This window comes from Trachurus japonicus, chromosome 19, assembly GCF_045865225.1.
Source record: "Trachurus japonicus isolate A0001 chromosome 19, Traja_1.0".
Lineage (NCBI taxonomy): Eukaryota > Metazoa > Chordata > Actinopteri > Carangiformes > Carangidae > Trachurus > Trachurus japonicus.
The window spans coordinates 9893510-9964750 of NC_140925.1; the positions used below are offsets into that span (position 1 = coordinate 9893510).

General features: G+C 42.8%; 4 protein-coding genes across 9 annotated transcripts in view; 1 reads left to right on the forward strand and 3 right to left on the reverse strand.

The window, feature by feature from the left end:
* The window catches only part of LOC146967409 (synaptopodin 2-like protein), a 16412-nt gene extending 6717 nt beyond the window's left edge, over positions 1–9695 (reverse strand). Inside the window, exons 1-4 of the mRNA XM_085761113.1 lie at positions 9466–9695; positions 4887–5038; positions 4484–4774; positions 2751–3139 (exon numbers count right to left, since the gene is read on the reverse strand). Coding sequence (XP_085617239.1) covers positions 2751–3139; positions 4484–4774; positions 4887–5038; positions 9466–9567 — 934 coding nt within the window. The 5' untranslated portion in view covers positions 9568–9695. The remainder of the gene's footprint in view (positions 1–2750; positions 3140–4483; positions 4775–4886; positions 5039–9465) is intronic.
* A 3936-nt stretch (positions 9696–13631) lies between these two features.
* Positions 13632–43331, forward strand: sec24c (SEC24 homolog C, COPII coat complex component). 6 transcript variants are annotated; one of them, XM_085762354.1, is made up of 25 exons: positions 13632–13836; positions 15927–16105; positions 16286–16366; positions 17179–17305; positions 18645–18811; positions 19548–20381; positions 22189–22349; positions 24608–24676; positions 26257–26365; positions 28352–28479; positions 29319–29457; positions 29573–29688; positions 30809–30933; positions 32089–32280; positions 32365–32458; positions 33602–33718; positions 33816–33986; positions 34914–35010; positions 35107–35252; positions 36742–36880; positions 37119–37237; positions 37977–38156; positions 39151–39336; positions 39864–39953; positions 41867–43331. In XM_085762354.1, exons 2-25 carry the CDS (start codon positions 15946–15948, stop codon positions 42005–42007), a joined length of 3888 nt encoding a protein of 1295 aa, XP_085618480.1. In that variant the 5' UTR covers positions 13632–13836; positions 15927–15945; the 3' UTR covers positions 42008–43331. The 6 variants fall into 6 exon arrangements, with proteins under 6 accessions (XP_085618480.1, XP_085618481.1, XP_085618482.1 ...); XM_085762355.1 differs by having other exon boundaries at positions 22207–22349; XM_085762356.1 differs by lacking the exon at positions 24608–24676.
* Positions 43332–45032: 1701 nt separating this feature from the next.
* Positions 45033–49844, reverse strand: LOC146967411 (NACHT, LRR and PYD domains-containing protein 3-like). The gene is made up of 9 exons (XM_085760972.1): positions 49534–49844; positions 49219–49353; positions 49082–49144; positions 47175–48966; positions 46884–47045; positions 46608–46781; positions 46280–46447; positions 46117–46163; positions 45033–45603 (listed from the first exon to the last, which is right to left on the reverse strand). The coding sequence occupies exons 1-9, from the start codon at positions 49562–49564 to the stop codon at positions 45083–45085; spliced, it is 3093 nt and encodes a 1030-aa protein (XP_085617098.1). The 5' UTR covers positions 49565–49844; the 3' UTR covers positions 45033–45082.
* Positions 49845–57102: 7258 nt separating this feature from the next.
* Positions 57103–71241, reverse strand: part of LOC146967412 (scavenger receptor cysteine-rich type 1 protein M130-like) — a 15327-nt gene continuing 1188 nt past the window's right edge. The window contains exons 2-11 of the mRNA XM_085762202.1: positions 70907–71227; positions 70544–70831; positions 69234–69548; positions 68863–69144; positions 60463–60777; positions 60267–60373; positions 60095–60164; positions 58894–59223; positions 58329–58435; positions 57103–57237 (exon numbers count right to left, since the gene is read on the reverse strand). Coding sequence (XP_085618328.1) covers positions 57103–57237; positions 58329–58435; positions 58894–59223; positions 60095–60164; positions 60267–60373; positions 60463–60777; positions 68863–69144; positions 69234–69548; positions 70544–70831; positions 70907–71227 — 2270 coding nt within the window. The remainder of the gene's footprint in view (positions 57238–58328; positions 58436–58893; positions 59224–60094; positions 60165–60266; positions 60374–60462; positions 60778–68862; positions 69145–69233; positions 69549–70543; positions 70832–70906; positions 71228–71241) is intronic.

The window sequence follows — 71241 nt, forward strand, 5'->3', positions numbered from 1 at the left end:
CCTGTCCAGTCTCTGCCTCACACACACACACACATACACACACAAACACACACACAGGAAGACCCGTCAGTGGTAGTGTCATTGAGTGTGTGTGTGTGTATATATGAGTTCATAAAGCCAATTATAGGTTATAGAGGGAAGTGTGGTCATAACTCGTTGCCGATGTGCCGATCTCTCCGCGGCTGCCACTTCATACCTGACAGCCAACCTCACACAGCTCTCCCAGCTAACAATCCCATATCCAAAGCCCAAAGGCACAAAAGTGTGTGTGTGTGCCTGCATGTGTGTGTTTGTAATGTGAGAAAGGCCAGGTCCCTGGACGCCCCGGTCATCATTCATCCTCTATAGTAAAGCCCCAACGTCAGACATTCGGCTTCTTGTACCAGAGGACAGATCCCTCATTACAGCAACAGTCGCTGCTCAGCTATTCAGAGTGAGCGGCTGTGAACACTGACAGGAGTTGACCAGACAAGGTCAGTAAACGACACCAGTTTGAATAAATGGGTCAAAATGCAGGGTAATTGTCTATTAATGAACTTTTGTTACTCAATTTCTTATTTGTTACTATTTCAGATAGCCAGGCTAGTTGTTTCCCTCTGTTTCCATTCTTTATGCTAAGCTAAGCTAAATTCCTGCAGACTGCCGCTTCATATTAACCCTGTGGTATCAGAATCAGAGTATTGATCCCCAGAGAGAAATCATGTTACTAATGTGCTGTTGCTCCAAGAGATGAAGATGGATATATACATGGTTGCCCATAAAGTTGGAATAAAATATATATTTTTTACCTCTCCTCATGAAATGATTGTGACAATGTGATTTATTCTTGATCGATAGTGTATATTTTCTCAAAACTTTCTTGCTCAATCTCTTCCAAACATATCACCACAATTAACCTTTATAATAGGAATAAAAAGAGTGACATGTCTGAAAACAAAATCATTCCAACTTTATGGGCAACCGTGTACGTACGTAAAATGTGTCCCTATTCTACTCTTACTATTGTATATAATAATATATGTCAATGAAAATATGAGTATAAAGATTGCACTGTAATGTTATTTGTATGAGTAAATAAGTAAAGTACGGGAGGTATCATTTAACTTTACCTGAAATTTAGACCTAATTTGTGCAAAGAGAAACTAAAAATGATTTATATGAAACAAGGAAAAGTGAAAAAATGTCTGAAAAACAAACGTAATCTTTTTTAGTTTTTAATTTTTTTCTCATTTCCTAAACCATCACACTGCAAACACTCCCTCGTGTCCTTTCCAACCTTTTAAACCTCAGAAAACATTGAAAATTGTGCCATTGTGCCAATCACCACAGGGATCAATTTTAGTATAATAACTCTGTCTGACCAACGGTACAGAACCCAAAAATATTCACTTTAAAAGTGAGTGAAAAACTGTAAATCTCCACATTAAAGAAGCTGGATGGGGAGAATATTTGATATTCCTCCCATTAGATTAGATTCAAACCCACTCACATACACGGTGGTAACGCAGAAACAAGCGCGCTTGTACACCACATATTCAGCCAAGTGGCCGGCGGGCCGACGACGTCTGAGATGCGTCCAATCTGTCAATCAAAAGCTCCAGTACCTATAAATAAAGCCAGTGAGGCAAATACCCAGAATACTGACAGAGGAGATAAATGCTGGTCCAAGGGACAGAGGGAGGGAGGGAGGGGGTATCTGGTATATCTCACCCCATCACCACCAGCCTGTAAATGTAACAGGACGCTCCAGCTACACAAAGTTACCACCAGAGGGTGATAGAGCTGAGGATTAGAGCAAAACACACACGCACAGGACGTCACTATGGGAAACTCTGCTGGTGTTTAAATGCAGAAACAGTACGGTGGAGAAGAAAGAATGAAAAACTGAAGAGACTAAACAAGTTCCTTATTTTGGTGTCATGACCTTAAATTTGATTAATGCAAAAGTTTGGGACGAACTGAACAACTGGTATCCAAACTATACTTACTATTATCACAAAATGACAGCATGTTGACATACTGTAAATGATTATAATTAGCTATATGACATCAAATATATATTGATTTTATGAAAACAATACCCGAATAAGATCACTGTAGCATCTAACTTATCTAATTAGATTTTTCCTGACTCTTATTTTACGTTTTGGTGTTTAACTGACTGATCTGAACTGCAATTTCAATTCATGTCATGAGAGGTGCTCTATACAGTAAGGGGTTTTTTTTTTCTTCCATAAATCCTATTTCTCTCTCTTCTTGTTAGTGTTTTGTCATCGCCTCACTGGTGTTGGCTGAAGTGTGTTTGTAGTTTATTGAGTTTTATATATTATAATACAGAATAAATGGTAACCCTTTAATTTACAAGCCACTAGTTACGTGATAATTACGTAGTAATGTCAAGAAATAGCCAAGAAATAACGGTCAATTTCATAATAATGCCATGTTTTCCATAAAGGCAAAAGATTACACATGTTTTTCATGCTTTGAAATTTTTGGGACTGGCCAGAATTTTTCTCCACCACCAATTGACCATTATTTCTGGCTATTTCTATGCAATCAATCGTTATTTCTTAGCTATATTTCTTGACATTACTATGAAATTGACCATTATTCATACACTATTTCTAGACATTATGGCTATTTCTTGACATTATCAAGAAATTTCACAATTTAAATCACTTTTATTGAACCTCTATTATTATCTGGTTGTGCTGTGGTTGTTTGTATAGTCTGCTACGTTTTGTACTCACTGGCTTGCCGTGCTTTGTCCATGTAGGTGGTGGAGAGCTCGTCGCTGAGGGGGGTCAGCTGTGGTCCCACCATGGGCACCAGTTGCTTACTAGAGCCCAACATTAGAGCCTCTCTCGCCCGCTCAGGGGACACCAGAGGCGGGCAGGTCAGGCCGACGCAGCCCCCCGCCTCCTGGAAGCCGCTGTCGACTTCTCCCTCCGCCTCCACTAGCCCCTGATCGGGGGTCGGGGTCAGCGAGTGGGGGGTCAGGGTGTGTGGGGTGTGTGCCGGGGTGGTCCACTCGGTCTGGACGGGCTGGTAGATCAGCTCTCTGCGAGGGACGCCGGGGAGACACTGAGCATCCCACTGCCCCTGCGTGGAAACCCCTCCATCTGTGGCGCTCTCATACCTGAGTGGAAGAAACATCCGTGTTAAAGGGACATTGTGTAGGAATTACTCCCATCCAGCGTAGCGTTGCGGTTGTACATCGCAAGCAACTCAAATCGTATTTTTCATGCTGCATTCACGTAAAATTGGGCAGACGGCAGACGGAGGACAGCCGCTGCACGTAACGGCATAAACAAGCCTTTATGTAAACAAGTGGTCCGTCAGGCACGAGGCAAAACAATACACGTGACAATATGTTGTCATGGCGATGTCGTATTGTTTACCCGACCCACGTTTTACCGGCTTTCTCTCGACTTCTGTGACTAAAATGACATCTGGACGGCCGTCTGCCCGACTGCAGGTGAATGCAGCATCAGTGTAACGCTCCATTCCTCCTCACTGTCTTCGCTGAGTTTCCGTGGTTACCTACCGTCACACTGCCACTGAACGCAAAAACATGGCGACACCACATGGCAGCAGCACCGAGCTTACCGTCTCCATGGAGATATGAACGGCAAATTCAGAGCTGAAAGGAACACTTCACTTTGTTGATGGGGGGGATTACTTGATTAAAGGGATAGTTCAACATTTTGGCAAATTGGCCCATTGCCATAATCCCTATAGTCATAGCAGTAGGTTTGTTACCTTTAATTGTCGGTGCAAGCTGTTTTTAGAACGGCGGAGCAGAGCCGTGAGCTGCTCAGAGCTACGCTACGGAGGCTCATGGGATTTCTTGGTTTCCCTCATCAAACTCATCAAATACACAATCCAACAACTCCAAAACGCTCTGGTGGACAAGTTGTGAGCTGCACATTCACCACGCTATGAGATAATAACACAACGTTACCAGACAGAGTTGTTTTAGAGGGAAATTCATGCAAAACCGCTGATGCGCGTTGCCTTCAGGGACAGTTTTTCAGCAAGCAGTCTCTGCATTTACCTCGAAAACGGCTCAGTTTCGTAACGTTCCATTATTATCTCATAGCGTGGTGAATGTGCAGTTCACATCTTGTCCACCAGAGCGTTGTGGAGTTGTTGGATTGTGTATTTGATGAGTTTGATGAGGAAAACCAAGAAATTCCATTAGCCTCCGTAGCGTAGCTCTGAGCAGCTTGCGGCTCTGCTCCGCCGTTCTAAAAATAGCTTGCACCGACAATTAAAGATAACAAACCTACTGCTATGACTATAGGGATTATGGCAATGGGCCAGTTTGCCAAAATGTTGAACTATCCCTTTTATGAAAAACATAATTTTGAACGAAATAATCGATTTTCGTGAATAGATAGCAGGAGAAGTTGATAAGTGATAAAATAAAACCTCACTCCAACAGGAAGTGACCGTCTCTCTCTCTCTCTGTGTCTCTTACCCGCTCATCTCTGAGGTCTCCTCCTCCTCGTTGTCGTAGCGCGCGGGGGAGCGTGCGTGAGGAGGCGTGCGGCGGTGGCGGCGGTGAGTGTGTGACTGTGTGTCTGCATCGCTGTCTGTTTCCCCGTAGTAGGCCTCGCTGTCGGGAGGCGAGGTGACGCCTCTGGGGGTGAGGAGGAGGGAGGGATGGTGGGAGGCCAACGAGCCCGAGGGGGGAGACAGGACCCTCATGGAGGCGCGGGGCGACACTGAGCGGCCGGGGTAAGATGAGGAGTGAAATCCAGCGGGCGCCCTGGAAACGTACAGCGAGAACAACATGTGTCAGTTTGAATGATACTGAATCAGTATCATTGTGTACTGTAGGTGTGTGTCTGTCTGTGTGTGTGTGTGTGTGTGTGTCTGACCTTTTAACCCTCAGGCTGAGCATCGCACTCTGAGCGTCTATGAGGCTCATGGCCTCAGCGTGACTGAACTCTGAACACATCTGGTCGTCAATGGAAACCAGCTCATCGTGCTCCCTGAGTCCAGCTCTGCAGGCTTTGCTGCGCCTGCGCACCTGCAGACAGGAAACAGGTTAAAAAAACACATGAAAAATTAATACGTAAAAGCACAGCAAACAACAATTTCCCGCCTAATCTAGCTGCTTAACTCTCATGTTGTCCATCCATCAATATTTTACCAACTCAATGGACAATGAATGGGCTTAAAGTAACTCTCTAATTATACACAGAGGCTTAAAAGGCCATGGAAACACATTATCTCAGAAAACTATCGTAACTGCTTGAGAAATTTTGAGAAATATATCAATGATTATTATTCTGTCTGTTAAATTATTGTTTATCTTTGTTCATTGTGTCTTTTGTCTCTTTTTGGTAAATCAATTAGACTTAAAGGGATAGTTCAGCTTTTTTGAAGTGGGGTTTTCTATCGTACTCTTGATCTGGCGTATTATTTTGAGCCGGGATTTCTCGTAAGGCGGCGAAAATACGCTGATTAATTGTCCCTCATTCACAGCCGTTTATTGCCTCTCGCCGGTGTTTCTCAGTGAGGTGGTGTATAGGCTACCTCATACAACTCTACTTCAAAAAAGCTGAACTATCCCTTTAAGATGAACCATAACTATAGAAGCAAACAAAAACAATAATTACACTAATTGAATAGTGCCAAAACAGTATTATCATGTTGGTATATCAATACTCAAAAATCAATATATCACAGCCCCTGGTTTGAAATGGGCAGGAATAAGATGATGTGAAGCTTGTCTTTTCACCAATAACGGTTCAACAACTTCAAAGGAATCAAACCACTATTAAGCCACACCCACTAACCGACTGACCCCTGAACCTAAAAAGTGAAAGTGTTTTTTTTCCAAACTTAAATTGCCTGAAGAAAGTCACAGTGACCGAAAGCTTGCAATAAATTGATATATGCACAGTGTTTTTAGTGTGCGGTTGCTGTTTTGTTGTTTTCAAATTGTCCCAAACTTAAATGTAAAATGTTTGATCATTAATATCTTTTTTTTATTTTTTATTTTTATTAATGTTTTTATTCATTTGACAGGTAAAAGTACATACAATGAAAAATAAGGATTTTTTTTCTTTTTTTTTCCAAAAACAACAACCACTTGTTCCCTCCCTTTCCCAGCCCTCCCCAATCCTACAAAATTTTGTTACAGATCAGTAATAACACACATCCTTCCTTCTTACCGTAAACAGACATGCAAATATAAAAGCACATAGACAATTAAGAGAGTAATAATAATAATTTAAAAAAAAAACACCACAAAACTGAGAAGTATTATTTTCAATGTGTCCAGATTTTTACCGAGCTATCTGATGGTTAGCCTGCCTGCTACAGCTAACGTTACATCGTGGGTTTGATTAGACTAGCTTCGACTAGTTTTCTTAGCTTGACTAGGTTCGACTAGTATGTTGACTAGTTTCGACTGTTTCGACTAGTATGTTGACTAGGTTGTAAACCTAAAAGTAAACACAAACACAAAATATACTGTAAACATTATACAGATATTCATATTAAATGATTTCTTGTTCACAGTTGCATTGAACATTACTCACCGACAAGGCGTACCGGTCCTGACAATAACTCACAAATGAGGTAGAAAAAAAAAGGACTGTGCCTTGTGGCACACTGCGCATGCTCCTACGCACGCGGTCTGGGAGTGCACTTAACACGTATCACGCATGACAATGAATTAACAGCAACGGCTGCTGGAAAGTTCTACACAATGGGTTGAGATGAAGTAAGGAGGGAAAGGAAATTCAAAAGTCAGTTGTCAGAAGCGAACATTTCACTTGTCCTGTAGTGTCTTTAATTTAGCTATGTAACTAATCATGCAGCCCCAAACCGAATCGAATTTTCCAGGTGTCCCCCTCAGATCGTATTTAATTTTCTCCAGATCTAAGTACAGCATGAGGTCCTTAAGCCACACGGAAGCTTTGGGGGCTGATCATTAATATCTATCGACAAATGGCCTTTAAAGTTCTGCGACTTGTTGAGCAGCTCTCCTGTGCTGGCAGCTCTCGCCCTGTCCCCTGTATCAGAATAACTTCTGAAGTCATGCAGCTGTTCCTGAGGCGGGGAGGGGGGGGGTCGCCGAGAGATGATGTCATAGGACCCTTCAGGAAGTATGTCTAGCGTTGAGGGGGGGGTGGATGATAGATGGGCTAGATGGGAAGTCGTGTATTCTTATCCACTAGATTTCAGTTTCCTCTAAAACAGGACGATAAAGCCCCTCCCCCCTCCGTCGTCTGTCTCCTCCTCGCACTAACGCGAACACCTTATCGCTGCCGAAGGTAGAAAATGTCGAGTGTGTTCCAGCACCTACTTGTGATCCCTAGGGAGGGGAGACACTGAGGTATTTCCCTTTATCAGTGTCTCTTGACCCAATAATCCCATTTGTGAACACATGCGAACACACAAAGAAATGCTGGGTTGTTTTTTCAACCCAACTGCTAGGTTGAGCCTGTTGGTTAATTTAATTGTGTTATTTTCAGTGAATTGGGTATTCTGAGAACACAATTATAGGTTATTTCTGTTGGGAATGGAGTTATTAGCTGTTGAGTTGTAATTTCTATAATGTTGTGTTGGTTTGTTTTGGACTACCCAACACAGTGGGTTGACGTTCGGTGGGAGGAGTTTCCTAGCAGTGTGTTTGTGAATATAAGTTTAGGTTATTTCAGTTAAATATATAATAATTGTTGTATTAAGGGAATCAACCCAATTTGTTGGGTTATATTTAACCCAGTGTGTGTTCTGTCCAATATTTAACCAGCGCTGGGTTGGGAAACTACCCAAATTGGGTTGTTTTTAACCCAACATTTTTAAGAGTGAAGGACAAACGATCTGTGTCGCACTTTTCCACTCCACAGCCAAATGTACACACACACACACAGATACACATTTACACACACACACAGCACAAGTGAGCATCATGACAGAGGGGGTTTGAACAGCTGCATCACTGGTCTGGACCAGGGGGCACGTCTGTCATTCAACATATGTTCCTCACAGACCCCAAAATAAAACCTCGCAGGAAGAATCAGCCACATTCCTCGACAGATGAGAGAAGGAAGGAAGACGGGAGGAGGAAGAGTGATAGGTGGAAAGAATAATAACGAGATTTAAACACTTACGGGGACGGGGAAAGATAAGTGCGAGTGTGTGTTTGTGTTTGTGTGTGTGTGAACAAGAGGCCTTTTTCCATGCCTCGCTTCCAGCTCCTCTTAAATGAGCTATTCTGATCCTCTAGTTGAAGCTCCATTCCCAACCAGGCTTATCTGAGGTATGCCGGGCAACCACACAAACACACATTTACACGTCACACACAGACACACACACATACTCGACACAACAGTTTACACACTGATCAAACTCCTCATTAAAGGTGACCTTATCTACTTGAAAATCCTGGATAAAGACAGGTCTTTGGCGTCCGAGGCCGCCGCCGCCGCCGCACTCCGCCTTCATCTTGAATCAAGAGGTTATGACAGCTCATGAGCGACCGGCCAACTCCTGAGAGTCGGTCGGTGCGAAGCCAGGTCACATTCCTCCTCTCCAGAATAGCTTTTCTTATTAGAGACGACATTCTGGTCTGTCAGCAAATATAAACGCCGACGTGAAAAAAAACAAAAAAAATACATTATTGGGCTTAAATCTGTCTAATAAATATGTGTCATCGACGTATTTTAACAGATGTGTTCAGGCGCTCAGCCACAGACGCATGCATCAGTGTAACATGAACGCTCACACTGACTGTACATCAACCTATCTCAAAGAAACACTGCTGATCTTGACTTTATACTGTATGATCGGGACGCAGCACTGAAACACGAGCCACGGAGCCAGTCCAGGAAAATTGTGCTCTCTAAGTAAGTATAGCCTATCCTCGAGGGTTACAGCAGCGTGAAACATGAGAAATCTGATCAAAGAAACTCAAATAAGAGTAGAAAGAGGCACTTTTTGGTGTGTAAATGACTTAAATACTTCAATTTAATATGAAAAGACAACCTAATTGATGTCCTTTTTCTGTCAAACTAACCTCTCTCCAGTTCAGTGATGCTCATCGTTCATCTCTTTCAGAAAACAAACTATAAATGGAAGAGCTTACGAACAAAACGTGGGGAAAAAAGTACAAATGGATGGACAAGTGTTCTTGTATTTTGTGATTTTGCACAAGAAAATCCTGCATTTGACACAGATTTAAGATCTTAACTCAACGAGCAACTTTTTTTGTTTATTATTTTCTGATTGTATACCAACTGTACATTTCTGGCAAAAGCTGCGATCACAAAAAGCGAACCACACGACCACCAGATCGCAATTAACAGCTGCAGTCTCTATTAAACCCATCTGCTCATGTTACCACCTATAGGCTGTAGGTCCTATCTGTAACATACTGTACACACACACGAACACACACACACACATACAAACATACGCACACATATACAGGCTTCACTGTACCTTGGCCACCTGTAGAGGTTTCTGCAGCTCCGCTCCCCCCTGCAGCCTGAAGCCCCACGGCGCTCCTCCTGAGAGGGTGACCACGATCTCCTCCGCTACCATCCCGGCTCACAGCCTGCTGTGGGTACGAGGGTACGAGTGTGTGTGTGTGTGTGTGTGTGTGTGTGTGTGTGTGTGCCGCTCTGCCCTTCCTCGGTTCCCCTCAAAACTCAGCCTCAGAGTATCAATGAGTGAGCGAGCGTGAGTTTTCTGTCTCCCTGCGAAGTCCCTCCACCCACCCACCCACCCACGAGGAGACAGGAGGTGGCTGGCTTTCATCTGCTTACACTGGTATGCTGTGTCGGAGGGAGGGAGGTGGAGGGGTAGGGGGGTGGGGTGGGGTAGGGGGGGCACTCAGGAGGGTGAGAAGGGGCAAAAGTGTGCATGTGCATGTGTCTGTGTCTCTGTGTGTGTGTGTGTCCATCCTCCCCTTGTATTCAACACTTGCCATGTCACTCTTGAGCACTCAGTACAGGAGGGGATGCTTGCTGATATACCCTCCAGAAATAACCACCGGCCCCCCCCCAACACCCAACATCCCCCACCCCAGCTCAGCCTGGACAGCAGCCGTGGCTCCACAGATTTGTCTTCATCTCCCCGCAGTTACCCCCCACCTCCCACCCCCCAAAACCTCATGGCACAAACAGAAAGGAGGTGAGAGGAGGGAGGAAATATTTTAGGAATTTTTTCCCTCAGTTTCTCTTGGAGCTGGTGCTTCTGCAGCGTTGGACAAGACAAGATGATGATGATGATGATGATGATGATGATGAATACTGGCTGCAGTGCACCAGCCTCAGCACCTCCAATTCTGCAGAGGAAAAGGCAAAAGGGATCACAGGAGACTTTAGGCCGCCAAAAAAACCATACGACTTGGCCCACCTGTCTGACCCAGCCCAAACCGTGCCAGATTTGTAATGAATCGCATGTTGGAATAATTTCAAATTTGGGCCGACTCCAGTGATTCTCAGCCCACAAACACATAACTTCACATTTGCACCCCCCCCGAAAAATATGGAGACAAATCTGGCAGTGGTTTATTTGGCGTGAGCTGCGTGGCTTTCGTGTGCATGCTGCTGACACTTTGGCACAATTGACCCAATTAAAATGGCTTCCTCTTGTCACTTTATTATCATTTGATAGATGACTGGGAGAGTATCAACGCAGACTTAATGGCTCTCAGCCTGAGGGAAACTTAATAGAGCCAAGGAAGCGTTGTCTCGATGGCAAACAGATGCATCCTCCCTGTTCCTGCCTTTTCTTTGTAATATTTACTGTCTCAAAAGTCTCCTTCCTCTTCAATCCTTTTGCTTCTGCTTGGCTAAGCGAAATTTGAAGCAAAGCATATCGTATTTATTACACAGTTTGAGTTTTTCACCATAACTGACTATTCTCCTGTATACAGGTGCATCTCAATAAATTAGAATATCATGGACAAGTCAATTTCCATTAGTTTACGTCAAATAGCCCCAACCAAGTATTGAGTGCATATATAGCTATAGATTTTCAGAAGGCCAACATTTCCATATTAAAGCAGAAGTAAGCGATCCGGTGGTTTTGGCTAACTTCCTGTCAGCCGATGGAGTTAGCAGTCCCCGCCCTCGTCCCTACGTCACCACATGCACGCGCATCCCTTGGCTGCACACACAGAGAGGACTGCCCCTTTATGCCGTTCTCTCTCCTCATTGGATAAAGGTTGTAGGATACAAGGAAAGTTTTCTCCTAGGCTCAGAGCAGAGCAGATAGTGACTGACAAACCCGTGTTTCAGACCAAACACTCTATGTAAGTGAATTCCGTCGGAAGATAGAACTATTTAAGACTTATATTAACGCAAACATTCACCTTATAGTCCACACCCAGACCATCAGCACTGGATCCCCCCAAGGTTGCGTCCTTTCTCCTCTGCTGTTCTCCCTGTACACCAACAGCTGCACATCTGGACACCAGTCTGTCAAGCTCCTGAAATTTGCTGACACCACCCTCATCTGCCTCATCTCTGATGGGGACGAGTCGGCCTACAGGAGCGAGACGGACCCTCTGGTGTCCTGGTGCAGCATGAACAACCTGGAGCTGAACGCTCTGAAGACAGTGGAGATGATAGTGGACTTCAGAAAGGACCAAGCTGCCCTCCCCCCTGTCATCCTCTGTGACTCTAGTGACCCTGGTTGAGTCCTTCTGCTTCCTGGGCACCACCATCTCCCAGGAGCTCCAATGGGAGCAGAACATCAGCTCCCTCACCAAGAAGCCTCAGCAGAGGATAGGCTATACTTCCTGCTGCAGCTGAAGAAGTTTCACCTCCCTGTGAAGATGCTGGTGAACTTCTACACTGCCACCACTGAATCCATCCTCACATCCTCCATGTCAGTCTGGTGTGCTGCAGCTACAGCCAGAGACAAGGCCAAACTGCAGCGTGTCATTCACTCTGCCCAGAGGACGATCGACTGCAGCCTCCCATCTCTTCAAGAGCTGTACATCTCCAGGACCCGGAGACCAGAGCCAGAATAGCTGCTGACCCCTCTTACCCTGGACACAAACTCTTCCAGCCCCTCCCCTCTGGCAAAAGGCTCCGGTCCATCCGGACCAGGACCTCACGCCACAAGAACAGTTTCTTCCTCTCTGCAGTCAGCCTAATGAACAATGCCCCAGTTCCCCCTAAATAACCCTAAACCTATGGATGTAATATGCTATAATGTTAATGTCATCTTTACTCACTACATCTTAGCCTTCTTAACCTTGGATGTATATATAAACATTAAAAATGTTCCCTGTATAATGTGATTTCACAAAAGTCCTCTGCTACTTCCTGCTAACAGCAGTATTAAAGCCGATTTTCCCCCTCGCTCCCTCAGGCACCCAGTGGAATTAGCGCCAACTAGTGGTGCAAACAAATTATATCTGCAGGGCCTTTCTGCAACTGCAAAGGCGCTCTAAATCATCAGTAGTGGCACACAAATTATGAAATGTGCAACATCGGAGAATGGCCATAATTGGTGTATATGGCATTTTTATGGTCAAAATAGTGAATGCATGATAAATATTGTTAAGCTACTCTTGTGCGAAGGTTATCATACCAATTAATAATCTGGACATATATAGGAATAATAAAATAGCAACAAGAATTTGCCCACCCTTTCGATTGCGATTGGTGGTCTGGCTCATGGACTATTACTTCTGCTTTAAACATGCGTCTTTTAATTGGTCTTTTGAGCCTACTGAATTTTAGGCCCTTAGTACGGTGGCCCTGAAGTGCAAAACACAACGGCAAATCAGACAACAACGGCAAAAGAGAAAACACAACACAAAAAGAGAAAATACAACGGCAAAAGAGAAAACACAACACAAAAAGAGAAAACACAACGGCAAATCAGAAAACACAAAAGCAAAACATTTTGGGCAACACATAGCGGCCTCTGTGCTAGTCCCGCTTGTCTGTCGCGCTGGCGGTGTTGTCTTTCCGGTTCAAAGCACGGACCAGTTCTTTTGTCCAATCAGTGACGATTCATGTCATCCGGTTTGGTTAATGTCGTTGTGTTTTCTCTTTTGCTTTTGTGTTTTCTGATTTACCGTTGTTCCTAATTTGTCGTTGTGTTTTCTAATTTGCCGTTGTGTTTTCTCTTTTTGTGTTGTGTTTTCTCTTTTGCCATTGTGTTTTCTCTTTTTGTGTTGTGTTTTCTCTTTTGCCGTTGTGTTTTCTCTTTTTGTGTTGTGTTTTCTCTTTTGTCGTTGTTGTCTGATTTGCCGTTGTGTTTTGCACTTCAAGGCCACCACACCCCTTAGCCATAATCATTACAATGAAAAGAAATGAAATAAATAAAGACATGGAGTTTCATTCTGTGTGTAATGGATCTATATAACGTATTAGTTTCACTTTTTCAATTGAATTACTAACATAAATAAACTTTTCCCATGATATTCTAATTTACTGAGATGCACCTGTAGGCTATCGTGTACAGGCTAGGTCTAATAATAATGAAGTGTATAAAAATGGCGGCGCTACAATCTTGAAATATAATTAAAATCCTATTTTTAAAGTGAACCTCTTGGCCTTGGGCGTCCGTCCGTCTGTCTATCGGTCTATCTGTCGGTGATGTTGCTGCTCCGGCGGCTCCGGGACAGTAGAGGAGGTGAGTGAGCGGAGGGAGGAAGTCCCTCTGCGGGTGTCCGGATGTGGACGTGGCACAGCGCTGCGGCAGTTCCGCTGAATGTCCGCTTCTGACTCCGAGGAGGGATTAGAAGAAACACCCCGGAGTTTGTCGGTCACCGCCGGGTTTCACACACATTTCTCCCCGCACAGAGGAAAAAAAAAAGCCTCCAGTCTCCACGACCCTTCGGAGGTAAGTTAGGTTTTTTAAAGATTAGATTAGACACGGTTTGTTGTTTGTTGTGTGACAGCACCGGCCCGGTTTGACAGGAGGAAGAGAAGGAGGCTTGGTGGATTTTTTTTTTTTGCTTGCTACGTTAGCTCATGCTAGCTAATGCTAACACACGGCTAGCATCGCCCGTTGAGATACATGGAGGTTTCTAACTAGCTTAGCCGTTAGCCGCTAACTGTTGCTACTAGCTCCGGTTGTGTCGATCCCCGGGCTCAGCTGATTCAACCATCACCGCTGCTGCTGCTACTGCTGCTGTCATCGGCTAGGAGCATTATTATCAACAAGAGAAGTTATACCACATGACTGATGAAGGGTTTTTTTTTAATGAAAACGTGTTGGTTTGTTTTAAACGTGTGTCTTTTTTGTGTGTTTTGAGGGTTTTTTTTTTTTTAACGGAGGCTGACATGTTGTGTTGCTAACGTTAGCGAGCTAACTGTAATGCGGCACTGAGGTTTTGATCCCGTTCACACACACCGCACCGCTCCAGCTTTTTTTCCTTTTCTTTTCCTGTTGTCACACTTCTTTTTTTACACGTTATTGATTCGTCTTTTAAATGTCTGTCATCCTAAATGATTTCGAAACTGCTAACCCACTTCCCCTAAATGTGCTCCAGCCTCAGCCTCAACCAAGGGAGAGCAGATGTGGGTCAACTCGCTATAGGCCCGACTCACTAAATACAAGGCTCCAGACTAACTTTATTTACGTAAAAAACTTAATATTTTAGGGGTGCAAGCAGAAAATGTAGGGCCACACGCTGTAAATCGACTTGCAAAGCAAATATTCACATTTCCTTTTCATTTACAACCCTCACACACATTGTCAGCCTGACACCTGTAATGACAGATACTGTTAACAGATTCTTGCATGTTTCACCAAAAACAGCAACATTACTGGTTACACATGTGCAAATAGATGAAAAATGTACTTGCACTGTCTCCAATTTTACCATGTAGGGGCAGTCTGGAGCCCTGTAAATAGCTGTACGGCCCCAGCGATTGTGTTTCTCGTTGTGGCACCTGCACTGCTGAATTATTCAAAGGCCCCGCTCGTTTAGTCCGTGTTTGTCTGTTAGATGATACTCATCAGCCTGTCATATAGTGTAGGTCCGGCCGGGCCAGTCTCCACACAGGTCAAGGGGAAGAGAACAAACTATGCCACTTGTGTGTCACCCCGTGTCATCAAGGGTTAAACTGTCATATGAAATCTAAGGAGTAATCACACACAGCACACAAAGTTGAGATACTTTATAGGGCCTTGTCATAACTCTGGTTGTTCACGTTTTACTCTGCATGAGTGCACACCACACACATGACACACTGTCCTCACTCACTCACATCCATCAGGCTTTTAATTTCACCATCATACCTGAGAACGGTTTAGTTACAAGTCTCGTGGTTTGTGTCTGTTTCGCTATAAATTATTGACACTGGTTGGTTGAAGTTTTGCTGTAGGTTAAAGTGACTTGTCATGTATACAGTAGCATTTATTGTTGCTCACTGTGTGTGTGTGTGTGTGGGTGTGTACACTCAACAGTTTGTAATCTGAGGGTGTGGCCATGGCAAACACTAGCCTAAAAGCCAATAAAGGTGTTGTCACCAAATGAGGACATTTTGATGTCATAAGAAAGTTGTATTTGTGGCTGTATACAACTTTCAGAGTGTGTTTCTTGGTCTTGTTTGTTAGTTTATGATCTGCTCTGTCGGTCTCTGTCAAGTTCGTCTGCTTAGAGCTGTCTTCAGTTCTGTCTGCATGTTTGTTTTCTGTCAAAAACATAAGAAACTATACAATAGCTAGAGGAATCTTCTTTTTATTTAAAGCGTTAACAATTATTTCTATTTCTAATTATCAATTATCTGCCATGTAAGGTTGTCCTCAATCTCTCAAGAGCTGCTATTGTTTTTAACATTTCCTCATCGACTCGCATGTGTTTATACTCCAGGTGTCTCAGTTGCTAAATCTCAGTTTGTATCTTGTATGTATAAAAAAGGTAATAACGTTAAGTCCTGATTGGTTAACGAGTCCACTTACGACGGTGTCTCCCTTCTGTCCAGATTTAGGGATGAACTGAGGATGAATGTAAACCAGCACACTCCAATGGCCTCTCCGTACGGCCAGCCCCAGCCGGGCTACACCCAGCCGGGCTACGCTCCCCTGGACGGCGGCTACCCGGCCCCCTACGCGCCCTACAACGGCCCTGCCTCCGCGTACCAGCCCGGGGTCCCACCGCAAGGTAAACACGCATCTGAAAGAGTGAAACCCAGTTCGGATGGATGTGTGTGTGTGGGAGAGAGCATACTAATCTAATCTAAGTCTGAACTGCCCTCTCATTTCCTCACGTTGCTTCTCGCTCTTCCCTCACATCTGTCTGTCCGTATTTGCCTCCCTTTTCCCCTCTTCTCTTGTATTTCAGGTTATTCTCCTTTCACAAGCTTTCCCTCTAAGGCTGTGGCATCCAACCCAGTCTCTGACCTCTCCTCTCCTCTTGACTTAGGTAACTGCCTCCTCTCTTCTTCACAACTCATTTCACACTCCTCATGCTCTGCAATCATCGAGTCCTCTCTCTAGCTACAGGCATTAATCTGGCTGCCACAACCTTTTTCTCAGGAAACAATAGCAGAAGCACTTTAGAGTTGGATACAATTATTTATAGCAGCCCACTTACTACTAACCTTTTTATTAGCAGAGTTTTCACTTTTTTTTATTATATAGATATAAAGATGTTTTAAAACATTCCTACAATAATGCAGTTTGATGCTTTGATATTCACTATGGAGCAATCTACGTATCTACATCACTAAAATCGATATCTACATTGGCTTTGTTCAAAAAACAACTGAAAAAATCATTCTTTAGCAAAGATTTATAGCACTTTATAGCAAAATCTCTCTTTTCTCTCGTTTTTAATGTTATGAATTTCTGTATTACCATCTTTTTTTTGACTTTGAAGACCACCACTGTTGTTTTTACATAGGGGAGGTATTTTCATAAGCCTTTTTTTGGCTTCCACCTCTCTTGCACAGTGTTTAATTTAACTATTTTTTTATTGTTTTTATGTAGGTTATATAATGTATAGATACATTTAATTAAAAAAATAATTAATATGAATCAAACTCCAGAGGTAAAATTTTGAAATCAGCTCTAAAAAGAGTCCTATAGTCATGTTTAGCTTGCTACACCAGCCGTGCCTCATTGCAAAGACTCAGATTCAGCGTTTTCTTCCATGCAGCAGGTATGTGTGTGTGTGTGTGTGTGTGTGTGTGTGTGTGTGTGTGTGTGTGTAATCTCTCGTCTCGTCGTTTTCAGGTCCTGCCAGGGGTCCGCCCACATCTGGACCCCCGCCGGTGTCAGCGCCTCAACCGTATAATCAGTACAGTCACAGTCAAGGAGAAATACAGAACGGACCCCCAGCTATGACGCAGGCGCCGCCCAGGTGATTACACGATGTGCATCTGTGTTTGTTCTGTTTAGCGAAACATACCCACTGACTCTGTTTTTGTTATTTAACCAACCTACAGACAGGTGTGACATTCTTGTAGGCGTTTTTTTAACATTTCCAAACCAAATTGCGGCGCATTCACTCGCAGCAGGTTATTCAAATTGCAGAGAGCTCTCTCCCTGCAGCTCACTGAAGCAGTTGACAGAATCCATTTAAAGACTCGAGATAACTACGCCGAGACTGTCTGAAGCCTCAGGAGTCGGTGCTCCGCTAACTACTACTACTCCTCCTTTCATGTGGTTTAGTTAGGAGCGATAGGCGGAAAAACAACCAAAGCAAATTACACAAAGACGCACGCTGGATGTGATGCATGTGAAGAGACAGCTGATGGATCATAATAAACAGCAGGTGCACAGCGCAGGAAATGTACATAGGGAAAAACGGGAGCTGTAAAAGCAGCTCATGTTCAGAGTTTTCCTGTTTACCTGTGTGCAGGTAAATAAAATCAGGTGCTGCAAAGAGACCAGAGGCCTGATAAGTCCTGGATTAAAGCAGAAAAGTTCTTATCACAAAGAAGAGATAGAATAGTTGAGCCACTTTTCTCTAATGCACCGTTGTCTGCTGTAGTTAAAAACAATATGTTGTTTTCAGTTTGTCAGACTTTAAATCAATGTTTTTCAACCTTGGGGTCGGGACCCCATGTTGGGTCGCCTGAAATTCAAATGGGGTCGCCTGAAATGTCAAGTAATTGATAAAAAAAATTACTGATAAAAATATTTTTTTAACTAATTATTATTCTTTTTTAAATTATGATTATGATTAAAAACACCACACACAATCTTAAACAACTGTATTCTATACTTTCACTTTCTCTAAGATAAATCGAGTTCAATTAAAATGCAGCATACAAAAATATCCGAGCTGGCGCATCTTGATTGACGGGGTCGCCAGAAATTTGTTTTGTCAAAATGGGGTCTGCTTTAAATCAAAGAGATGATCCTTTTCTTTCCTTAAATTGCTCAGGTTTTAATCCTGCACATGTGTCCATGTATAAAATCATTGAAAATCTGGGCCATTTGCACAAATGGTTAAAAAAAAATCAGCATCAGCAGTGATCTCTGCACAGACAAGTGTTTTGCGTCACATGCTCCGGTATGCACGAGCCAATGTAAACAGGAAGCAGGAACCCAGTGTCTCTAATCCTCCACCTCCAATATGCAGCCAGGTTTATTTAGATTAATCTTAAGAACTCAGTTTAACCGCCAAAGGACGACTCTCACCTGGTTGAGTTTATGTAAACACACTAAAATGATTTTTTTTCCCCCCCTCCCAGGCCTGCTGCACCTCAGTCATACAACCAGGGAGCGGTGAACCTGTCCGGGCCGCACCCCAGCTACCCCCAACACTACGGGCCCCCAGGCGCCCTACAGCAGGTCACTAACCAGATGACTGGGATGCAGATCACCTCTGGACCGCCGACCCCAGCCGGACCAGGATATGGTAAATATGGATGGAGTTATACTGTGCTTAAAGGGATAGTTCAACATTTTGGCAAATTCGCCTATTGCCGTAATCTCTACAGTCATAGCAGTAGGTTCATTACCTTTAATTATCGGTGCAAGCTATTTTTAGAATGGCGGAGCAGAGACGCAAGCTGCTCAGTGAACACAATGGAGGTGAATGGTACAGGTTCCTTGTCCCTCATCAAACTCATCAAATACACGATCCAACAACTCGTGGACAAGTTGTGACCTGCACATTTCACCACGCTATAAAATAATAATGTAACGTTACAAGACAGAGTTGTTTTCGAGGCAAATGTAGCCAGAACTACATTCCAGACACGGCTACTGGGAGGCGTGATTTCAAAAGTGCAGGTAGTTCAGAGTATTTGCTTCATGTGTCGTAATGTTACATGATTATCTCATAGCGTGGTGAATGTGCAGGTCACAACTTGTCCACAAGAGCGTTTTGGAGTTGTTGAATTGTGTATTTGATGAGTTTGATGAGGGACCATTCACCTCCATTGTGTTTGCTGAGCAGCTCACATCTCTGCTCCGCAGATCTCAAAACAACATGCACTGATAATTAATTAAAGGTAATGAACCTACTGCTACGACTATAGGGATTATGGCATTGGGCGAATTTCCCAAAATGTTGAACTATCCCTTTTAAATCTAATCTAATGTCCTGATGGAGACATTCACACTGTCATTCTCTCTCTCTCTCTCCTCAGTTCCCCCTCACAGCTCCCAGCCTCCCGTCAGCGCCCCCTACTCGGCTGCGCCTCAGCCCTCCTACACCCAAGCCCCTCCTCCGCCTGCGTCCTCCGCCCCCGCCCAGCCGCTCCCCCCCAGCGGCCCCCCTGCAGCACCTTCTCAGCAATACTACGGAGGCCCACCGCCTCCCTCTCAGCAGCCATTCAGCTCCTCTCTCCCCCCTACCTCTCAACAGCAGCAGTTCACCTCCTCCGCGCCGCCGCCGCAGCAACAGCAGCAGCAGCAGCAGCCGCCGCTTCCTCCTTCTTCTTCCTATCAGCAAAACTTTCCTCCATCCTCCTACTCGGCTCCCGCGCCTCCTCCCAGCCAAGCGCCCGCTCCTCCTCCTCCTCCGGCGGCGTCGCAGCCGCAGCAGTCCTTCCCCCCGGCCCAGCAGCCCCCCTTCTCCTCTGCACCTCCACCCGTCAGCCAGCCCGCCTCCTTCATGTCCGGTCCTCCCGCTCCTCCTCTCTCCGCCGCCCAGGGCTCCTTCCCACCCAGAGCCGCTCCTCCTCCTTCCTCCTCTCAGCCCGGACCTTTCCCTCCACCCCCGACCTCAACTCCCTCCGGCCAGTACCCAGGCCCCATGCCGCCCCAGCAGCAGCCCCCTCCATCCCAACCGCCTCCTTATCACTCAGGTCCACCTCCTCCCAGAGCTCAGATGCCTCCTCCCCCCGGCTCCGTGGCTCAGAGCAACCACCTGCCCCCCGGACCCCCGGGCCCGCCGGGGCATCCGGGGCATCCCGGGCCCCTGCAGCAGCCCCCACCTCAGCCCGGCATGCAGGGAGGAGGATACCCCTCGCAGCAGAACGGTGAGAAAACCTGCTGCTGAGTGGACGCTGAGTGGATTACTGTCAACTAGGGCTGCCCGATTGCCGATTAATCCTACTTTCATCGTGATCACAGTGTCAACATGCACGATAAACGCATCGTAAAGGTTGCCTGAAATGCGATTGCGAGTAACATCGGAATTCCACTGGATGCGGATCCGTTGCGGAACGGCTGCACTGTGTCTCTGCTCCGTGCTCCGCCGTCCATCAACACCCACCGAATGCATTTGTGATGGGCACTGTGGGACTCAGGAGATCATGCGTAATCGTGCAATATAGTTGTTTTTTGAGGCAAATGGAGAGCCTTGTCGAAAATCTGCTTCCGACGGGAACGGGTGCATCAGCGGTTTTGCATGAATTTCCCTCTAAAACAACTCTGTCTGGTAACGTTCTGTTATTATCTCATAGTGTGGTGAATGTGCAGCTCACAACTTGTCCACCAGAGCGTTTTGGAGTTGTTGGATTGTGTATTTGATGAGTTTGATGAGGGAAACCAAGAAAAAAATTAGCCTCCGTAACGTAGCTCTGAGCAGCTCACGGCTCTGCTCCGCCGTTCTAAAAATATCTTGCACCGACAATTAAAGGTAACGAACCTACTCCTAAAACTATAGGGATTATGGCAATGGGCCAGTTTGCCAACATTTTGAACTATCCCTTTAATCCAGAGGAGTAGTAGGAAAACAGCTCGGAGCTGACCTGTTGATCTGCCTAGTCTGTGATTTTACAATCAGTATCTCCTCGTTCATGGTGTCAACGAGGTGAAATGGTTTCTGAAAAGCCTTTGACCTGTTGACTTCAGGCCAGCCTCGGTCCATTACAACGTTTTCAAGGTGCAGTGTGGGAAATATGATCCGCCGTAAACACGGTGTATTTTATTTTATTTTGAAAATAAACCGGGTGTTTTGTTTTGTATTTTGTACACGATTTCCTTTCCCCATACGAGCTGCTCTGTGCGCGCTCGTTACCCAAAGCGGCGCGTATCCGTGTGCATTCGATGCGACGGCGACGCCGTTTTTTCCCCCGTGCATGTCTGTGGAGCTGTGCACCGCGGACATGCACAATTAAAAAAGTGAAACTAACACATTATATAGGCCTATATGTCCATTACACACTGAATGAAACATCCCATGTCTTTATTTATTCAGTTTATTTTAATAGTAATAATTATGACTAACATTCAGTGAAGACCTAAAATTCAGTATCTCCAAAATTGAAATATTACAAAGGATTTTTTTTTTTTTTAAGCATTTTTAATATAGAAATGTTGGCCTTCTGAAAACTATGTCCATCTATATGCACCCAATACTTGGTTGGGGTTGAACTAGCCTACTGGAAATGGACTTTTCCATGATATTGTAATGTAATTATTTGTTAATGGTGAGCCCCCCCCCGCCAGACAATTCCTCTCTTTTTTGGTCCTGACCCGTTTGCATCCCTGTTGACTACAATTGAAACGTATCCGTGCCGGAGCGGACATGCGACGCACACGCATCTGGTGGAATTTAGCCGTAAGTTTTATTTACAAGCGCATCTCAGACCTGTAACCTGAGGTTACAAAACGCGTCCCCGTGGAATCGGATCATCATATTTGTTCTGGCGCGACTTCTTGTGTTTAGTCGACAGATTTTCCACTCTTCTTCTTGTCTGTTTGTATTTGTGTGTAGCGCCACTACAGGCGCTGGCGTGTTAATATGCACAACCTGAATATTTGCTTGTTTATTGCATCTCATATCGGACATTTTACTGATTTCGTTCCTAATATCACCTGTTTTTTCTCTCCGTTGCTCAGCTGTTTTCCCCCCTTCAGGTGCGTTTGGGCAGGTGAGAGGCCCTCAGCCCGGCTATGCAGGCCCGTATCCTGGGCAACCAAACTACGGAGCCCCTGCACCTGCTCCGGCTCCGGCTCCAGCTGCACAGAAAAGACTCGACCCGGATGCCATCCCCAGCCCGGTGAGCACACACTCCCAACAACATCAACATCAACATCAACACTGTCACATCTCTGATCATTTCTGTTCCTCGCATCAGTTGTTGAGACGTGTGTCGTTGTGAGGGAAGGTGACATGTTCACTCTGTGGCCACTTTATTAGGAACATCTGTGCAGTCTGACGCCTGTCGGGTTGAGTTTATTGATACTGTCAGAGACGTCCATTCAAATCATGTCACAGTCACGAGGTGTTGTTGTTATGATGTAGAGGAGTTTCTAATCTGCTGCTCCCCTCGTGTACTGTAGAGTGAGCTGGCTCTCTTAAGTCTCACACAATATTTCCAGACTGTACTGTAACGGACCATATGTATCGCAATATTTTTGATTGATGATTCACCCCTTGGACGCAAAGAAACACACTCATGCTTCACTGCTGCTTTATGCGATACAGAGATTTGATATCTCAGTGTTTCCCCTACAATTGTGAGAGAAAAAAATATATATATGCCAAAAATAAGCAACGTATCCATTCATTCAGAAATCAATAAGGATTTCTGTTTGGGAGCCTCTGTGTGTGCGAGTCAGCCTGCTTCATTGCCTTGTAATGATGTGAGTACTAGGGATGGACAATGATTTTCAAATATTCAGATAGTCGTTCAATTAAAAAGAAATAGTTTATGAGACCAGCGTCTTGTCTGAAAAAGTGTACCGGTAAATGTTCCCGTTTTACTGGCACAGAAAAAGGAGAAACATGGAGAGACTTCTACAGCCATCAGAAAGTTCTGTGTGAAACTCTGTCAAATCAAAAACTAATGAAACGTAAACTCGGCAAGGAGCAGACTGTGATGAGAAGTGCTATATGAAAAGTAATCTATTAGTTCCCGATGATTATCGAATAGTGCTTTTGCTTGAAACCACTGCTGAGAACACAAGCATATTATGGGATGTTTAAGGTTTGTAGGAGCTAACTATCGCACTATTGAAAAAACATAAAAAAAGAAAGTGGGCAACAGACAACTTACACACATGCAGGCCAAGGCCGCCTGGGTGATTTTGGCCGCCTGGATGACGCCATAGGGGTGCGCGTTTGGTGCAACAAGCTTGTTTTTTCGTGCACGTCAGACCTGCTTCTTCCACTGTAGGCTGAAAATCACAGGACATGTCAGTTTATACAAGTCAGCAGTGTAAAGCTCAGGCATGTGGGAGACTCCTTTTATATTTAAAACAGTATCTGCCATTACACTGACTACTCTATCCCAACCTTAATCCAATAGAGAGTCACGCACCTCGTCTGTTTAGGGGTTTTTTCGGTGGGTACCGCCGGGCCTGACAAAAATTCTCGGGGAAACACTGTATCCTTTGATTTCACTTTCACATCAAGTATATGCAATTTGTCACTCTTACCCTCATGTATCTGAATAGAGGAAAAAACAGAGACACTTGTCAGTATAATGCCGTCCACTACAACAGCACCTCGATCTTTGATCTCTGCAATAAGCATAATTAAATTAATACATCTTCTCAACAATGTCGAGAGGTTGACTGGTCATCTCACGCAGCTGAATCAGACCCTGGTACCTAATGATGTGGCCGCTGAGGGAACATATCATGTTTACATTGACCTTCATGGTTACGATGTTGTGGTGTCGTTGAAAAAACAAGTTCATTTCTAATTGACTTTGACATGTGGTTGTTTGCTGTATTTTTCTGCTGCCATAAAAGTCAGATCTCATATGAGAAAGAGAGAAATTCTGTTGGTAGTTTATGGATTAAGAAATGTTAACAAAATAATCTTAATTCATATAAATGGGTCAACTGAGCCTGCGACATCACATTCACTACTGGTTATTGATTATAATGAACCTGTCCAGCTGCAGCAGCACAATAGTTATATTGTCACTTTGTGTCCTTATAGCTGCTTAGCATGTTTGCCAAACAGGCTGCTGGTATAAACTAGTGTATAGGTACTTTTGTGTCTTTATTATTCGATCAAAAAAAAAAGTTGACTGTTCTTTTGATTGAATAAGAAAGACACAAATGTACTTCCATACATATGCACTTGACTGTCACAAAGTCTGCAATACCACTAATCTATAATCAATACTACTGACCAGTTTCTGTCTGAATAACAACAATGCTGCTTGCTGCTCAGCAGAGTATTTGCTGGGTTCTCTCTTCTCACCTTCCTCTTTTTTTTTTTTATCTTTTCACTCTTTGTATTTATTTATTTATTTTGTCCTGTTTTTGGCACAATTTGCTGGACAAACTTTTGAATGTAAAGCAAGCGTCTGACATGCCGGCTGTGCAGAAATCAAGACATAGAATAGATCCAGACGCTATCCCCAGCCCAGTAAGTTTCCTGTGTGCCTGCATTTTCCTGCCTCCGCTTCACTCTGTCATCTCAGCTCGCTTCGCGTTCACCCGCAGCTTTCACCTCCTGTTGTTTCCTGCTAACCCCTCAAAGTCAGTGACATTAACAGTTACCAGTTTAGACTTAGGTTGTATGTTGTGTTAATGTTTTTGTGTCCGCCAGGACCAGAAATATACACAGACACATTTAAAACATTGGTAACTGATATATTTAGGCGTTAATGCCCAATAAATTATGGCTTAATGGAAAATACATTAACCCTCTGAGGTCTAAGGGCTTTTTCTTGATTTTTAGATTCACCTTTTTAAGGTACTTATCCCAAGTTTATTCGTCACATATAATTACAAGTGAAATTCTTCTTACGTACCTTTTGGTCATTGAATAAAAATACAGAAATATTAAATAAAGTCTTAAAGAGGCAGTAAAGGTATAAATAAAATACAATAAACCACGTACAAATAACCAAAGGAATAGAGAAGAGAATAAATGGCAGCCAGTGTATTAAATACATTTTAATTATTGGAAGTGCAATGGCAACCAGTAAAAAATGTATATAATATAATACATATACAGTATATATATCAATACCCAAGTGTTTTATGTCTAAATATTCAGAACAATCTCAGCTCTATGTTGCTCTGAGGCCCATTTTTGTCCTATAGCATCGTATAAAGAAATAATTCAGATTTGAAGTCCGCTTTTTTGAAAATTTTCAAATCACACACCTTCAGTCATGAGGACGAACTGTTTTGGAGCTTGAAATAGGTTTACCAAAGTCTTAGCTTCACAAAAGCAGTAGAATATATGAATAAAATAATAAATTAGTGTAGAAAACAAGTCTAAAATGACATTTTATTATTATCTTATTAAGCATAAATGTTGTCTGTCATTCTGTTTTCACTCAATCTCTAAAAAATAAGAGGCTGAATAACGACTTTACACAACATGTCAAGCTTCATGAGATGTGTGTAAGTTAGATGAGAACATGAACAATATTTCTCACATCATCGCAGCGTTGACAAACTCATAATATTTGAGTTTTTTAGAGTTTATCGTTTATTAAAAACCTCAGAGTCACTCTCCTCTTACTCCTTCTCTGTGCTGTGCATGCTGGCCTGCAACATGTTTGACTTACCCACAATTCCTTGCATTAATGGCATGCCTTGATAAATCCTGACATATTTTCAGGGGATGTCATTGACATTTGTTGTTGTTTTTTTTGTTTTTTCGTATCATATCTGTGAATCTACACAAACGGCTTCAGCATGAACCTGCACCATCTGTCACCTGAGTCGTGGCTCGACCACAAAGTTTGTGTCCACAGATTCGACAGACTTTCCATGTGTGTTTAGTAGCTGCAGGTGTGTGTGTGTGTGTGTGTGTGTGAGAAAGTCCTCTCCTGCATGGGTGTTAAATGTTCCTCTTTTAGACGTTGTGAGACCTGGGGACAGTGTGTCCTGTGCACTTACACGTGTGTGTATTTATAGTGTACACATTTCTGGATTAAGAGTATTTTTGACCCCCTGCCCCCCCCCGCCCCCCCTGCTTCTCCTTCCCAGATCCAGGTAATAGAGGACGACAAGGCTAAGAGCACCGAGCCATTCACCACAGGGGTCAGAGGTCAGGCCCCGCCGCTGGTCACCACCAACTTTCAGGTCAAAGACCAAGGTGGGTTCACACTTTGGTCTGGCAGCATCTCGAGTTGTGATGTTGATTAATTTCCCTTTTTTTGTGATCAGTTTTTTGTCTTTCAGCGTCTATGGAATGCCATTTTAATCATAATCAAATAAATGAATAAACATTTATCTATTTATCATCCAATTTATTTCATTTGGGACTCATTTCATGGCTACAATTATTTATTTATTTAGTTATATGCATTTATTTGATTATGATTAAAACGGCTTTCCATAAGTATCAGATTAGCTTTGTTTATAAACATAGCAAAAACGAACATGACAAAAAACAGAAACCAAAAAGAAGCAAACAAACAAAAGAAACACAACAATAACGGAGCAAACAAAAGAGAGAGAAAAACTACAATTATAAAAATGGCAGCAAAACAAATATAAATTCAATATGTACAGACCAGATCCAAATGTACATCTCCCTTATGGCGCATTTCCACTAGCACGGCTCGGCTCGGTAAGGCTCGGCTCGGCGCGCTATTTGCGTGTTTCCACTAGCACGTAGTACCTGCAACCAGGTACACTTTTGGTATCACCTCAGCCCTGGTTCCAAGCGAGCCGAAGCGTTACTAAAACGTGACGTCAGCCGACTGCCTTCCACTGATTGGCCGATGAGTGTCGTCACTGGAAGCGACGACCGACAACAGAAATGTTCCTGCTGAAGCCTGAAGCCTGTTATTACCAGAGAATTTCTAATATTTAGACTGGCTCTGTTATTACGTGACTTTATTAAGTTTTAATATTTTTTCATGCGAGAAAGTAACTGTTTAGATCCCCATGTGCGGTTAGTTTATCCAAACGACGGCTGTTTAGAAGTTTGCCCCGATGTTTTTCGGAGAAGTGAAGCTCCAGGTCCGAGCAGCGACCGCGACATCACAGAGGCAGCAGCCCGGCTCCTGACGTGCTCCGCCGGCCAGCCTACCACCGTCACCCCGAGGAGAACAGACCGCTAATTAACTTCCCCGATGGCTTTTTAGAGGTTTACCACCGGCTGGTTAAACTCTTAAATGTTGGTCTCATTGATGAAATCTAACAATTGTGGCTGTAGCAGAAGTTTGTTTGTGGTTAGACAGAAGAGCAGCACTGCCTTGGGGTCTGTACGCACAGAAAACACCACATTTACATCAATAAATAAATGTTTTACAATGAACCAGGCCGATCTCAGAGCTGGCAAGACTCTCCGGTAAGGCATATTGAACGGTTAAATGCCGTTAACGGGACGAGAGCAGTCAAAACGGCGGTTTAAAGTTAGCTACAGCGAGGGTAGGTTCACTTCCTGTTTACAAAGTAAAAGCACCAATTCTATCGTAATGGCTTTCCTTATGATAAAAGGCAACGGGTATTTTATTTTGTGAAAATAACCGGAAGTGCGTTGCTCACTACGGCTAGCTTTAGTAACGCCGACTTCGTTGAAACAAAATTGTAAACAGCTGGTATTTTGTCAGATTTTCAACACGTTGGGGATCTAAACGACTACTTTCTCGCCTGAAAATGTTTCAAATGTTGCTAAAGTTATATATTTACAGAGTTTAGAGCGTTGCTCGGCGCCGTGTAAATGACGTCACGGTGGCACTAGTGATACTCAGTTGTAATGGAAACACAACCAAACCGAGCCGTGCCGTGCCGTGCCGAGCCGTATCGAGCCGAGCCGTGCTAGTGGAAATGCGCCATTACATCCTCAGACCAAACCTCCCACAGGTCACCACCCCCCCTGAAAGAAAAGATGAGAAAAAAATGATATCCACTTGTATAAATGAAACTACAGAGTTTGGGTCTGCAAGTACGGCCCGAGCAAAATTGGACCAAAGAGAAACAATCTCCTCCCTCGCACCATGCATGCATTTCGAGAGAATTGAACTTGTGACCACAGAATCATCCTTCAGGTTTCTTCTGTCCCCCACCATTAATATTTATACCATTGATATTAATGCAAGGTGTTTGTGTTGGTTCGTGTGTGTGTGTTTAGGGAACGCCAGTCCCAGGTTTGTTCGCTGTACGGCCTACAATATGCCTTGCACCGCCGATATGGCCAAGCAGTCTCAAGTGCCACTGGCCGCCGTCATCAAGCCCCTCGCCACACTGCCGCCAGATGAGGTGAGTCAATCCCTAATCCCACCACCCACTCACCACCCGCTCTCCGTTGTCTCCGCCTAGATGTAAAGGTCCAGAGTCAGTGTGAGCGCTATAAGCGGTTTACTATTATAACCGATTTTTTATTTATTTTTATTATTTAACTTGGCTTTGTACATAAAGTAAAGGTAAATGCATGTCATGAATGTAAATGTTAACGTGTCATTTGTAAGAAAAAACAAACAATTAGAATAAAGCTCAACATTTGTTCTAGATGATGTTTCATGACTTATTATACTGTATATATGACCTATATTAATAGATATGTAAAATATGTTGCGTATATAGTTAGTAATGTAATTATATTTTGACCATATTTGATTTAAAACATTCATTGTGTTGTAAAATTAATTAATGCATAAAATACTGTCATTATTTCTCTGACAATAATAAGAAAATCTATTATCGTGACATCCCTAATGGAGGCTGATGGCTAGTTAAACCATTGAATACTATGTTTCATGTGTTTGTACCAGAGTGCAGCTCCATGCTCTGCTGAGATTTTCCTAACAGGTGGACAATGTTTTATTTTTTTATTTTCCCCTGATCCTGATTTGAAAAAAGATTAGTTTTCAGGGCAAAGCCGGATGTGTAGTTGTTGTCACGGGATGCCTGTAATGTCACTGGGATAATCTGTCTCAGAACCACAGCGATGAGGGAGGAGGAGGAGTGGCTGTGTGACCTCATTTCCTGCATTTGTAACCAATATTCATTTAGACTGGATTAGTTTTACGTTTGCATCATTTTGGCAGGAGAGAAAAAAATAAATAAAAAGCTTAAGTGTGATTTTTTTCATCTGGCAGACTCCTCCGTACCTGGTGGACCACGGCGAGGGCGGTCCAATCCGGTGCAACCGCTGCAAGGCCTACATGTGTCCCTACATGCAGTTCATAGAGGGAGGCCGCCGCTTCCAGTGTGGGTTTTGCAGCTGTGTCACAGAGGGTGAGTGTGTTTGTGTGATTATGCAATGGATAAGGTAACAGCTGCATGTTTTGTTTTGTTTTTTTCTAAAATTGAGGTGTATCCTTCCTTTTTTTTTTTTTTTTTTGTCCCGCAGTGCCTCCACATTACTTCCAGCATCTGGACCACACTGGGAAGAGGGTGGACTGCTACGACAGGCCGGAGCTTTCGCTGGGCAGCTACGAGTTCCTGGCCACTGTCGACTACTGTAAGGTGAGATCTGGTCACTAGTGATAAAAAAAGAATAATAATCTGATAAAAGACAGATCTACAAAAGAAATGACTGTCTACTACTGTAAGGTAAGGCCTTGTCCCTAATGATAAAAGTGTCCACAACAGATCGTTTACCTCTGGAGTAGAGAAGCTTGTTACAGTTCACAATGATACAGTAGCAATAAACAAAGCCATTAACAGTGATCTGCAGGGCCGACGCAGGAAGTATCAGTTGTTATCTAATGAACAAATAAAAGCAAAGCCTGCAGGCTGCGAGAGTCTCACTAAACATTAGCTCACTAAGTTTTATTTAATGTGCAGCAGATCGGTAACAGCTCTGTGCCGGGCGCACACAGAATTTAGATAAGAAGGATGAAGATGAAACATTAGACTAGTTTATTGTCATTGCACAAGAGCATATACAATGAAATTTTGTGTCTCCTGCAGCAGCAGAAAACGATCAAAGATTAAACAACATTTAAAAACATAAAGTGCAGGGGCACAAACTATATTATACTTCAGTGCAGAGGCTACTGTATATTCCTCGCTGCAGTCGGCCCTGGTTCGAATCCCACATCAACTATGCTATCAAATGAAGGCAAAAAATACCCAATAAATATATATATTTTTTTAAAAAAAACAGTAAGTACATCAGGGGTCAATACATAACTAGATATCAACAGTTTCAAAGTATTAAATGCGTAATACACAGCAGGGCAGTATCAATCACAACAAGTCATATTTGTATTTAAGAAGACAAAATGAACATAATGAATCTAAGTCATATTTGTATAATAAATTCTAATAATAGGAATAATAAGAATTTGGTTATGTATGTGTTTGTAAAAAGAAAAAACATTTCATATTTTCACTTAATCCGGATCCTAATATTCAACAACACAGTCACTGGTTTTCTGCAGCGGTTGAACCAGCGATTACAATAAATTATTATAAAAATCATAAAGGGACACTCAAATAGAGAAAATATCTCATTCACAATCTAATTACTTTTTTATTGCTTCAGCACATAAACCGACCGCCGCAGCTCCAAAGTCTCCTCGCTGCGGTTAATGTTTTACTGTTTTCACTCGTCTTCATTCATGTTTTTTGTCTTCCTCAGAACAACAAGCTTCCTCAGCCTCCTGCCTTCATCTTCCTCATCGACGTGTCCTACAACGCCGTGAAGAGCGGCATGGTCAACATCGTCTGCCAGGAGCTCAAAACCCTCCTCGACTACCTGCCCAGGTGCTCAAACACACAACAACAACACACACACACACACACACAAGCTGGAGGAAAGAGAGGAAGAGATAAATGGAGCCAGTGAGGGGGGAAAAAAGGCTGATGAAGGGAGAGATGGAGTAGATTAGGAAGGAGTAAAGTTAGGATTTAAAGGACAATTCCAGGCGAATTCAACTCGGGGGTGTATTTTCATATCATTTTAGGTCTAAAAGAATGAATCTGAAGATTTTCAGTTTAATCGCTCCTGTTTTGCGGTAGTTGCGTCTGTCCCCGCGTCGCCACGGCAGCAATGAATGGGAGTGGATGTAAGTTCCGCTGTTTAGGCTGTTTACAGCCCTCAAAGCCGCAATTTTTTTCCACAGACAGCATCAGATGGCTACTCAAACATGCACCGAGAAGTTTATTTACTTCAAGCAAGCCGACATGTTTGTAAAACTAGATCTAATTCAAAGTCTCCCGGAGTCTCGCGCGAGACCCAGTTGCCGTGCTCGGTGTGTTCAGGAGCAGTGGGAAAAGCTACCGTTTGTGTCATAAACACAGGAATATCAACTCTTTACTTGCTTCAAGTAAAAAAAACTTCTCGGCGCATCTTTGAGTAGCCATCTGACGCTGTCTGTGGAAAAAAATGTACACTTCAAGCAAGTAAAGAGTTGATATTCCTGTGTTTATGACACAAGCGGTAGCTCCTACTGCATCTGAATACACCAGCACTGCAACTTCGGGCTTGCGCGAGACTCCGGGAGACTTTGAATTAGATCTAGTTTTACAATCATGTCGGCTTGCTTGAAGTAAATAAACTTCTCGGTGCATGTTTGAGTCGCCATCTGACGCTGTCTGTGGAAAAAAATTGCGGCTTTGAGGGCTGTAAACAGCCTAAACAGCGGAACTTACATCCACTCCCATTCATTGCTGCCGTGGCGATGCGCGGACAGATGCAACTACCGCAAAACAGGAGCGATTAAACTGAAAATCTTCAGATTCATTCTTTTAGACCTAAAATGATATGAAAATACACCCCTGAGTTGAATTTGCCTGGAATTGTCCTTTAAAAGAGGAAGTAATAAAGCAGAGAGTCAGAAAAGGAAAATAAAAAGGAGTGAGTTTTTACGTATTTTGGTTAAAACACTCTCGTCTCATCTGTCTCGTGTCTGCGTCCAGGGAGAACCCGGAGATGGACTCGGTGGTCCGGGTGGGTTTCGTCACCTACAACAAAGTCCTGCACTTCTACAACGTGAAGGGAAGCCTGGCGCAGCCCCAGATGCTGGTGGTGTCGGACGTGTCGGACATGTTCGTGCCCCTGCTGGACGGCTTCCTGGTCAACGTGAACGAGAGCCGGCTGGTCATCGAGAGGTGAGGGGACGAGAAAAACACACGAGGAGATAGACGGAGATCGATGCCATTTAATAACGATACAAACGTTTGTTCGCTCTGCAGTTTATTGGACCAGATCCCAGAGATGTTTGCAGACACCAGGGAGACGGAGACGGTGTTTGGACCCGTGATCCAGGCCGGACTGGAAGCACTGAAGGTCTGGAACGCCCTTTAAAGGCTTGATGTTATTTTATTTATTCATTCATTTATTTATTTTTCAACTTTATGAGCACAGAACAAAAGACAGAAGCACAGAACAAAAAAAGTCCGACCCCTAACTAAAAGTGAGCACTGCAAAATAAATAAATTAATAATAAGGCGACAGGAGAAGGAGGAGTGCAGTGGTTCCCAGAAACAAGAGCAGAAATCTGCGATATCCACATGTCGACTGTAGGGACCTGGGGAGTTGACCACTCCAGCAAAATACTTTTTTTTTTGCCAGAAATAAAAGAATTATTATGGAAATTTTGTTTGATCAGACAATTTTAAAAATATTTTTTTAGTTTCCACATTTACATTTCAAATAAAAACGTCATTTTGAATAGCTTGTCTGTATCATTACCGTGCAGTTGACAGACATTGTTGATGTTGACATCGGTATCAGTGAACAAGAACAAGGTCTTATTATAAATGCCAGAGGGACGGCTACCCTGTACACGTTTAGACAAAAAACATCAATTTATGAACCTGTGTGTTATTTTAAAAGCTTAGTATTGAATACATAATAACAAGCTATGTTTATACATGGTAATGCACCCAGTTTAATATAATACACAAAGTTTTTTAATATAGTAGGGGTCCCTGCTCCATCTCTCTGTCAGTTTGGGGGTCCTTGACCTGAAAAACATTGAAGACCCCTGGTTTAGAAGACAGAAGGGAGTCAAAGAAAACAGTTTTACCTGAATTACAGAGTGAATTGATTGAGATTGAAGTACATTTAGGCAAAACCCTGCTGCAATGCTTAATGTTATTTATTTAGTTTGAAAATGAAACACAGAAAAAGTAAAAATAAAATAGAAGATTTTCCTTAATTTTAGTTCCTGCTTCTTAAAGTTTGAAACAAAGAGCTGAGAGATCATGTGACGTTTAAATGTGACAGGTTGACACTTACAGCACTAAGATATAATGAGCTTCCTGTCGGCTGCAAAGGTTTGAAATTCTCCGACTGAAAATGTGCAGATGGATCTTAATCCACTTGGAAACGTGAGCGCAGACCCACAGAGAGCTGCTGACACGACTAATAAAGGCTGGTATGCTGTGTGTGTGTGTGTCTCTCTGTGTGTGTGTGTCGTCCTCTCAGGCTGCAGACTGCGCTGGGAAGCTGTTTATGTTTCACACCTCTCTGCCCATCGCCGAGGCTCCTGGGAAATTAAAGAACAGAGAAGACAAGAAGCTGATCGGCACAGATAAGGAGAAGGTGAAACACCGGAGCTGCACCGTGTTGTTAACTCGTCTCTGTTGGAAGCAGCTCCTTTTAAAACTAACACTCTCTCTCTCTGTCTTTGCTCTCTCAGTCGCTGTTTCAGCCTCAGGTGGGTTTCTACAACACACTCGCCAAGGAGTGTGTCGCCCAGGGCTGCTGCGTCGACCTCTTCCTCTTCCCCAACCAGTACGTGGACGTCGCCACGTTAGGGGTCGTCCCCGTCTCCACCGGAGGCTCGGTCTACAAATACACCTACTTCCAGGTGAGAGGAAGTCTCCACCTTTATTTTTATTGGTGCGCATCATCTACGATTTGGTTCGATTCGATCATACGATGCATCTCGATGTATTTTGATGCATCACATACTCAATTTTCTATGTTGTCACACATGGCTTTTTCCTTAATTAACGTAAATAGTCAGATAAATATGATGACTTTTGATCTACATAAAACAAAATAGAGAATATAATGTAAATGCAATTCCACAATACAGCAGTTTCCCTGGAGTCTGGAAAAACAAAGGGTAAATCTTGGCATTGTGCTTTAACCCTCCTGCTGTCCACCTGAGTCAAGGAAGGATGAAGGAAAGGACGAAGGGAAAGAAGGAAGGAAAGAAGGAAGGGAAAAAGGGAGGAAAGATAGATGGAGACAGATTAGGTCAATTGGGTCAAAAAGGAAGGAAGAAGTAAGGGCGAAGGGAAGGAAGGAAAGAAGGAAGGGAGGGAGGGAAAAAGGATTGTGGAAAGAAGGAAAGGAAAAAGGAAGGAAGGAAGGAAAGAAAAATGGAGGCAGGGAACAGATTTGTTCAAGGAAGAAGGAAGGGGAAAAGGAAGGAAAGAAAGATAGAGGATCAATTGGATCAAAAGAGGAAGGAAGAAGGGGTAAGGACGAAGGGAAGGAAGAAAGAAAGGGAGGAAGAGAAAAAGGATTGTGGAAAGAAGGAAGGAAGGAGGAAGGGAATTCTCAATTTGACCCAGAAGGACAACAGGAGGGTTAAAATAAATCACTGTCTCTGTATGTGATCAACATCATCATTATTTGAATTTAAAAATTGATTCAGAAACGTCCTGTTAAGGATCTCGATGCATCTTTGAAACGATTATTTTTATTTATCACCCCCTATTTATTTTGTCCTGTAGCTAAATAAAGACGTTTCTCATCGGTGTGTCTCATCGTCTTTGTCCTACAGGCTCAGTCAGATCAGGAGCGATTCCTCAACGACCTCAGGCGAGACGTCCAGAAACTAGTCGGGTTCGACGCCGTCATGAGGGTGCGAACCAGCACAGGTGAGACTCCCCCTCCCCTCAAAAATAACAAATAACGACAATAATAATCAGATTATGCGAAGGAAATATAACCTCCTCCTCCTCCTCCTCCTTCAGGTATCCGAGCGACAGACTTCTTCGGCTCCTTCTTCATGAGCAACACTACAGACGTGGAGCTGGCGGGTCTGGACTGCGACAAGGCCATCACCGTGGAGTTCAAACACGACGACAAGCTCAGCGAGGAGACGGGGGCGCTCATGCAGGTGTGCACGTTTAACTGTGGGACAAAAAAAAAAATCCTTTTGAAATGTCCCGTAGCGGCCCGGGGCTTTTATCTGCTTCAGCTGCCGAACTGACTCGGCTTATTAGAGACAGGCTTTTATTTAATTTTGAACAAATCTTATGCTCAGCAAAGATGGAAAATACTCTGAAATCGTTCTATTACTGTTATAAAATAGTAAAAGAAGGAAAGAGACGGATCGTGACCGTAGGTCAGTCAGAGTTCGGAGCGAGCCGGGCCGAACAACACGACCGGATGAAAAACTTCCATTCCAATCCAAAAGTTTACCAAGGTGCTGCACAGTGATTTACATAAAAGACATAGAGCCCAAAACGAGGATTAAAAATAAAGATATAATAACAATAATTTAAAAAGAATAAAAAGGAATTAATAAATTTAAAATAACAATAAAAAAGGAATAAAATAAGAGCCATTAAACGATTAAAAATACAATAAAATGATAATAGAAAGACAAACAACAACAGAGATCACACAACTCTCACGCTCATGAGTTAAACGCCAAAGAATAAAAGTAAGTTTTAAGACGTGATTTAAAGCAGAAGTAAGCGATCCGGTCGTTTTGGCTAATGCTGCGTTCCAGGCAGGCTTTTGAAACTGTAAATTACAGCTTCAAGTCACAACTTACGACTTTGTAGCGTTCCAGGCAACCCACTCGTGTTTTTCCGACCTGTTTTACCTGTGAAAGTCACTATAACGGCCACTCGTAACTTCTGACCCGTGAACTCGTACCAGATCGAACTGGTACCACTTCACAGGTCGGAAAAACACGAGTTACGGGTTGCCTTGAACGCACCATAACAGTCCTCGTCCCTCGTCACCACATTCACGCGCATCCCTTGGCTGCACACACAGCCCTGCATGCCGTTCTCTCTCCTCATTGGATAAAACTTGTAGGATACAAGAAAAGTTTTCTCCTCGGCTCAGAGCAGAGCAGAGTGACTGACAGACCCTTGTTTCAGACCAAACACTCAAGGTAAGTGATTGCTGTCGGAAGATATAACTATTTAAGACTTATATTAACACAAAAATATCGCTTACTTCTGCTTTAAAAGTAGGTATTATTTCTAATGGTAGCTCATTCCACAGTTTAGGAGCTGCCACAGAAAATGCTCGATCACCTTGAAAACTCGAAAACTTGTATTAATAACTTGTCAGGCCCATTGAGAACTCTTGCACGAATTAAACAGCTTAGAAACTGTTCAAAGTGGCGGTCGTCGGCTTTGAGAGGTTTTGTTTATTCACAAGAACAAGAAATAGAAACAGACCCGGCTTCTCATTGAGACTTTATTCGAGAGTTCACTGTGTTTAGATTTTAAACCGTGTCCTGTTGGGTAGTTGTAGCTTTGACTTCTTCCAAACAGCCATGTCCATGTATAAATGAATGAAACCCCTCAGTCAGTCAGTCAGTTCATTTATCAGACGTGCTGTTTGTCACATCTGTGTCCCCGTAGTGCGCCGTGCTCTACACCAGCTGCAGCGGACAGAGGCGTCTCCGGGTCCACAACATGGCCGTCAACTGTTGCTCTCAGCTGGCCGACCTCTACCGCAACTGTGAGACCGACACAATCATCAACTACTTCTCCAAATATGGTGAGGAGGACGGCTCGGACTGCAGAACCAAAACAAGTGTCATAAATGGTTTTAAAAAGAAAAGTGGAGATGGAGATGGGGCTGCAAACTTCTCTCAATCTACTTCTCATCACATTTATGAATGAAATATGTTTGTAGAGATCAGTGAAGCCATCTAACAACAATAAGGAATGTATTTTATACCATTAATCATTTGTGGCTGTCAGTTAAATTGTGTGTGTATTTGTGTGTGTTGCAGCTTTCCGTGGCGTCCTGAATAATCCCACCAAGGCGGTGAGAGACACTCTGATCAACCAGTGCGCTCAGATTCTGGCCTGCTACCGGAAGAACTGTGCGAGCCCCTCGTCGGCCGGTCAGGTACGCCACACCAGCAGCAGCAGCCTCCGTTCTGGTTTCCTGTTCTTCATTTCTCTTCTTCCTCGATCCTCATTTTCTCAACTTGAGTCTCAGGCCTCAGAGAAACTTAAAACTCCAGTTTAGTTCATTAGAAAATTAAAGAAGTTTCACTTTTTCAACCTCGTCTCGCCGCTTTCATCAGCAGGTGATGCTGGATCAGGTTTGTAAAATGATACTAATGTGATCAAGAGCTGGAAAAACTAGTGAATTAAAGCACATGACAGATTATTTATTGACTAATGAACTGATACATCATTGTAGTTTTAGTTATATATTATATGATATATAATATTTGCAGCTTGTAGCTTCTCAAATGATGCTTCTCTCTGACGAAAATGACAGTAAACTTAACTATAAATAATATATACAGTGATTTACTGTTATTTTAAAAGAAAAGCTATGTGTTGATTAAAGCAGCAGTGGGAAAGTCGAAGAACTTCTGGGACTTTTTTTTTTTCATATACTATAACAGGCTGTAGGTGGAGCCAGAGGAGTGGGATTTTTTATTTCTAATTTACCCATTTCATGTTACTAACACTAAAAAGTGTAGGCTGAAGCTTCATCTTATTTTTCCTTCCTTTCATAAATTAACAGTTTCCGACAAATTTAGACAGAACAAAACATGTATATCCATCATGCAGTATTCAGGTATTTAAAGATGTTTCCTTGTTTTTATTTATCTATTTCCTCCTCCCTCCAGCTGATCCTACCAGAGTGCATGAAGCTGTTGCCCGTTTACCTGAACTGCGTGCTGAAGAGCGACGTGCTGCTGCCGGGAGCCGACGTCTCGCTGGACGACCGAGCTTATCTGAGGCAGCTCATCAGCTGCATGGACGTGACCGACACACACCTCTTCTTCTACCCCCGCCTGCTGCCACTGGTGAGGACACACACACACACACACACTGGAGACAGTGTACTTTACATAGTCAGTTTCACATTTGTCTACTTCTATATTGTGTTAATAGATTAATTTTCCACTTTGTTTGGATTTGCACTGTAAGTCTTCTTATTGGTTTTAATACAAATCAGTATTTCATGCTGCAAACTCATATTTTATGTTTATTTTAGGCTAGTTTTTATTTTATTATTGTATTTTTCCCAATTTTTACTATTTTGGGTTTTATTTGAACTTTTTAAAACTGTATGTTTTTTTCCGTGTCCAATTCTTACTGTTAAATGTTTTGTTTTTATGTTAAAGCAGAAGTAAGCGATATTTTTGTGTTAATATAAGTCTTAAATAGTTATAACTTCCGACAGCAATCACTTACATAGAGTGTTTGGACCGAAACACGGGTCTGTCAGTCACTCTGCTCTGCTCTGAGCCCAGGAGAAAACTTTTCTCGTATCCTACAATTTTTATCCAATGAGGAGAGAGAACGGCATGAAGGGCTGTGTGTGCAGCCAAGGGATGCGCGTGAATGTGGTGACGAGGGTGAGGGCTGCTAACTCCATCGGCTGACAAGATGTTATGGTGCGTTCAAGGCAACCCGTAACTCGCGTTTTTCCGACCTGTGAAGTCGTACCAGTTCGATCTGGTACGAGTTCACGGGTTGGAAGTTACGAGTGGCCGTTATAGTGACTTTCACAGGTAAAACAGGTCGGAAAAACACGAGTGGGTTGCCTGGAACGCTACAAAGTCGTAAGTCGTGACTTGAAGCTGTAATTTACGGTTTCAAAAGCCTGCCTGGAACGCAGCATTAGCCAAAACGACCGGATCGCTTACTTCTGCTTTAATTACATTGATTTGCCCCTTGGTGCTTTATAAATAAAGCTGCCTTATCTTCGTCGGAGGAAAACTTGTGCCGTTTGATCAGCAGGCAACAATACGAACATGTTGAGTTAACGTTGTCCCGCCACTTTCAACTTTCCAGATGAAGTTGGAGAGCGGGTCGTTGCCGGTGGCGGTGAGGGACTCGGAGGAGCGGCTGTCGAAGGGCGGCGTTTACCTCCTGGAGACGGGGCTGCACCTCTTCCTGTGGGTGGGCGCCAGCGCTCAGCAGGAGCTGCTGCTCAACATCTTCGGCACGCCGAGCTTCAGCCAGATCGACGCGAGCATGGTGAGTGAGAGGAAACAGATTTACTGTCATGTTGGTTCGGTGAGCTGCTGACGGTTTAATCCTGCTGTGTGTGTGTGTGTGTGTGTGTGTGTGTGTGTGTGTGTGTGTGTGTGTGTATGAGGCCAAACTCATCTCTAAACCACAGCATGCTGCGGTTCATCAGTTAGACCTGTCATCATCATCAATATTCATTACAATAAAATTAAAACTTAGAAACCAACAAACCATCTTATATTTACTTATTTAGCAACATAATGTTTAATTTTAATACATTAGGCGGAAAAAACTGTTGAATTCCAGTAGAAAAAAGTAAATTTACAAAACATCTCCCATTGTTTTTGATTGATCAGTAGCATCTATCTGTATCATTTGCTGATTTTACTGTGAACTTGTGTTGGTGTCAGACTGTGTAATCTCAATATTATTAAATTATGATCCATTTGTGATTTGTTTGATTGATTAATTAAATTGAGTTAATCTGCCTAATTGTATTAATCTGTGATGTCTGAATGCCTCTTCTGTTTCAGACAAGTCTACCAGTGCTGGATAACCCCTTCTCCCAGAGACTCAGAGAGATCATCGACTCCTCCAGAGCCCAGAGATCACGATACATGAAGGCAAGTGCTCTCTTTTCCTGGGGCCGTATTCACAAAGCATTTTATCTTACCGCTAGGAGTGCTCCTAACTCGCACTAAAAGTTTTTACGTAGGAGTTTTTTCTTAAAAGCTATTCACAAAGCCGCTGAGACCTACTCTTACTAAGGATAAATCACTAAGAGCAAACTAAGAGTGATGCCCTGGTGACGCCCCGTTGCTATGGTTTACATCAATTCTCGTGCACGAATTTGAGGCGCTCAACACGGTGATCGGTTGTTGAGTGCCACATTTGAATATTAATTTTCACATTCGTTGACAGCCCTAATATTATATGGTGATCATAATAATGATGAGAAAAGAAAATGCATAACCACATTTGTGGTCTATAGCAGGATTCGAACCCAGACTGACAACAAGTTTAGTTTACTGGAGGAGCTGCCCTATCACGTGAGCTATTACTACTAACTGATATATGTGTCTAGCGCACCCACCAACTTTTAAAAATATTTTTGGCTCACATCAGCTTGACTGCATCGCAGCGGTCGCAGTTACCTCGGTCCGACCGTTGTGACGCCTATATTGGACAGTTCGTCACCGTCACTCCTCCCGTTTTATAGCGAAAATGTTGTAGATGACAAAAAAAAAAAAAAAAAAACACCGACAAAAAGGCACTTTGGGCATCAAAGGGCAAAGGGGCAGGTGCTCCAGCTCCCCCCTCTGCAGCAATTCGCAGTCCTCCATACATTTGCCTGGCTGCAGCCATTTCCGATTCTTTGTGAATAGGTCTTACTGAGTTAGGAGTCCTCACCAGGACTTTTAAGCTCTCCCAGACTTAGGAGCTACTTTTAGGCCTAAAATACTTTGTGAATTACTCTTATTTTAAAAAACTAGGAGTCCTAAATTTAAGACTGACACACCCACTTTTTTTAGGAGTTGCTCCTAAATTCGGCCCTTAGGAGCTACTTTTAACCTTAAGATTCTTTGTGAATACGGCCCCAGATGTCCTTAAATCCCTCATCTCCCTGTTCTGTCATTTCTCTGGGTCTGGACACTAGTTCAAACACATTACCTGATGAAATACCAGCTCCAGTAACTGGTAACTGAGCGTCTGTATCCAGATCTCAATCATATTTTTCTTCAAATCCTTTTTTTTTTTCATTTAACAAACTTCTCAAATCATCAGAGTCAATACAAACTAGATGTATTTATACTTTGCAGGGCTTCAGACTAACTTTTTATATTGGAAGCACAGAGGCCCCTGACTTAAAATTTTAGAAACGCAAGCAAATTTAAGGGTGCACACTGTAAATGTTCACATTTCCTTTTCATTCATGATCATTTATGACCTGTTATGATAAGTTCCAGATTGTTGTGTTAAAAAACACAAAAAAACAGCAAATTTACTGGTTGCACATGCGCAAGTAGGTGAAAAATGTACTTGCACTGTCTCTAATTTTAGCGGCAGTCTGGAGCCCGGCCTCGAATCCCTTTTTCCTATTTAATAAACTTCTCAAATCATCAGTGTCGATGCAAAGTTTTGCAGATTTATTTATACTTGGTTAATAAGTATAAATAACTTGAAATAACTAAAATAACTGTTCAACTTCTGATATTTAACAGTCGAGCTGAAACAATTTGTTGAATAACAAAAAAATATTTTTGATAGACTTATATCAACAGTTGTCAAGCAAATTATTGATCATCAAGCATTTTTTTTTCACTTATTAGTTTCCCAAATTTGAGGATTTACGTCTTCGCTCTTTGATATGTAGTTGCTAAATGACTGTTTTCAGCCAAATAAGGAATATATACAGTGTTTTATACACCTGTACAATGTTAAGATGCTTTAAAGTAGAAAGTACAAGTCATTTAATCACTGTCCCTGCTCTTGAACGCTGTCCTCCTCCCCCTCCTCCCCCTCCTCTCTCCTGCAGCTGATGGTGGTGAAGCAGGAAGACAGAACCGAGCTGATATTCAGGCACTTCCTGGTCGAGGACAAGAGCGCCAGCGGGGGAGCGTCATACGTGGACTTCTTGTGTCACATGCACAAGGAGATCCGCCAGCTTCTCAGCTAGGCCCCCTCCACCCCCACCACCACCAACCCCCCCGCCCTCGCCCCCGCCCTCGCCCCTGCCCCTCCCTCCTCCTTTCAAACTCCCCCATGTTTACCTGTATGACTCCCCCACCACTTTGACCCCCCTGCCTGGTTCACCCCTCCTTGAGAGAGAACGAAACAACGAACGAATGAATGAAAGACAGAAAGCGCTTTATCTTTTTTTTTTTTTTTTCTTTTTTTTTTTATGAAACCTAATAAACTAAAGCTCTCCTTACTGTCTGCCACAGACCAGCGGGCAGATCTCGTCGTGTGAGTGTTGACGTGTGTGAGAGTGTGTGTGTTATGTAGAGAGAGAGAGAGAGAGAGAGAGGGTCTGATGTTAATAGAGCTTTACTCTGCCTCAAATCTCCTGCTCCGACACAACAGGAGCAAGAATATCTTGACGAGGGAGAGTAATGTATATATATATACACAAGAAGTGAACAATTATGTATGCAACAAACTGAGCGAGTGACGAGGAGGAGGAGGAGGAGGAGGAGGAGGTGGGGGGTGGGGGGGGTGACGGAGGGGAGGGCTTGTCAGCAGGTGTTGACTGTAGTCGGTGTACTGTCTGTATTACTAGCACTGAAAGGCTGATCTGGGTGCAGAGATGAACCCTCAGATAGCAAAACACTTTTTATATGATTGAATCCCAATAGAGTGAAGGACATCTACATAATGAGACATAATGAAATTAAATAAAAATGCTGTTTTTTTTCTGTATCTTCTCCCCCTTTAATCATGGCCTTAGTATCCTCCTCCCCATTGCTGCTCCAATCATCCATAATGTGTGTGTGTGTGTGTGTGTGCCTGTGTGTGTGTTTGTTTCCAGATGTGAGAGGATTAGTCATCACCCACTGCCCAGCTCTTTATTTTCCAGGTGTGAGCATCTGAATTTAAGACCCAAGTTAAAAAAAAAAAGCTCAAACAGGAGTCGGAAATTATTTTAAATCTTTAAAAAGTAAATAAAAATCTGGTTTCAGCATCAGATGATACACTGAAAATAAATAAACGCGCACTGATAACTGGTCATTACAGTAATTGGTGCAAATCCAGATTTGTTCCATTGAGCTTCAGTTGAGTTTTTCTTTGTCGACGCGAACATCTGGCTCTAATGTTTGGCCTCGGATGAACCAGATGTGCATTCATTTGAAGTAATTGCTGTCATGATTCTGTTATGAGAGTTTAAAGTCTATGCAGCACTGTGGAAGGCCAGAGATGGGAAAAAAAAGAAAAAATAATACAATAAAAAACAAAAAAAAAACAAGGAAGGGTGTGAACTTTTGATGTGAGCATCACAACGATGGGGAAAAAAAGCTCCCGATGATCAGTTTCTGTGGCTCGTCCTGTCTGTGGATGCTGCGTATGTGCTGCAGACTTTATAATAATCAGACGTTTTGATGAAATGTATTTAAAAAAAAAAAAAAAACGTGATTTCCAGCAGACGGACGTGAGCACAGAGTGACGGACAGCGGGGGAGTAGGGGGGACACTGGACATCAGTTAATGTTTGCAAACTTATCGAGTTGTATCCACACTGACGGTGTTCGGTGTGTAAATATTAAAATATACTATAACCTGTACAGAATTAATAGAAAATTTACAATTAAAAAAAAAAAAAAGACCTGCCTGAGCAGCTGTGGTTTGTTGATGGTTGGTTTCTCTGTCACAACAAGTAGCCGCAGTTTGAAATCACGGCTTTTACTGACGAGAGAGAGAGAGAGAGAGAAAGAGAGGGAGAAGCAGAGATTTACTTGCTGTGGTTATGTTGTGCGAGTGTGTGTGTGTGTGTGTGTGTGTGTGTGTGTGTGTGAGGATGTGGGGTCGGTCCTGGTGAATTTCTCCAGAGGAACAGAGGGATCAGCCAACATGCACACATACTCTCTCACACACATGCATACACACACTATCCGTGAGATTAATTTCAGTCTTCTCCATTTATCACTTTCTGTTCCTTTTTTTTTTTTTTAAACAATGTGGCGTTTGTGTTTTTGTGTGTGTGTGTGTGTGTGTAGCCCTCTGTTCCGTCTTTATGTTCACTGAGTTTGATTGACCCATCGTCTTGACTGTAATCTTAATTTCTGTTCCTTTTTCTTTGATTTTTTTTTTCATTGCCTCTTGGGACTGCTAATAAAATGAGGATAAAAGTGAAACTCCACACTGTGCTTCTCCTTCACTGAAAGAAAAGGCTTCATTATCATATTATGTACAAATGACATCTTAAATATCGGTACGGACTTTCCTGGGTTTTTTTTTTTTTTCATATCACAAGAAGTCATTTTTCACTTCCTCTTGTCAGTGCTGACATTCAAATAAGGCATCTGTCTGCAACTTCTGCAGACAAAGGTGAGATGGGAATTTTGTCCGTGCTGCTTGAGAAGTTCACAAAACGACTTTCCACCAACAAAATGACAATGATAAAAAAAAAAAAAACACTAGCAAGTAAAAAGACAAAAACAGGTTTATTTACAGTGAAAACACAAGATGGGAAATTCAAAAATCCTTGAGCAGGGATGTAAACGTTTGGATGGTTAACCAGGAACTGCAATTGCTGTAGAAAACAGCAAATGTCCAGCTCTCAGCTGTGAAGGAGGAAGTCAGTTTATTTTGTAGGATTCATCCTCTTCAAAATAGTTCTTTAAAAAAAGTTGTTGAGATACTTTCACTCTGTGGTTGATATTAGCTTCTCTAGAACCACAACACTGGTTTGGTTTAAATGAAATCCTCCACCACGAAAACCACCACCATGTCCAAAAAGATAAGTAAATAAATTGAAGGCTCAGCGCTGCAGATAAGTAAAACAGTACAGTGGCAAGAAAAGGTTTGGGCGCCCCTGGTCAAAATGTCTATTAATGTAAACAGTTGTGCAAGTGGAAGATGAAATTATCTCCAAACAGGCATAAAGTTAAATGTGAAACACTCTTTTGCAATATTTTAAGCAATATCAGTGTATTATTTTTGTTTTCTACAGTTTTAGAGTGAAAAAGGGAAACAAATTTTAACAGATATTTTGACCAGGGGCGCCCAAACTTGCCACCATGATCTCAGGTAATCGTTTAGCTCAGGTAGATGGTGGAGTCCACCCAGGCCAGCTGAAACCCTGGGTAGACGGGCTCTGTGAAGGTGGTGCGGAAGGTGTGGAGGAGTGTCAGTGTCCCACAGGAGACCTGGTAGAAGGACAACGTCCCCGCCGACCAGTCCAGAAAGACGCCTACTCTGTTGGATCTGGGCGGGGTGGAGACATCGATGCCGGTGCCTCTGTGCAAGAGCCTGTATTTATCCTTGGTGCAGCTCAGGCCCCAGGAGGAGTCGTTTCGGCCCAACCAGCTGTCGTTGCCCTCTCCCTTCCTGCACATCCGTCCGTAGACGACTCCTATGAAAGCTCGGCCGCACCACTCTGTCTCCCAGTAGCAGCGCCCGCTCAGGCCCTCCTTACACAACACCTGCCGCCAGTAATCGAACCGCTCCGGGTGATCCGGATGTGGCTGCTTGGTCCAACGTGTTGCTTTTGTGTCTCCCTCGGACAGAGACAGGTCTTCGTGTGCTGTGTTCGGGTCCAGGGTGAGTTTCCTGGTATCTGATAGAAGAGATTAAAAGGAGACATATTATTCCCCCTTTTCCACAACTTAAAATAGTTCCCAGGTGTCATAAAGACAAGCCTGTGGCATGTTTCGGTCAAAATATCCCAAGGATCAAACATCACAGCTCTTTTCATCTGCTCAAAACAGCCCTGTTCAGAACGGCTGGTTTCAGTGCCTGTCCCTTTAAATGCAAACAAGCCACTGCTCATCCCGCCCCCTCTACCGGTAACAGTACTCACAGGTAGGGTGGTATTATGTAAATTCGATAACTAATGACATAATTGTATGACAACAGCTCATAAAACCACATGGATTTCAACCTCAGGAGCATGCCAATTACAGATTTATTTGTCAATTCTCACATTTTGGGGACCAGAGGGCAAGCCAAACACTCTAATATATGTCAAAGAGCCTTCAAAAAGTGATATTTTCATAATATGTCCCCTTTAAAACTTAAATCAGTAGCATATATGACTCAACAAGCTGAGTCCAAAGTGTTGTTTACTCACATTTCTTTGGACCTGGCTGTATCCTGGATTCATCGCACTGTTCCACACTAAGACAGACAGACAGAAGACAATTTCAAGTTTATTTGTGTGCATATCATTAAGTAGTTGGGCAATTTTACAGGTTTTTTTTAGGTTGATTGATCATTCAGGCCGTAGCCACCACCTGAGTTTCTGCAGGCTGCATCGTGGGTCGTCCAGCAGGGTGGACAGCAGCTGCAGGCCGGAGTTTCCTGGGTGGTTGTAGCTCAGGTCAAGCTCTCTCAGGCCGGATGAGTTCAGAGCAGAAGCCAGGAAAGTGCAGCCTCTCTCCGACACTCTGCACAGCGGCAAACTTCCAAGAAAATACACACCAACATCAACATCATCATTTCATCAGACTTCATCTTCGTACACCAATGACTGCAATGAATGAATGAGTGCATGTTCGGTTCTGTACTGTACACCAGTTTTGAATAATTAATCTGGCATGAAATTTCACTCGGGGCACTCACCTGAGTATTTCCAGTTTGCAGCGAGGACTCCCCAGAACATCGGAGAGGCCTTCGATTCCCATGTCCTGAAAGTCGTTGTCAGAGAGGTCCAGTTCTTTCAGCTGGCAAGATGCTGAGCCGATAAATGAGGCCAGGGCTTTGGAGCTTTCCTCTGTTAGGCTGCAGCTCCTCAGTCTAAATGAACGTACGAAAATAAAGAAAAATTTTCCTACAGATCAAAAATAAAAACATCATTGACTTGCCGGGAAATGAGAAAGAAACATGTTGGATTTTGACCTTAATTTCTCCAGTTTACTGCTCTTCAGCCCACCAGAGAGCAGCTTTATGCCCACGTCCGTCAGGTTGTTGTTGCTCAAGTCCAGCTCTCTAATTTGGGATGAGCCGACCCCATTTGCCAGGTTTTCACAGCAGGTCACAGTGAGATTACATGAGTTTAGACTGCAATAAGAGAGACAGCACACGAAAGATCATTAACGTTGTGAAGAACTGTTGTCAAGGATTGTCCAAATGTTTAGCAACAAGAAGATGTTACGTCAATTAATATCAGGAGCTTATAAAAACACTTACTTTGCCACTTGGGCGGTTTTCACAACAGGCAGCAGCATCCGAAGCGCCTCTTCAGATCTGGCGTAGTTGCTCAGCTCGAACACACTCAGTTCCTCCTCTGAGGTCAGTAACACAAAGACCAGAGTGGCCCACTGTGCAGGAGAAAGATTGGCTTTGTCCAGACTGCCCGAGCTGAGGTAGCTCTGAATCTCCTCCACAAGGGAGTGGTCGTTCAGCTCATTCAGGCAGTGGAAGAGATTGAGGCATCGGTCTGGGGACGGACTTGACCTGATCCTCTCCTTGATGTGTTTAATGATCTCCGTTCTTGTCCTTTGGTTCGATCTGTTGTTGGTCATCAGATGCTTCAACAGTTTCTGATTGGACTCCAGAGACAGGCCGAGGAGGAAGCGTAGAAAGATGTCCAACTCTCCGTTTGGACACCGCAAAGCTTTTTCCACTGCTTCTTTGTAGAGGATGACCTCTGAGGAGTCTCTGGACAGGAAGCGCCTTGATATGGACGACTTCTTGACCAAGACGTTGATGTTGTCGTTGTGGAACATGAGGAAGACATACAACGCCGCAAAGAACTCCTGAACGCTCAGATGAACGAAGCAGAACATCTTCCCCTCGCACATTGTCGGCTCTTCGTTGAAGATTTGTGTGTAGATTCCAGAGAACATTGAAGCTTGCGTGACGTCTATACCGTTTAGTTTGAGGTCGCTCTCGTAGAAGATCAGTTGGCCTTTTTCGAGCTCTTTGAATGCCAGTTTACCCAGCGAGATGAGATTATCTCTCACCGTCGCGTATGCAACGTTTGACTCTCTTCTTCCGGTCAATCTCTTCTTCATGGTCTCCACGTACAGAGACAGGAAGTGTATGTACATTTCGGTGAGGGTCTTTGGCGTGTCTTTACAGTCCATCGTTGCCAACTTCTTCTCAAGAACGCTCGCCGCCATCCAGCAGAAGATCGGTATGTGGCACATGATGTGAAGACTCCTGCAGGATTTCACATGCGCGATTACCCTGTTTGCCAAACACATGTCACCGATTCTCCTCCTGAAGTACTCTTCTTTCTGCGGGTTGTTGAACCCTCTGACCTCAGTCACAAGATCGATGCAGTCCACAGGGATCTGACCGGAAGCGACTGGACGGGATGTTATCCAAACAAGACTCAGAGGAAGCAGTCGCCCTCTGATGAGGTTGGTCACAAGAACAGCAATTTTGGTTGGCTGAGTCACATCAGACATTATTTCACTGTTGTGGAAGTCCAAATTCAGACGGCTCTCATCCAGTCCGTCCAGGATGAAGAGCGTTTTAGACTGACCGTTAGTTAAGATCCCTGTGTCTTTTGTCTCAGGAAATAAGACACTGAGAAGCTCCACAAGACTCAAGATTTTCTTTTTCATCAGATTCAGCTCTCGGAAAGAGAGGGGGAATACGAATTCCAGGTCGGTGTTTGCTCTCTCCTCAGCCCAGTCCAAGGTGAACTTATTGGTAGATACTGTTTTTCCAATGCCAGCTACTCCCCTTGTGATCACGGTCCTTATCGGGCGCTCTTGTCCAGGTGGAGAAACAAAGAGTTGATTGCAGTGGATTGATTGCTCCTGGGCCACTTGCTTCCTGGAGACTGCCTCAATGTGTCTCACTTCGTGCTCCGTATTGACTTTAGCATTTCCTCCCTCGGTGACGTAGAGCTCTGTGTAGATTTTATTGAGAGAGATTTTGTTGGAGTCTGTCATCCCCTCGGGCAAGTGGCTGAACCTTTTCTTCAGAGTCACTTTCAGTCTCTGTTGACAGTGTGTGACTTTGTTCTCTGAAGGAGGAAAAAACCATTGGGAGGTTATTTAGGTTTTCAAGTTTATCAAGATGTTCTGGCGATATGTTGGACACTACATGTGAGAAAGTAATGGGCTGTAAGAACAACTCACTTTGAGGCTGCAGAACCTCATTGTTGTTTTCACTGTCAAGGTTTAGAGCTTCTTTTAATGAACCTGCAAAAGAAAAGAGGTCAGCATCGCCCAAACCAGACTCTAAGGTGTGAGCACACATTTGATATAGTACCTACCTTGTTCTTGGCTTGCATAGGTGATGACACTGATGTTTACGGTTCCAAAGGTAGAATTATTAAAGGAGGGATTGACCACACAGCCGCCACTCTGAGCACTGATACTGGGACAGAAGTGAAGAGAGGAAACTGACTCTGTGGGGCAAAAACAAACAAACAAACTCAGTTTAAGCAGTTTAGTACAAATATAAGCAGTAATGAATGATCACAGGAGCAAATGTTTGACATGACAATCGTAAGACCTGTTTGAGGGTTTTACAGGTCTCCAGTTTACAGTTTTAGTATTGAATTCAACGTCTTACAGTAAGACCTCACCTGTTTCAGCGGCAACACTTTCTTGCTCCATTGTCTTTGTAAGTCGAACATTATAGCTTTTTGAACCTTAGATGTTTCCAATCAGTTGATGCTCCTCATCTTCATCAGGGTCTCAGAAAACAAGAGGTAGACTGTCCTGTACAGTGTCTTTGACTTATCTCCAGACGCTCAGGTATCTGTTCACACAAACCACATCAAACAGGAAACAACTATCTTTCAGAGACATGATGTTTATAATCTATCAAGGTTATTAAAATGCAAAGGAAACCCTTACCTGCCTTAAAACAGTGTTTTGGGTGACGGCTGTGATTGCCATCTGATTCACACACTGACAACAGTGCTGATATAAGCAACTGTTGCTTTCTTCCTCCCTGGTTAAGGCTCACGAAAACGGAAGTTGGCGTTTCCTGTCTGCACAATATTTGCATGAAGTTCTTGTATGAACCACAACTTTTAGTGACAGTTTCATTTTCTATGAAATGATCTTCTGTTTCAAAAACCAGCAACAACATGTTTAGATTTCCTTTATTGGCAAATTATTGATTGATTGATTGACTGATTGATTGATACACAAGAATAATACAGTTATTCAGAATTTTATTCATGCATTTGTTACATAATGTTAGAATCATTTGACTTTTCCAAAGCAACTTAATAGTTTTACAGGTAGGGGAGAGCGGGGTAAGTAGTGCCAATTTTTACTTAAATTGCCTTTAAAGCAAGGGGATTATAATAATGCCCCCAACTAATATATGTACATATAGTTTAGGATGTTGTGCATCACTGGGAACAATCACTTTGAATCTTAAATAAACTGATTCAGAAATATAGCTTTAGAAAAAAAAGTGGTTTTGTGGCACAACTTGCCCCCGGTGTGGTACACTGGGGTAAATTGTGCCATTGATAATTGAAGTAAATCAGATAATTTTAATCTCACAAATGATAATGCTATATAAAAGCAAGACATTCAATACAAAATTAAAGCCAGAAGCGGCGATGATCAGGCCCTCGCTTGTCCCCATGCAGTCGCGGAGGCCTGAGGCACGCTGGGGGCTGTGGCGCAAAGAAACGCGATGTTTTGTTCATCCACCAGACTACGAGCACAACCAGACTGGGCAGGTGTGTTCAGGGGCGGTCCCTCATCACACATGTTAAGTTTCAAGCAAATCAGTGCCCACTGCCATGTTTCTCCTATACACAGACAGCACTGCCACTGGCACAACTTAACCCAGGGCCTTTGGCACAAATTACCCCAAGCCCAGCATTTTGAGAAAAAAGGATTCCGCAGCTGTTTTGAGCTGGCATCATGCTAACTGTATAGACTCATGGTGTACTTAATAAAGCACTAAAACATGTGTGAACTGTTTTCAAAGTTATCTATAATTGTTCAAACACGGCAATCAAAAAACCTTGATCATAGAAATGTTACTTTGAGGGCAAAAACTTGTTTTTTTTAACATAAATGTGCTTTCCTCTCAAGCCATGTGTCTCCCTTCTTGATAGGATGAGTGAAATGGATGCCCCTTCAAAAATATGTGGTCACATGACCAACTTATTCTATGGTTTTCTAGATAACAGGGGTGGAACTACTTGCCCCATGGCACAAATTACCCCACTCTCCCCTATTCTTTATTTCAGTCTGGACCAAAGTGATTAGGCCTGACAGACATTGCTAGCCCTAGAGCTACTGGAGTTGATGGCTAATAATGGCTGGAATCAGTTACAAAAGTACTATGCAGTTTTAATATCATATTATAATTATAGTCTGCTCCTGAGCCAGGCAGTGTCCACATACGCCTAGTCTTCCTCCTCCTCATCATCAGCCACCTGATATTGTTTCCCACATCCGGCCCATACTCCTGTGAATGAATGGGTGGTGGGTTTTCAGGATTATTCTGCCTGGTATCTGTGACTGTTGCCATGGTCATATCATCAGACAAAGACAAACCAATTGCTTGGTTTATAAGTGGACTATATCTAGCCCTGAACTGCTTTGACTAATAGTGGGCTACTTCTAGCTGGCATTGCATGGTCATATATGAGGGTTAGCCCACTTTTAGAGCAGCTATGTCAAGGCTAGATATAGTCCACTTTTAGACCAATTGCTCCATCTATAATTGGACAATCTAGCCATATAGCTTTGTCTACATGTTGGTGAGATTTAGCTCACATTGTATGACAATATACAGTAAGTGGGCTGGATATAGCCCACTTTTGGACAAATCAACTATGTAAAAGCTAGATGTAGTTCTATCTAGCCCTGATATAACTGCTTTGTCTAAAAGTGGGCTAGTTCACATAATATCATCATCATATAATTGGGTTAAATACAGCCCATTTTTAGACCAAGCTATTGAATGGATTATTACAATTTTACAACTGTAAATGCCCAGTATGTGCAACCCCAGGGATGTTCTTAATCTCTCCAGCAATGGTCAAGTTCACTTTTATGATCATCTTTAAAACTTTATTTTAAAACAGTAACCCCCATAAAGTGTAGCATTGGGTTAACATACTGTATTTGGCTTGTTTAGCCCTCCTACGTAATTTTACTCTTTTTTTGTGTGTGAATTCATGGCAACTGTGAGGTTTCAAGATGATTGTAGTTGTATAATTTGACCACTAGATGGCGCGTCATGTGCGTGCTGCTGTGTGTTAGATGCGTTAGCTGGGTCATTTTTTTTATAGGGTGCCATTTGGACATAATAACTTGTGGAAAAAAAATATTTGATTCACCCAGATTTTAATGTTTACTTTAAAAAAGGACACATTTAACTTACTGAAAAACATATTGGTTGAGCTCAGGCACCTACATAATATTATATTTATATATTTTAACAACACGTGACGTAGGATGTGTCCACTCTGTTAAGGACATAGACATACCATTTTTAATGTGTTTTTACTGCATGACTCCTTATGAAATTATATTTTTAAAGAAAGTGTATGCCCCTCACTTTAGTCAGATAGTTTATTTTACAATTAAGTTATTTTAAATACGTTTTTATTTAGAAAAACAAGTGTGTATTATGATCATGGAACATATTCCTCCAGTTAATTTCCTTAAAAAAGTGAATTATGATGCAAATTACAAAAAATTTCTAGCCTGTACATTCAAACCCCTCCATATCATTATGTCACTACAAATACATAGTTAAAATATTTTTATTTCATTAAACTATGATGGAAAAATAACATAACAGAGTGGACAGAGGTCTAACAGAGTGGACAGTATCATAACAGAGTGGACGAAACACAGTCAATAATACATACAGTATATGTCCACTCTGTTAAGTTAACTTGAATAAGGATAACAGAGTGGACACTAACAGAGTGGACATTTTGAGCTAAAGTTAGCCCTCAGCCTGGCTTTGCTAGCTTAATAGCTAACATGACTTTGGATACTTGATAAGAAATCTATAATTTTACACAAAACCCTTTTGAAATGGTTCAATTTGATTAATTTCTTTGATATATAGCGTTAACAGAGTGGACACGTTATGATCAACCACACTGAACTTACTTCATAAAACTGCAAAATCTGATTTTTAAAGAGATAAAAAAATAAAAAGTTGACCACAGTTGAATTTCCCACCACTGGTGTGATGTCTCCTCAGAAGAGTGATGTCACTGATAAATAAGGGAATTTTCTTAAAAGGGCACAAACACAACTTAACAGAGTGAACAATGACACCGGGGACGAACATAAAATCTTAATTTTTTCATTTAAAAAATATATTTTGATTAAAAAACAGCACATGATTAAAGATAGTTTATCCAGGACAATAAAATCCTAAAAAAAATTTTTTAAAATTTTTCTACTTTTATTAGCTATTCTCTAGATTGAATTTTAATGAACCGCACTGGGGACATAGCAAAATTCCGTAACATCCTTTTAACAAAAGTAGATTAAATTTAAAAAATAGAATTTGGGAGCCTGTACCCTTGAATTTATAAGAGAGGGCAATTGACAATACACAAAAAAGCAAATTGAATGAGTATTTGTGTACTTTAGTGAAAATACAGCTTAATTTATACTGGGGACACAAATGGCACCCTATAAAAAAAATGACCCAGCTGTGTGCGTTTCATGCTGGGCAACAGATGGCTGCTGTGGCTACAGGAGGCTGAAGCTGTCCACATTTTACGGATAAATGCAGTTTTATTTCCATGTGTACAAGTATAAAAGTGTTCCAAGTTGCCCTGAGAGGGACCAAGACCACTTCGACTGGAGGATTTGTTTTCTGGAGTGAGAAACGACCGTGAACTCCGGTGAGTTTGTTACTTTAGCATGAAAATTAGCCGCTAGCATGCTACGTAGCTAAATGGATGGGTAAATGTTCCATATTAGTTGTGATTAAACAGTGTTAAAGTTTTATAGGGAGAAAAAAAAACAATCAGAGTCAAACAGAAATGATATGGAGACGTTATGTGAGAACAAGCCAACTTTGGTGTTTTGGATATGTAGCCTATTTAAGTGTCTGCAGTAATTTTTTACTGCTTCATAAGCTACAGCCTAGGGCGCCATGTTTGAGAGTTAAATGTGCTAGGCTATATGTGGGGCTAATGCTTATAATTTGTCTGTGCACATGTAGGTTTTTCTGATTTTCACAAGATAAATAATAAGTTGCTGTTCATGTTGCAACGATTAAAAAGGATACTAAATGACAAAAGACAAATGACAAAAAGACATAAATGATTTAATACTGTTTAAAAACACATTTGGTGACTGATGCTTAATGATCAGTATATTATGGGTTACACTCTGAGTTAAAAGAAGAGAGATATGCAATATCCTGATTTCTGCGTGCAGCATATACACACGCTACCTGGGTAGCATCAGCATACACATACACTTGGACGAATATACTACAAACTGAATGTGGACGGATTTGTACTTGATGGACAGTGACATTAAAAAACCGAGATCACCGCTGTGGAGGAACAATACGAGCAGCTCATTGTTGTGAAGGTACATTTTAATTTAATTTTTTATTTTGCATATTGGGGATTTGAATTGAAAAGAGTGTGTTTTCACTCTTTGTTTGGTAAAATAAACCTTGCTGTGTAAACGTTCCTGTGTTAACTTCTTACAACAAGCCATCCCTCGCTCCTTGCCATGCGCAATTTCCAATCTAATAGAAGTTTATAAGACATCTAGGTGAGATCTAGCTACTAATTTGCACTTATTGTAGCCTAGACAAATAAGTGTTAAATTTTGTTCAAAAGTGAAAGAATAGTAATCGTCTAAATTTCACCTTTTTTCAACCTTATTTCAACATATTTTAAGTATATGTCTAGATGACGTTGAAAAATTGAAAAAAGTATTTTAGACTGGAAATTGCTTAGTAGGAAGGCATGAAATAAACAGTGTGAGAGTTGATATGTTTTATTACTTTATTGAGCTTGTACAAAAGCTGTAGCCTCATGATTTTGACTTAGCAAATAGGCAGTCATATTTACACTCATATTTCGTCACTATGTTATCATATTGTGGCCTGATGTGTTGCTTTGCTTCTTTCAATTCCTTGTTATTTATTAATGTAAAGTTTTTCCAGCCCTTCACTACCAGGTCCAAACCATGGAGAGCAGAGGACACAAAAGAGCCACACAAACAAGCTTTAGAGGAGAGACTATGGAGGGCGACATAGGAAATGTACTGGAGAGGTGAGCGGTCGACTTCCACATTCATGCTTGTGTTGTATGTTTATATTTTTATTAGTGCTGGGCATAGATTCATTTTTTTAATCTAGATTAATCTCACTGCAATCTTGGAGTCAATCTAGATTAAAATGACTCATTTGAATTCTGATAAAGACATTCAAGTGATGCACGATATGTAAAATTTCTACCGATAACCCATAATTTCCTGCTTCTCATTGCAGATACCGATAAATTGGTATTTTTATATTTAACATAATAGGCTCTAACCTATCTAACAAAAGCTCTGGCTCTTCAACTTTTCATTTATTTTTTTCATGTCATATCACACAAATATTTGTGGTCATTTGCTGTGAATAAAAAGTAGCAGCAAAAGACACTCATAGGCCAAACATTTAACATATGAAATTAATAAATCAAAAGCACTGACATATCAAATCATCATACAATTAAAACAAAAAGTGCATCCCTCAAGAAAACTGTTTAACAGAACTATAACTGGTTTATCTACAAATAACAAGATTCATATTCAAGTATTTATGCAGAAATACATATATTCAACCTAAAGCGCATGAGGAGGTACAAATGCACGGATATTATTATATATAACGACTGTACTGTAAAGTATGTGTGATTCGCTCCAAGCGACAGTGGTAAAGCAGCTGTTTTAATTCCTGCTGTGGAGCTGTTAATATGTCACTTCATTACGTTTTAATATTTTTTCAGAGGGAATCTAACCGTGTAGATCCCCACTTTGTGGGTAGTTTATCCAAATAATGCCTGTTTGCACCGACGTTGTGAGAGCAGCCGACCGGGAGCAGCAGCAGCAGCAGCAGCAGCAGCAGCTCGTCACAGACGCAGCTACCTCCGGTGACACCGGTCTGTTAACGTGGCGGTCAGCCTGCGTCGCCGTCGGCATCCCGCGGGGAGAAAACGAGCAGGGTAACTTACCCGCAGGTTTTTAGAGGTTTTCCGCCGGTAGTTTAATTCTTTTTAGGAGATTAATGTTGGTCTCATTGATGAAACCTAACAACTGTGGAAGCCGCAGTTTGAATGAAAAGTGAAACTTACTGGACAGAAGAGCAGCGCAGCCTCTGGGCTCTGTACAGAAATCACCACGTTACGTCAATAAATTAATGTTTTACAATGAACCGAGCGGTCTACCTGTCATTTAATTGAAATAAAAAATACAGCAGAGGGAAATTCGGTGCGACTCTTGTTTTTTCGTGCACGTCCGCGGTGCACAGCTCCGCGACCTGCTTTGCACAAGGTGCATGTTGACCCAGCTCCCAGCCAACTTTGAGAATAGATTAACGCCGATAATATTCTTATCGCGCGGTAATATTCTTATCGCGCGATAAGAGTCTCGCGTTAACGCAGCACGTTAACGCCATTAACGGCCCAGCACAAATTTTTATATACATTTTAGACAGTAAAGCATGAAGCAACCGGGCAGCTTAATGGCTAAATACAACTATTTACATATATAGTCAGGAATCATCAGGTGACTTGTGTGTGACAGACGGTTCACACAGATTTCCTCTCTGCTCTGCTTCAGATTCACAAAGTCCCAACAGTCCTGAAGATGATGATCCAGAATCCAGATGTTTGCTCTTCACTCATCTTTGGATGAGATTAATTGATGAGGAAAAAATGATTCATAACTTTGCCTTTGAAAGCATCATCACTGTACTTTCAGTCTCTAAACCAATAAATCAGTATTGTTTCTCAGAGAGATACTGTGCTGCAAAAACCTGTTGATCACATGAGACTGAGAGGAGAGATGAAACCACAGATGATTTCCTCCTGCAGGATCTCAGTGAAACTCTAAAGGGAACATCTGAGGGACGATGCTGGATCGTTGACTGAGCTGATGGACAGGTGTGTGGCAGCTGACGAGTCTGGATGTTAGACAAGTTCTTCCTCTGCAGCAGCCTGGGCTCCTTCTTCTTCAGCTGGCCCTCCGTCAGCTGTGGAAACACCCAGGTTCAAAGACTGCAGCTCTATGGCCTCCTGCTGAACTGGACTCTGCCCCCTGGTGGCCTGGAGAGATGTGGCAGCACACAGACAGGAGACTTCAGTTCAACATACAGGAGCTGAGAGCTTCATGTCAGACAGAGCTCAGGTCAACAAAGGTGAGTCTGGTACCTTAAAGGGGAACTAAACCCCTCAGTTTTGGATGACGTGCTCTAAGCTTGAAATTCAAAAAATGCCTTGATTATGGGCGGGACTCCAGGAGCACTCTCCGATCCCCCCTCCCCCTCCCCCCTGCGCCCCATTCACACCCGCGAAATCACACAAAAGAGAAAAAAAAAGTAATAAACACACATCGACACTTCTGCTAGCGCTAACAAGCTACTAACGAGCTACTCTAACAGCACTAGTAGCGTGGACACTACTAGGAGAGGACGCCAGAGCCGTGACACAGCATCTACAGCTGATCCGCCGGCTCGTTAGCTCGTTAACGGCTCGTTAGCGCCGGCCGCACTAACGACTCCCATTCAGGCAGCTGTTAGCAGCCGTTAGCCGCAGCAGAGCAGCTAGAGCGCCTAGCAGCCATTAGCCGCAGCAGAGCAGCTAGAGTGCCTAGCAACCGTTAGCCGCAGCAGAGCAGCTAGAGTGCCTAGCAACCGTTAGCAGCAGGCAGCAGCCGGTGCTGATTGGCCGGGGAGCTAGTGGCCGGTGACGAAAGCTGCCTCCAAAACGTCATCTGCCTCCATCTCAGCCAATAGAAAAATTTGATTGTAATAGCCGTGTTTCAACCCATAGAGGGCAGTCACTCTACATTTTTACTACAAAATACACCAAATTGAAATATTTTGACTAAAATGTCAAAAGTTGGACCAGAATCAACTGACAACACTACCTTATACCCAAATACATTTGTTTTCAGCAGAAAAAAGTGGTTTAGGGGTTTAGTTCCTCTTTAAAGGAGCTGTACGTAAGACTGTTAACCTCCCAGCCATAGCTGCAGCTCAGTGGAAGCCAAATCACAAAATCAAAATATAAACATGATTTGCGTTTTTAAATGTGAATATTCCTGCTGTACTATTGTTGTCAGTTAGATCTGTATTTCAAATTAACATGATTCCTTAGTCTCCGGTGACATATAGGGTGAATTTATGATTACTTACCATACATTTCTTACATACAGCTCCTTTAAGGCTGAGACAGATGACAGCGATCATCAGCAGCAGACTGAGTGGCAGGACGACCAGTCTGATGATACGACCTGTTGGATCTGATGAGACACATTCAGTCATCACGTTAGACCACATGACATGAGTACAACAGCTTCATTAAACAAACCTCAACATGTTTGAGTCAGTTCTTAGAGAATAAGGTCGTCTGATCGTCTCTGTGCACTGACGGTGTTGGACAGACACAACAGGTGGACAGAGTTAGTCTGAAAGGATGAACTGAAGCTTCTTGTCTCCTTCCAGCCTGTGTCTGGTTGAAATGTCTCAGGTGAGTGTTAATCACCATCTTTACAGGCAGTTTACCAAACATGATCCTGGTGAAGCTGAATCATCCTGCTGACGTCTGACTCGTCATGTAAAACCCAGTTTCTTACCATCATGGTGCTCATGTACCTTCACTGGATCCTCTCCTGTCGTGGACTTTTCACTACAGCAACATGGACGGATGAAGAGACAATGGGCCCCTGAGCACAGACAGGTGAAATGTGCTTCAACTCACCTGAGACAGTGAGGGACAGTCGACGGCTCTCAGAGGAGAAGTTATGAGGGAAAACGTAGAGGTGATAAACACAGCTGTAGTTTCCTTGGTGGGCGGGCTCTGCAGCAGGAAACAGGAAGGAGGCGGAGTGATTGACAGCTGGCTGGGTGTAGTTGTCCGTTGTGGTGGAGGAGGCGAAGGTGAGCTGGAAGGAGCCTCCTGGGTACTGTGGCTGGATGGAGCAGCTGATGGTGAAGTTGGAGCCCATCCACACACCTGAATAACCCTGCTGCTGGGCCTTGGAGACCCCGTACATGGAGGACACAGACATGATTGGCTGGACCAGCAGGTCTGTAAACAGAGAGATGATTGGCTGAATGTTAACAGTCCGTTCCTAAAAGGATCTGATCCAAATGTTCACTGGAGAGACAACAAGACAAAATTGATCTTAATTATTCAGTATTTTATCTATAAAGCATCAGTAAATGACAGCTCCTTTCTGTGGGGAATCATGAGGCATCAAACTGTCTGAACTTCCAGTGTAGTTGTTATTAAAGGAGCTGTGAGTGAGGACTGTGGCAGCTGCTGGGTTTGTCAGTGAACCACAGCAGGTTGGTTGAAGCTGCAGCCAACGTATCTGGCTGTTGTGGTAAATAATCCTCAGAATGGGTTTCTCCTGGCTCCGATGTCCCATTCATCCTTTGGAGTGAGCAGCGTGTCAGACACACAGCCAGAAAAGATCCAAAGAGCACCGTGGTTCACTGATGATTATGATTTATTGTCTGACATGAAAGCACAATATGAAAGTAATATGATGTTGCTGTGGTGGTGAGTTCATGTGTCTGTTCAATCCAGTGATGCTGCAGTCAGTGACAGTATCACTGCATCACCTGCCGTCCACAATCAAACTTAAAGGATGGACACATTTATGATAATGTTGTTCCACATTATCATCAGTGGATAATGGATCAGTGGAGTTTACATGTATTCTGATCCTCCCCTGGTCAGGGGTTAGCTTCACCTGTACCTGCAAGGAGCCCATGATTGGGTGGGGGGTTCTCCAGTACAGACGATGATGTAAGATGTTGACATATTAAATGTCTTGTTTTCAGACCTTCACTCACTTAAATACTAAAATAACATGTTACTGAACATTTCTGCCTCTGCAACAATGGAAGGAAGACACTAAACCTGTCACTGATGATGTCACTGATGGACTTACCTGAACAGGTGATCTCCACGGTGTAGGAAGAGTAACCTGATGATGAACAGTCCCTCAGGGTAGATCCAGACTGAACACAGTCAGTGTTAATCAACCACACAGACCTCTCTGAGGACTCCCCTCTTCTTCTTGTTGAAACAGCAAAGCCACAGTCCAGATCTCTACAGGCTACAGATGCTTCCTTCAGGTTCCAGTAGCTGACCACTGGTCTCCACTCTCCTCGTTTCAGCTGCAGGTCACCTGCACAGCGACTGGCTCCTCCCACCAACCTGACAGGCTCTGAACACAGAGAAGAGAGTGAAGAGTAAAAGAAGTGAGTTTGATTCAAACAGAAATGAAGTAAATCCAAACTGTAGCTCCACTTGTACCTGAGCAGGTGATTCCAACAGCTTTGCCAGGTGAGCAGCTGGTTCTAGTTGAGCCTGAGCTTCTACAGTCCAGGAGAGCTGACTCATTGCCTCCACACTGGAACTCTTTGGTCCACATTGGAGCCTCCACTGCTCCATAGAGCGCCCCCTGGAGGACTGAAGGAGCCCCACAGTCAAGCTCCCTACAGACCACCTCTGCATCCTGCTGGTCAAAGTCATCTTCACACACTGAGGACCACCACTGGTTAGACTGGTTGGACTTGACCTCCAGTCTGCCTGAACACATACTGGTCCCATTCACCAGCCGGACAGAGTCTGCAGAGAGAGACACAACATTTAAACTTTGATCCTGACCTTTAGTTACTGTCATATCAACTTTAAAGTCATCAGCATGTGTCCAGAAATGAGTTCCTTCTCTGTCCCCAACACAACCATTAAAGAAACTCACAGTCCAGTTGACATGAGAAAATAATAACAGGACATTCTCCATCTATCCAGGCTTGGTTGAACGACATGTATCACTGTCTCTCTTTTGGCGACTTTGTAGTGATGAGTATATGAGTTTGTGCTGTAAATTAATGAGTGTGTGAGGTGAATGAAAACTTCTAAGTCCCATCTAGGGCTGACCCAAAAAAATCGAAGCTTCGTTCGTTGCCATGGTAATCGATCATGAAGTCCGTGATCGATTGTTTTTTTCTTCTTCCTTTTTTATAGCTGATGTCATATCTGGCCTGGACGTTGTGTTTCTCACGGCCTACCCTAGGTGGGGTTCGATCACACGACCTCCTGCACTGGAGGCGATGATGCTAACCTCTTCGCCAAGAGGTTGACAACAGCTTGGCAAGTTGGTTAGCACGTCCTTTATGGGTGGAGTGAGTGCACATCCATTACATTGGCATCCTGGAAACCTGCCTGATTTTGGAGATATGCAGTGTTTGTTTGCCATTACTTTCATTATTTCCGCTACGATCGCACCCCGACCATACGATTGCGCACCCCCCCCCAGGCCGTGAAGCTTCGATAATCAAAATAGGATAATCGGGCCAGCCCTAGTCCCATCGTGTGGACATGATGTGTGCATCAGTGGTGGTATATAACTGGTTCAGGGGCAGGGCTCCAGCGTGCGACCTAATAGGTCGCATATGCGACCTAATTTCTGAAGGTGCGAGTTAAAATTTAATGAGGTCGCTCCGGTGCTACTTGCAGGAGGACGAGTGAAAAAAAAAGTTTTATTTTTTCATTTTAAGTAGCTTCCGTTACAAAGTAAAAAAAAATAAATAGATGAACTTGCACTGCATCTGCATGGGTTGTCAGTCAAAAATACGCCGCCGCCTCTCTCTCTCTCTCTCTCTCTCTCTCTCCCTTCACACACGCACACAGCAGCAGGCAGGTAGCCTACACACCCTCCTCCTCTCCGCTACGTGAGTTAGTGCATAACAGCGCTAGTCGCTACAATGTTGTCGTCTTATTATTAGCCATTAGCAGCAGCTAGCTCAGCTGACGTTAACTTTATCAGTTACATCCATCTATTAGGCTACGTTTACGGTGACCAAACGTCCTGTTTTGCCCAGACATGTCCACATTTCACGTCCTGTCCAGGGCGTCCGGTTTTTTTTTTTCTAAATGAAATCCTGAACATGTCCGGCGGTGTTCATTGTTTTAACGGGACCGCTGACCGGCGCAGTCCGACTTCATTCTCGGTTCCGGACCGTTGAGAAGTTAAATGTAGGAGCATCTAGGAGCTCAGAGGAACAGACAAGAAGCGCACTGCTTCAGAGCAGTTACAGTAAAGAAGCAGGTGTGAGAGTGAGGGAGGGAGGGAGAGAGAGAGAGACTACAGTAAAATACCCCCCCTCCTTGAGAGCAGACAGGAAAGACAGTAAAGAAGCATGTGTGTGTGAGTGAGGGAGGGAGAGAGATTTTTTATTTTAGGCTATTTTATTTTTATCCCTGTGGTATCGAAAATGGTATTGAATATTTTCCTGAATATCGATATTGAGTTGAAAATGTTAGTATCGTGACCATGATCGTGACAACCTTAGTGCCAGTAACTGTCCATCTGATTGGCTCTGGACAACTGTAGTATCAGAAGGTCAGAATAGAGAGGAGCTAAAAGATGATGGAGACCAGTGTATCGATGGAGAAGGGATGGATTTGGTACACAAAGGCATGCATGGAGAATGTGTTTTTTACACCAGTACTTTTACTTGAGTAAAATTTCATCAAGGTAACAGTACTTTTACTTGAGTAGATTTTTTTGGTAGGCTACTCTTTCCATCCCTGTGGTCTAGTTGATTATTTTAGCATTCTTACCTCATCAACAGCCCACTCTATTGCAGCCTCTTTAAACATGCTGCTCTGTGTATTAGTTCACGTATTAATAACACGCTATACTTTATACTTTATTTACAGGATAGCCCCTTGAGATGTGCCATCTCATTTTCGAGGGGGTCCATGTTATCAACGGAAATACAAACATACTTAGTACATTATAATATACAAAGAAAGTAAGCAGAACAAACAACAAACAAACAAACAAAAAAGAGAACAGACACATGATACAATATAAAGACACAGACGCCCATTCACACACACTCACACACTACAATGCTCTATCGATCCTGAATCCCCCCATACAACACTCCAGTAAAAAATAAAAAATAAAAAAAATAAATAGATGAAATAAAATAAATACAGTAGTTGATTTGATTAGTTACACTTCATGTCAAAGGGGCCTTACATCACAGACAGGAGCAGGGTGTTTGAAGGTAGGTAAACAAAGCTGATTTAAAAAGATGTAGAGAGGATATGGACCTAATTGAACCAGGGAGATTATTCCAGTCAGCAGGGGCTTTGTATTTGAATGCACGTCGACCAGATTCTTTATTGATTCTAGGGGTAAAAAAGAAAAGTTGACCAGTATGCCTAAGGTTATATTGTGAACTGAAGGGAATCAAATATTGTTTCAAATATAGAGGGAAATTGAAGTAGTTGCACTTGAAAATAAATAATAACCAGTGCTTATGCCTTCTGGGCTTGGGGGCCAGCCAATTCAAGGACTGGTACATATGACAGTGATGGGTCATATAAGGACACCTGAGAATAAATCTACATAAACTATTATACAAGACAGTAAGAGGACGAAGATTTGTTTCTGAGGTGTTCTGATAGATAACATCACCATAGTCAATTATTGGGAGTATCAGTTGTGTTATGATTCTTTTACGAACTTGAAAGGAAAAGCATTCAATAGACCGATAGAGGGATTTCAGCTGAAAATAGATTTTCTTGGAAACTGAGTCAATGTGGCATTTGAAGGATAGCTGTGAGTCAAGCCAAAGACCCAGGTATTTGAATTCTTCAGTTTTTACTAGTGCTGTTCCATCAATGAAACTAATACACCAGTTAGTACTTGCAGGTAAAGAATTGGGTCGAGTGCAAAACAACATGGTGTATGATTTTTTCTTATTCAGTTGTAATTTGTTTGAAGAAAACCAATTTTGGACTGAAATAAAGTCAGATTGTAATGAATGCTGGATTTGCGAAATATCAGAGCTAGACGAGTATATTACTGTGTCGTCTGCATATAAATGAATTTGGCAATGAGAACAAGTTTGTGGAAGATCATTGATAAAGATTGAGAATAGTAAAGGACCCAGGGATGAGCCTTGTGGCACGCCTTTATCAATGATCTTAAAACCAGACTGGCAACCTTGAAAAGAGACACATTGACTTCTATGATGAAGGAAAGAGTTGAAAAATAATAAAGAAACAGGAGAAAGACCAACAGAATACAATTTGTCCAAAAGAAGATAATGATCAACCATATCAAATGCTTTAGTAAGGTCAATAAATATAGCGCCTGTATGCATATTGTTATCAAATGCTGATGAGATATCACTGGTAACTTTTAGGAGTGCAGTGGTGGTCGAAAAATGTGGTCGAAAACCAGATTGATGAGGAGATAGTAAGTTATGGTCATTAAGATATGAGGATAATTCATTAAAAATCAATTTTTCAAATATTTTTGTTATGGAATTGATAATTGAGATTGGCCTGTAATTATTGACATCTGTGGTGTCACCCCCTTTATGAATAGGGGTTACCCTGGCACATTTCCAGGATGAAGGAACTTTGCAAGTTGCTAAAGATAAATTAAATAGATCAGACAGAGGAAATGACAAAATGTGAGAGGCCAATTGGAAAAACTTAATCTCCAGACCATCTGGACCAGCACTGCATCCAGAGTTAAGATTATCAATAACACGTTGGACATCAGTTGGTGTGATTGTTCCAAAAGAGAAGGAACTACCAGACCTACTCGGAGTTGGGAAAGATTCAGAGTAGGAGTGAGGGCCAGAACTACCAATGGTAGAAAAATGCTGGCTAAATGCCTCTGCAATTGATAGTGGTTCGCTGACACTTTCATTGTTTATTCTAAAATGCGTAGTGGGATTTCCTGTGGATTTATTAGTTATGCTATTTATTCTCCTCCAAAATTGTTTTGGGTTCTTAAAATCAGTGGCTAAACAGTCTTTATAATAATTTGCTTTAGCATTTCTAGTATGTGTTTTACATTTATTCCTCAGCTCCTTGTAAGTGCTCCAGTCAGCAGGATCCTTTGTTGTACGGTGTTTTTTCCATGCCTTGTCTCTTTGTTTAAACAACTGTATGAGATCTCCTTTTATCCACGGCAGATGTCGACCCTTGACTTTAATTATTGTCCAGGGTGCATGTTTATTGATAACCTCAACGAATTCTGTATATAGAAAGTTCCAAGCGTCTTCAACAAATGGTATTAATTGAAATCTCTCCCAATTTATACTTAAAATATCGTGGATAAAGAGTTCAGGGTTAATATTATTAGCTTTTCGAACTTTGATAAATTTGGGAGGAAGATGGGGCATTTTGATTTTCCAGACGCAGAAGACAATTGAATGGTCACTGAAGGAGTCAGGTAATACCCCAGAGTGTGAGATTCTGTCAGGATGGGAAACTAAGATCCAGTCAAGCAAGGAGGAAGAACTGGGACCAACTCTCGTTGGTTCAGTGATCAATTGTGTTAGGTTTATGCCATTAAAAAGATTACGATCATTGTAAGAGGAACGATCTAACCAATTTGAGTTGAAATCACCCAGTATAATTTTTTCACTAGTGCAATCTAAAGAATTGATTGTGGTCAGAATACCTTTGGTAGTTTCAGCAGGAGCATTAGGAGGTTTATAGATGTTACCTATGATCAGCCGTTTGTTCTCATGTAATGTTATTTTAACAAAGAGGCATTCAAAGTGCAGAGGATTCACCGTTGGTGAGACTGGTTCTGAAGCCAAGTTTGAGGAGACATACGTCAAGAGACCCCCTCCTCTTGAGCCTCTGTCTTTTCTATATAAAACATAATTATCAAGTTTAACTTCATTATCAGAAATATTATTGTTCAACCAAGTTTCAGAAAGCGTAATTACATGAGGTTTATTATAGGCGAGCCAGGCTTTCAGTAGATCAATTTTAGGCCACAAGCTCCTAATGTTCAAATGAATGACATTCATACCTTTAACAGAATTCATTGACCAAAGATAACAAAGTAAATAGTCTCACTGTATATTAACAAAAAGGCACACAAAGCATCATCAAATGTTGTGGTAAATAACAAGCAGGGGCGGAGGATAGGAGAATCAGAAGGTGAGCTACACACACACACATGCACACACTCACACACAATGGACACAGAGAACACATAAAATCAGGCTGCATCATTGATGGGAAAAGAAAAGGAGATTAAGTATAAAAAAGATGAGTATACAGCTCAGTCTGCATAGTTCATTGAGTGAGCAAATTAAAATGAAAATGAAAGGTCAATGTCTAATAGGGAAAATGAATAAATAATAACAAAAATAAGTAGTAAGGGGGGGGGGGGTAAATGTATATACTATACATACACACCTGCACATACCCATGTACACATGCATACATTTACACACATATGTTCACGCTCATACTATCTACATACACACTCACACAGACCCATTCCCCCTTAAATGCACACATAAAATAAAGAGGTAAACTTCATGTACTTCTAATTTATGCCAATTTATTAACTTCAACATTCTAGGTATTTAATCACTTAGTTCATTTATTTGTAGGGGGTCAACCATCAATATGGGATCTACCCTTCCCAGTCTTAATGGAGGTGTCCGTCATAAGTCGTTCTACTGCATTTTGCGACACATTTGCCACTTTACCGCACAGCTCAGTTTACTATGGTTTTACTGCATTTGCGGCACGTTTTACGGCAAACAGTTGTTGAGCAGCACAACCATAACAGCTACAGCTGCAAGTTTGTAAGGAAAAGAAAAGCAAAACAACAACTAATAGTTCAGTGTCAGCCCAACGGTGCAGTGGCAACAATAGAGGAGGCCAACGACATTCAGTCCAAAGCAAAAAAGAGAAGAAAAAGAAGTAGAAGAGGGAGAGAGAGAGAGAGAAAGAAGGTTGCTAAAGTTTAGATGCTAACGCTAGCTGTGATTACTGACACTAGGCTGTCATATCAGAGTCAATGGAGGAGTCAATGGGTGAGAGTTCATCAAGGAATGTCTCTGCTTCCTCAGGAGTACGAAAGAAAAGTGTCTTACCAGCGTGGACAACTTTCAGAGTGCAGGGAAAGATCAGAGCATATTTGATATCCTGATCACGTAGCTTCTTTTTTGCCGTATCGAACCCCCGACGTCTCTGGACTAAGCCGGCGGAGAAGTCCGGGTAGATGTAGACTCGAGTTCCTTTGTATTGGAGAGGCTCCTTCTTCTCCCGGGAAAGTTTCAAAATCTTCAGCTTGTCCTGGAAGTAGTGGAACTTTACCAGGATTGGTCTTGGTCCCTTGGCTCTGAGATTGTCCCTGACGGCCGTGCGATGGCAGCGCTCGATCACAGGAGGAGTGGAGAAATTCGCTTCACCGAGGAGCTGCACCACAAGATGTCTCATGAAGCCCAGGATATCATTCCCCTCGGCCCTTTCGGGAATGCCGATGAAGCGTAGGTTCGAGCGCCTGCTCCGGTTCTCGGCATCTTCAGACCATGCTTTCAGGTCGGTGTTTTCCTTTTCAAGCGTTTTTACACGTCTGACCAGGTCTGTTATGTTGTCTTCGTTAGAGCTGACTCTCTGCTCAAGCTCGTTGACTTGCTCTCCAAGCATATGGAGTGAGCTTTCAATCTTTGTCAAACTTGCACCAAGTGGATCAATTTTAGTGTCTATGTGTGCAGTCATGTTGCGCATCATTTGTTGCATCTTGTCCATGATGCTTTGGAGAGAAATTGGCTCGTCGCCCATTGTGAAGCTGGCAGCTTTTCCACCCGAAGTAAAGAGAGGCCTGAAGTCCAGACAACTCGATGGTTTGGTGCTAAAGGCTCGTTATCTTTGTATCCTTAGGATGAGCACAAGTAGCTGATTAACACCATCAAAGTTTAGTGTGGAAAACATGCGTCCCAGCGACCTTAGTATACAGATAGTTGAACCATCAGACTGCAGCTTGTAACACACACACTCACTTCACGGCAGCCATCTTTCCTTACATGTGGGATCAAATACAAAGAAAAATATGGTGCTACCTAATTTGTTTTGGTGCTACTAAATGAAAAACTAGGTGGCACCAGTGCTACCTGTGAAAAAGTTAGTCTGGAGCCCTGTTCAGGGGTCAAGTGTCACAGCACCATGGACAAGGCTGTTATTGTGTGTGTGTGTGTGTGTGTGTGTGTGTGTGTGTGTGTGTGTGTGTGTGTGTGTGTGTGTGTGTGTGTGTGTGTGTGTGGAGAGCATGTCAGTTTAATCTTGTAAATAAAACTTTTGTCCCAAATGGAGAGATAACAAGACAAAATTGTTCTTAAATTTTCTGTATTTTATCTATAAAGCATCAGCAAATGACAGCTCCTTTCTGTGGGGAATCATGAGGCATCAAACTGTCTGAACTTCCAGTGTAGTTGTTATTAAAGGAGCTGTGAGTGAGGACTGTGGCAGCTGCTGGGTTTGTCAGTGAACCACAGCAGGTTGGTTGAAGCTGCAGCCAACATATCTGGTTGTTGTGGTAAATAATCCTCAGAATGGGTTTCTCCTGGCTCCGATGTCCCATTCATCCTTTGGAGTGAGCAGCGTGTCAGACGCACAGCCAGAAAAGATCCAAAGAGCATCGTGGTCCAATATGAAAGTAATATGATGTTTGTGGTGGTGAGTTCATGTGTCTGTTCAATCCAGTGATGCTGCAGTCAGTGACAGTATCACTGCATCACCTGCCGTCCACCGTCAAACTTAAAGGATGGACACATTTATGATAATGTTGTTCTACATCTTCAGTTCAGTGGAGACGACTGACTGTCACTGTAGATGAACGGAAATATTACTCACTGATGGACTTACCTGAACAGGTGATCTCCATGGTGGAGGAAGAGGAAACTGAATATGAACAGTCCCTCAGGGTAGATCCAGACCGAACACAGTTAGTGTCGATCCTCCACACAGACCTCTGTGAGGACTCCTCTCTTTCTTCTGTTGAAACAGCAGAGCCACAGTCCAGCTCTCTACAGGCTACAGATGATGCCTTCAGGTTCCAGATGAGGCCCTCCACTGGTCTCCACTCTCCTAGTTTCACCTGCAGTTCACCTGCACAGCGACTGGCTCCTCCCACCAACCTGACAGGCTCTGAACACAGAGAAGAGAGTGAAGAGTAAAATAAGTTAGTTTGATTCAAACAGAAATGAAACAAATCCAAACTGTAGCTCCACTTGTACCTGAGCAGGTGAGTCCAACAGCTTTGCCAGGTGAGCAGCTGGTTCTAGTTGAGCCTGAGCTTCTACAGTCCAGGAGAGCTGACTCATGGCCTCCACACTGGAACTCTTTGGTCCACATTGGAGCCTCCACTGCTCCATAGAGCGCCCCCTGGAGGACTGAAGGAGCCCCACAGCCAAGCTCCCTACAGACCACCTCTGCATCCTGCTGGTCAAAGTCATCTTCACACACTGAGGACCACCACTGGTTAGACTGGTTGGACTTGACCTCCAGTCTGCCTGAACACATACTGGTCCCATTCACCAGCCTGACAGAGTCTGCAGAGAGAGACACAACATTTAAAGTTTGATCCTGACCTTTAGTTACTGTCATATCAACTTTATGTTTATGTTTATGGTTATGTGTTTTATATGTAATGAGTGTGTGGTGAATGAAAACGTATAAGTCCCATCGTTGTGTGGACATGATGTGTGCATCAGTGGTGGTATAACTGGTTCAGGGGTCGAGTGTCACAGCACCATGGACAAGCCTGTGTGTGTGTACGTACAGAGAACATGTCAGTTTAATCTTCTAAATAAAACTTTTGTCCCAAATTCAATTTTCAACATTAAGTGAGGAGAGAGAGAGAGAGAGAGAGAGAGAGCGAGAGAGAGACTCACTTTCTCACATATTGTCCCAAATACAAAGAAATTAGAGAAAGAAAAAATCCCTTACTAAGACAAAATCATTCAACCCCTTATGGAAGAAGAACTGCCAGGAGAATATGTCACTGCATGTCACACATCAAGAAATGTCTCAATGTAAGACTGTTTATCTCATTTATTTCTGATGTTTACTGTTTACTGATATACTATCAGTAATCTCATGATCACTTATTATCTTATTGTTTATCATTTTACACACACACACACACACACACCTTTTTATTCATTTATTTAAGTTTTTTATTCTTTATATACTTTATAGTTTTTTGTAACTCTGAAATGTATTGTTTTGTTTCATTGAGTCTTTATGCTTTGGCAACATAGTCTTTGTTACATTCATGTCAATTAGGCAAATTTGAATTTGAGAGAGGGAGAGACGGCTCCTTCCTGACCCAGGAGCTCTTCTCTCCCTCTGACCCATCCAGAACAGCACCAGAACCCTCTTGGTACCAGGACTTCCTCGTGGACAGATTAAGCACTGCTGATGTTTGTATCAAAAGAGTAGATGAAATACTAAAAGAACATGTTACTGAACATTTCTGCCTCCACAACAAAGGAAGGAAGACACTAAATCTGACTTTCACTGATGATGTCACTGATGGACTTACCTGAACAGGTGATCTCCAGGGTGAAGGGAGAGGAATCTGATGATGATGATGATGATGAACACTCCCTCAGGGTAGATCCAGACTGAACACATTCAGTGTTCATCTCCCACACAGACCTCCATGAGGACTCCTCTCTTCTTGTTGAAACAGCAGAGCCACAGTCCAGATCTCTACAGGCTACAGATGCTGCCTTCAGGTTCCAGTAGTCGTCCACTGGTCTCCACTCTCCTTGTTTCAGCTGCAGGTCACCTGCACAGCGACTGGCTCCTCCCACCAACCTGACAGGCTCTGAACACAGAGAAGAGAGTGAAGAGTAAAAGAAGTGTTTGATTAAAACAAAAATGAAGCAAATCCAAACTCCACTTGTACCTGAGCAGGTGATTCCAACAGCTTTGCCAGGTGAGCAGCTGGTTCTAGTTGAGCCTGAGCTTCTACAGTCCAGGAGAGCTGACTCATGGCCTCCACACTGGAACTCTTTGGTCCACATTGGAGCCTCCACTGCTCCATAGAGCGCCCCCTGGAGGACTGAAGGAGCCCCACAGCCAAGCTCCCTACAGACCACCTCTGCATCCTGCTGGTCAAAGTCATCTTCACACACTGAGGACCACCACTGGTTAGACTGGTTGGACTTGACCTCCAGTCTGCCTGAACACACACTGGTCCCATTCACCAGCCTGACAGAGTCTGCAGAGAGAGAC

Coding starts and splice junctions, on each gene's coding strand:
- sec24c (XM_085762354.1), top strand. CDS start 15,946: ATGAATGTAAACCAGCACACTCCAATGGCCTCTCCGTACGGCCAGCCC. Junction 18,812..19,547: donor CCCAGCCGGACCAGGATATG/GTAAATATGGAT, acceptor CTCTCTCCTCAG/TTCCCCCTCACAGCTCCCAG. Junction 32,459..33,601: donor CCGGACTGGAAGCACTGAAG/GTCTGGAACGCC, acceptor TCGTCCTCTCAG/GCTGCAGACTGCGCTGGGAA.
- LOC146967411 (XM_085760972.1), bottom strand. CDS start 49,564: ATGGAGCAAGAAAGTGTTGCCGCTGAAACAG. Junction 49,145..49,218: donor CTATGCAAGCCAAGAACAAG/GTAGGTACTATA, acceptor TTTCTTTTGCAG/GTTCATTAAAAGAAGCTCTA. Junction 46,782..46,883: donor AGTAAACTGGAGAAATTAAG/GTCAAAATCCAA, acceptor ACGTTCATTTAG/ACTGAGGAGCTGCAGCCTAA.